Source organism: Myodes glareolus, chromosome 9 (assembly GCF_982192425.1).
Source record: "Myodes glareolus chromosome 9, mMyoGla1.1, whole genome shotgun sequence".
In the NCBI taxonomy this organism is placed as follows: domain Eukaryota; kingdom Metazoa; phylum Chordata; class Mammalia; order Rodentia; family Cricetidae; genus Myodes; species Myodes glareolus.
Genome location: NC_142034.1, coordinates 105534199 through 105606287, shown reverse-complemented (window position 1 = coordinate 105606287; position 72089 = coordinate 105534199).

Here is a 72089-nt window from a genome sequence, read left to right as displayed (position 1 = left end):
AGGTCATATTTCAAAAACCTGTACTCCACAAAATTGGAAAACTTAAAGGAAATAGACAACATTCTGGATAAATATGGGTATGTTGTGTGGTCATTTTCATTGAATTTTAGGAAGTCTTTAATTTCTCCCTTTATTCTTCCTTGACCCATTAATGATTCTGGTGAGCATTTTTTAATTTCCATGTATTTGTGGGTTTTCTGGAATTAGTATTGCTGTTGACTTCTAGTTTTAAACCGTGGTGATCTGATAAAGTACATTGGGTTATTCCAATATTTTTGTATTTGTTCAGGTTTGTTTTAAGAATGTTGTCAATTTTTGAGGTTTCATGAGGTGCTGAGAAGAGGTATGTCTTTTCTGTTTGGATGGAATATTCTATAGATGTCTATTAAGTCCATTTGAGTCATAACGTCTGTTAGTTCTCTTAGTTCTCTGTTCATTTTTTGTCTGACTGATCTGTCCAGTAGTGAGAGGGGAGTGTTGAAATCTCCCACAGTTATTGTGTGGGGTTTAATGTACAATTTAAGCTTTAGAAGTATTTATTTTTACATATGAGTGTGCTCTTGTGTTTGGGGCATAGATGTTCAGTATTGAGATTTCCTCTTAATGGAATTTTTTCTGTGACTAATATGAAATGTCCTTCTTTGTCTCTTTTGACTGATTTTAGCTTGAAGTCTGTTTTGTTAGATATTAGGATAACTACACCCACTTGTTTCTTAGGTCCATTTAATTGGAATATTTTTTCCCAACCCTTTATTCTGAGACAATGTCTGTCTTTGAGGTTGAGATGTGTTTCTTGTATGAAGAAGGATGGATTCTGTTTATGTATCCAGTCTGTTAGCCTATGCCTTTTTATAGGTGAATTGAGTCCATTTGCTTATTTGCTTTAAGGGATATTAATGACCAGTGATTGCTATCTCCTGTCAATTTAGTTTTCATTGTTGGTGATGTTAATTTGTGTGTTTTTCCCTTTGGGATTTACTGCTGTGAGATCATCAATTATCTGTGTTTTTGTTGTTGTAGTCAACTTCCTTGGGTTGGAGTTTTCCTTCTAATATTTTGTTTAGGGCTAGGTTTGTGGCTAGGTATTGGTGAAATCTAGTTTTGTCATGGAATATCTTGTTTTGTCCTTCTATGGTGATTTAAAGTTTTGCTGGGTATAGTAGTCTTGGCTGACATCCTTGGTCTCTTAATGTCTGCATAATGCTCGACCATGACCTTCTGGCTTTCATTGTCTCTAATGAGAAATCAGGTGTAATTCTGATTGGTCTACCTTTATATGTTACTTAGCTTTCTTCCTTTGCAGCTCTTAATATTCTTTCTTTACTATTTATGTTTAGTGTTTTGATTATTATGTGGCAAGAAGACTTTTATTTTGATCCAATCTATTTTGTGTTCTGTAAACTTCTTGTATCTTCATAAGCATATCTTTCTTTAGGTTGGGAAAATTTTCTTCTATGATTTTGTTAAATATATTCTGTGCTTTTTGAGTTGAACTTCTCCTCCTTCTTCTATCCCTATTATTCTTATTCTTTTCATGGTGTCCCATATTTCCTGCATATTTTGGGTTAAACTTTTGTTAGATTTAATGTTTTCTTTAGCTGATGAGTCTATTTCCTCTATTGTATCTTCAGTGCTTGAGATTCTCTCTTCCATCTCTTGTATTCCGTTGTTCATGCTTGCAGTTGTGGTTCCTGATTGTTTTCTCATGATTTCTTTTTCTACAATTCCCTCAGCCTGTGTTTTCTTTATTGTCCCTATTTCAAGTTTTTAAGTATTGAATAGTTTCTTTCATATGTTTGCTTTATTTTTCTTGGTTTTCTTTAAGGGATTTGCTGATGTCTTCCAATTTTTTATTTGTCTTTTCCCCCATTTCTTTAAGGGATTTTCTCATTTCTTCTTTAAGAGTTTCAAGCATTCTCTTGAAGTTATCTTTTAGGTCATTTTCTTCTGTCTCATCTATATTTGGTTGTTCAGGTCTTCCTGTTGTAGGGTCTTTAGGTTTTACTAGTGTTGTTTTGCTCTTTGTGCTGGTGTTGCTTTGTGATGAGTTTTCTACTCATCTTTTCCTCTAATAGGTGTGGTTGGGGCTGTCTGAGATTCTGTTGATTAATCATCTAGGTGCCAGTGAATCCAAAGCTCAAATGGTTGTTCTTCATATTACAGTCAGTGCCACTGTTCTAGTTACCCCATTGGCTACTCCATGTTCCTGGAGATAGCATAGAGCTCCTATGCTCTACTCTGCTCCTTTGGAGTTTGCTGTCTCAGGCCTCCTTTGGTCTAGGTTACCTGCTTTGACCTGTTTCTTCAAATCCTGGTCTGGATCCACTCCTGCAGAAGACCCTGGCTTGGAGTTGGTCCTGCAATGGTTTCTGACTCTGGTCTACTGCCTTGGAGTTCCCAGGCTTGACTGTACCCAGAATCACAGAAGACCTGGCTCAGGCTTACTCCCTCAGAGGTCCTAGACTCACACTTGGACCCACAGAGGTTCTAGGTTCCTGCCTATTCCGTTTGATGTCCCAGACCAATGCCCCAACCTACAGAGGTCCTGTCTCAGGCCTACTCCCTCTGAGGTTTTAGACTCACACCTGGCCCCACAGTGATCTCTGGTTCCTGCCTACTCCCTCAGAGTTCCCAGATTCACACCCAGACTGGCAGAGGTCCTGACTCAGGCCTAGTTCCTGGGAGGTCCCACAGGGGTCTTAGCTTAGGTCTATTCCCTTGAAGGTCCCTGATTCACATCCAGACGCTCAGCGGGCTCTGGCTCTGGTTCACTCACTCAGTGGTTACTTCCCTGTACTTATTCTGGTGGAGTTCACTGTCTCTCTCCAGCTTTAGTCTTTAACTAGACTGGGACCTACAAAAAGACCATTTGCATTATGTGTTTGTAGAGGATAGCATAACCAAACATTTTGGAACATTTAAGAAATTTTTCCTGTTGGAAATATGATATACCAATAGGCCAATTTACTCTTTTTCTTGGTACTTTTTTTTTTCTGGATAATTTGTCCTTTTTCTTCAGATGTCTTATTTGTCCAATGGTCTTCAAATTCCTTAGCTGGATGCCTTTACTCTTCTGAAAAGACAGAATCAAAACCCTTCCCCAAACCTAATTTTGGGAACATTCTCTTTTAGTAAGTTATATCTTATCAATGAGAAGCATTTGTTAGTTTAATAGGCTAGTTTAGATTAAACAGTCATGCTGTTTGATGACGATCATCTCTTCTTATTAAGAGGTGTCTCTTGTTCAAATCAAATCTTTATCAATTTTGATGATATCCATAGATTTTTTTCTCCTGTGGGAAAAAAGCAAAACCCCTTCCCCAAAATAACATGTTTCCTCAATGGAAACATGTACTACTTTTCATTGTGAGGTTGGTACCTCTTTAAAGTATATTGACTGATTTATTTCTGTAGTTTTTTTCTACTATCTAATGTCTCTCTGCAGCTGTTGTTTCTTTCTCATTAGCATTTAGAAAATTCAAAGTTATTTGAATCTATTTATGGGGATCTTTATAATCCCTTTCTGTCTATTTAACATATCCTTTAGAGTTCAATTTGATCTTTCTATAACTGCCTACCCTGTTGGATTGTGTGGTATACCTGTAATATGCTTTATATTATAATAAGCACAAAACTATTTCATTTTCTTAGAGACATATACTGGAGCATTTTCTGTTGTTATTTGTAGAGTTATACCCATGATGACCATAATTTCTACCAATGTGGTTACCAAATCAGCCTTTTCCAAACCCTAAGCATTTACCCACTGAAACCTGAATAGGTATCAGTGGTGTGGTGTACATATTTTACTTTTCCAAATTCTACAAATGGAACGTGTCCATCTTCCAGATTGCCTTTATTTAAATACCCTTTGGGTTACTTCCAGTAGGTGGTGATATTAGGTATATAAAAAACAGATAAGACATTTCCTTATAATTTTTTGACTTGTTATCATGTAATGGAAAAGTCTGTTTTTTAACATTTGCTATTACCATGATATTTTAAAGAAATTCTGAGGCCCCCACTACATTTCTAATCAACAATTGATCAATTTCTGCACTACTTTGTGCTAGAGGACATCGCAGACCTGTATAGGATTGAATGCGTGTTATGTATATGGACCTTCATATTCCGGATTGTATTTTGTAACTGAATAAATAATAAAGTCAATTCTGCACCATCTGGTAAAAATTCAGCAGTTTCAATATGCAAAAACAACTCTATCTGCATATTGCAAATTAGTAAATATGTTGAGAGGTTCTTTAAAATCCCTTAGTACTATGATAACAACATATAATACTGACTTTTGGACAGAATTATAAGGGCTTCGTTCCACCTTACTTAAATTTTCAGATTTTTCACCTGCCTTTCCTGATTTATTTGCATCAGTCTACAATGTAGGGGCTCCAGTTCTTGGTGTTTCTTGTACAATACAAGGAAGGATACAGTTAGTTCTCTTTATAAGTTGAATTCTTTTGCTTTTGGGATAGTTGTTAATCTCTCCCAAAAGATTACTAAAAACACATTGCCAGGCTTCACTCTCTCCCCATAATTTGTCAATTTCATAATTATTAAAAGGTACTATGCTTTCTGCTGGGTCTATTCCTGCTAATTGATGAAATCTCAATTTTTCTTTTAGAATTAACTCAGAGACTTTTTCCACATAAGCTTTTAATTTTTTACTTGATCATGTGGAAAAAAGATTCATTCTAAGACAGTATCTTCCCTCTGATTAAAATTCCTGTAGGGGATGTTTGGAGGGTAATATGTCCAGAATGCAGTTAAGATTCAAATCCATAAGATCCACATGTGCTTTCTGCAATTTCTCTCCTATCAAAGCCAATTATCTCTCAGCTTCAGCTGATAATTCCCTGGGGCTATTTAAGTCCTTGTCACCATCTAAGGTTTTGTTTAAATTAATCAGATCATCAGGACCTATCCCAATAGTGTGCTGTAGATGGGAAATGTCTCCTAACAATCTTAGAAAGTCATTTAAAACCTGCAATCGATCTCTCCTAATTTTGTACCTCTTGGGGTCTAATTTTTTGTAAACCTGTTTTATAGCTTAAATAATTAATAGAATCTCCTCTTTGAATTTTTGCAAGAGCAATTTGTAATCCCCAACAAGGCATTTTTTTTACTTCTTCAAACATCCTATCTAAAGCTCTACATTTGAGTTAGTAAAATGTCATCCATGAAATGATTAACTGTAGATTCAAGAATCCAATGACTGCTACACAAAATATTGGCACAGGGTGAGGCTAGTTAACATTCCCTGTAGAAGAACCTTTCACTGATATCTCTTAGCTGGCTGAGAATTATTTTAAATAGGCACTGTGAAGACAACTTTTTCTCTTTTTCTTGTAGAGGTATAGTGAAGAAACAATCTTTTAAATCAATAATTATAAGAGACCATCCTTTAAGCAATAGAGAAGGCAAAGGAATGCTAGACTATAGAGAACCCATTGGCTGAATTATTAACAGCTCTTATATCTGTTACCATTCTCCATTTTTCAGATTTCTTTTTAACAACAAATACAGAAGAATTCAAATGGATGGTGTATTCTTCAATATGATGAGCATTTAGTTGCTCCTGCATAGAACAGTAAAAGCCTGACTGGATTTCAAGGTAGATACATAGCATCAGCCTGAGAATGGGGTCCAGGGATAGCCCACCAGGAGAGAAGGAAAAAAAAACTAGCCAGCAGGGCCATTACTTCAGTCCCATGTAGCTCTGGCTTATTACAGTCACTGGCAAAAAGCTTTTTTTTTGTGAATTTGTACTCCAAACTTTGGGTGCCAGAGGTAGCATAAATAATAAAAGCTCAGAGACAGGTATTGGGGTTCAAACAGAAGATCAGAAAAGCAAGGCAGCCAGCCTCTGGCTCTTACCTCTACCTCAGACTAAAATGGGCAATTCTGCCTCCATGAATCCTCAGACTCCACACTCGTGTCTCCCTCTTTATATTCCTCTCTCTGCCCAGCCATTTTACTCCTGTCTCCACTTCTCTAGTGCTGGGATTAAAGTGTGTGACCCCCAAACATTGGGGTGAAAGGTGTGAGCCACCACCATCTGGATCTGTTTCTGAATCAATCTTGTGTAGCCCAGGGTCCCTTGAATTCACAGAGCTGTGTCAGCCTCTGTCTTCTGAGTCCTGGGATTAAAGGTGTGAGCCACTACTCTCTGGCCTCTAGTGTCTTAGCTTTGCACTTTAACCTTCAGGAAAGCTTTATTTATTAAAATACAAATAAAATTGGACACTTAACCTTAGTGATTGTAATAAAACAAAATTCTGTTTTGTAAGCCAATAAAATAAAATAGAACAAAGAGTGTGCTATTTCCTACTTAGGCAGGGATCAAAGTCACAGTGTCATGGGGGTTTGGTGGGGTGAAGGCATGGAAGTAATGGTGTGTTAGGGGATTTGGTATGCTTTCAGTTGCGGAATTGAGGTAATGCTGTGTGAGGAGATTTTTTTTTTTTTTTTACTATGATGTTCTTTCACCTAGTGCCAGCACATGATGGCACTCAGTCTGTCTGTTAAATCAGTGCCTCAGGAGGTTGGCACAAAGCTATCTTCAATCATTTACAAAGGCAGTAAGGACTGACTTGTTTGTTGAGGAAGATGGCATCACTTCTCATACTTAGCCTAGTGAGACAATTAGGACAAATAAGAATTGTAGTGATCAGATGTGATTTGTATGCAGGCCACAACACTGGGAACCTAAATCCTGAAGGCTTAAATAAAGAACAGGTTAATTCTTCTTCAGTGAAAGACTGGAGAGAGAGAGAGGAAGTTCGTGGGAAGTACAGTGAAGTAGAGATGGTTCTGGGGCCTTGGACTTTACTCCACATGAATTTTTTGTGTGTACACACACACACACACACACACACACACACACACACACATACACACACACACACACGGAATATATATATATATCTCATAGAGATCTGTCTGCCTCTGCTTCCCAAGTACTGGTCTTAAAATGTGTGTACTACCACTGCCTGGCCTCTATGGATAACTGATTTTCAGACAAGCTTTATTTGTTAGATCACAAGCGAAATATCACCACATTTTATCAGACAACTGAAGCCTTCCCAGGAGCCCTACAAGGCAGACTTCTACTAAGTCTCATTAATCAGAACCAGGTCACATGCTTAATTCTAACTTCAAGTGGTCTGGGAAAGAGTTTGTCAGGCACCTTACAATACATCCAGATTTCAGTTGCTAAGGAAGAGGTGATAGCGAAACTTAGTTAGACAGCCATCAGTCTTGGCTTGAGCCCCAGTTGCCTGATACTTTCTAGTGGGCTCAACCAGGAAGGGTGCCAAGGTTTCTCACCATCTTGCTGGTGATCTGGATGTGCAACAGCAGGGAGCTTCGGTCAAACAGCATCCACTTACCACCTCCTGGGATTGGATTTGTCTCTGTGGATGGTCACATTGCAGGAGCCGATGTGTGTTTAGGAGCCCCAGGGACTTGGTATCAAGGGGGAAAATTAGTACAGCCTTGTCTGCATTGTGTCCGCTCTTTGTTGCTATGGTATCAATTCTTACCCAAGACAAGCGTGACTGAGTGTCAAAGCCGAGCCAAAATGGAACAACGCCAGACATGAGTGAGTTTTCCTAAGCTCTGAAACAAAGTTTAGTAAGTGGTTAGCACATGGCTAACACTCAGTAAATGACCACTGTGGTCACTATCTAATGGTCAGTAGTGATTAGAAGGGCAGTTGGATACACTGAGAGCAGGGATTGCATGCAGGGGAAGTTAAGGAGACAGGTTAAGGTATAATAACAATTTTGCTTGCAGAAGGAAAGAACTCTGCTTGGAATATATTTAGAATTCTAGGATTCTTTTCCTAGGAGTGTAAGGAAACCATTTTGGATGAAAGGAGGATGGCTGAGCACGGGAGTAGCATGGTGCTTATACTTGAAAATATCACCCCACAGTATTCATGATGTAAGGAAGAAAGGCGAACCGGGGAGATGAGGGGGCTTTGTTAGTAAATGAGAGGATTGAGATTATGTCTAGACCACTGAGTGACCACAGGCCACTGTGGAGACAAGGTTGAAGATGATCAGATGGGAGATACACTCTGCAGGACCACACAATGTATTATGTGTGAGACTTGAGAGAAACAGAATGAGAGCAATCAAAACAGTGCTATTGCCATTGATTCCTAAGGGGACTATTCAAGAAAACGTCAAGTGTACATAATGGAGGCCCTAGTTCTCAACCATGCTAAGCTTGAAGTGTCTATAAACACTAACGTGGAGACCTCATTGAGTAGTTAGATATTCAAGTATGAGGCTTAGTATAGAGAGTACGGCTAGAGAATCTCATTCTTAAGTCCTTATTGTACAGATGGTGTTTAAGGATGTGACGTCACAGTGTGTGTGTGGGGGGGGGGTGGGTGAGAGAGAGAGAGAGAGAGAGAGAGAGAGAGAGAACACCCAGAGGTCTAGAGGCTTCTGGAAGAGTCCAGATCCAGAGCAGAGAGGAAAAAGCAGACAGAATATGGGCCAGGGTTATCTCTTGGGAGCAGAGAGAAAACAAGAAAGAGAACAGCAGAGAAAGAGAGCTGGGCTCTGGAACAGCCTTGGAGCTGCAGCACAGTGGAGAAAGAGAAGGGAGGTGAGAAGGGCCAGGATGGTAGTGTGGGCTTTGCAACGTATAACAAGTAAACGTGAATAGAGCCTGGGAGCCTGGAGGCCAGCATGGGCTTCAATCTGCAGCCAAAGGCATATGTTAATGGAGTGCCATGTATCCTTTCTGCCAGAGGCCAGGGAAATGACTCCTTTTGGTTGATGGGAACTCATTTCACAAGTTCCTGAGGAGTGCTGACTTTTACCTAACCACTATAAATCCTTCCATAGTTCTAGCTTGAACTGAGCCAAGACTTATTTCTGGACTTACATGTTTGGGTGGAAGTGTCACCCCAGCCCCTGACATTCATATATTCAAAATGTCTGGAATGTTTGGGTGGAGGTTTCATCCCAAGCCCCCTCCCCTGGGAATCGCTTCAGTCAGACCCCACCTCTGAGGAAGCCTGCCAAATGATGACCCCTTCCCAGAGATGCTTAAGACCATTCCCACAGGGTATTAAATTGTTCCCCAGAGAACAAATACATGGTTTTTCGGTCTTTCTTCCGTGGTCTCCTCTCTGGGGGATTGGAAGTGTGGTATCCATTAAACTTGGGCTTTTTCTAATTCGGTTTGATTTGATCTGATTAGGATTATTGTGTCGGTAGAGAGGTTTATTAGGACGCAAAAATTTTTCAATATGTTTCTTGAGATCTAGCAGTAGACATCATCATGAGAAGAGGAGAAGAGAATAGACGCATAGACAAAATCTCACAGTTGTGAGAAAGAAAGTTGATGGGAGACAGTCAAGAGACTGCGACATTTCGGATCAAATTTCAGGAATATCTACGTAGGAAACAGAGCTTCCTATGTGCTGTGAAATGGTCCTAAACATCTGAGGATGATGAGAATGGGGAGCTGGAGTCCCTGAGGGCAATGAGGATGGAGGGTGGGCATTGCCAAGTCATTCACAGCTCCTACAACAGCATTCCCATTGTGAATGGATGACAACAGCCTCTGCAAAATGGAGTTCCAGAGGTTTCTTTGTGATCCATGAGAGACCATTAATGAGGTTCGGTTTCTAACAAAGGGGCTTGAATGTCAACAGAGAGCGACAACATTTCAGCAAGAACACCGAAGCGCAGGTTTGTATTATGGAGAGACCTCACTGACTGCTGAGGGATGGAGTCAGGGTCAGGCTGGTGGCAGAGAGGGAATATGAGCTCATTTGAAGGATGTGAAGGGATAGTTCTTAGCCTTCCTTTTGTCATTCAGGAACCCAGGCTGAGGAATCCACAGAACTGGAACATGGAGGAGAAGGGAGAGGAAGAGGTGAGCTCAGTCCGGAAGATTCTGTGGCTTTCATGCTTCCTAACGCCTCAGTTCTTCAATTTTCTCACCCCCAGAGAAGGCCTGCACAGTAACTGCCTCACAAGGCTGTTACAGGGTTCAGCAAGACAAAGCCCATCCAGCATGGCATGTGGGCACTGCAGACCCACACAGACTCTTAGAAAGATTTAGGTGTCCCCTATTCTCTTCTTGGGAGTCAGTGCCCCCTCATTACAAAGACCATCTTGTCCCCATTAACCATTCGCTGAAAATTGCTGCCCAATTAATGTTTTTGGCAAGCAAATGGCGTGATTTGTGTTTAGTATGAGGTGTCATAAAGCTGTGTTATTAGTCAATGTCATCAGTGAGACTTAAACATCAGAAACCAAATTGGTTAGAAGGGTTCACTCAGAACGAGGTGGTTATTATTGGTTGCTTTTGTGATTGACAGTCAGTGACCAATTTAAAGGGACACACATTTTAAATGCTGACTGATTTGCAGAGTTCATGCTTTCAGTTTGCCTTGCTAATTACCCAGTCTGTGGGAGTCATTTCCTAGTTGTGGGGTCAAACATGATAATCGAGCCCTTGGATGACTGTGCAGTTTGCTTCCTTCTAGGAAAGATGGCACTCTGGAGCTTCAGGCCAGATTTAAAAAACACCTGACAGCCAGGCTGTCATCTTAGATGAATGGTGTTCCAGCCCGGCTGATAGCTAGGTCCTGTTGGCTCTAGTGCCCATACGAGCGTGACAGCGTTTCACTGGATGTGGTGTGAGAGTGCTTTGCTCTTGGTTAGCCACCAGGTTGCCTGGGATTGCTCCAGATCCTGATGTCATTGCCCACTTGGGAGTCACTGTACCCAAGCAGGTTAGTAACTCCTTTCATTTCCTGTGTTCCTTCCTGTAAGGGACACTCCCTTCCCATCTGGCTTGTTCTTGTGTGTCCCTTCAGTATTTGTGGCATTCAGAGAGATACAGGGAAAGTTCTAGGTCTGTTTAGCCAAACCAGTGAATCAACATCAGTAACAGCAATCTCTTGGTCAGGTCCTCATTAAAGTCACCCTTAAATGTCTGCCTCAGTTCAATTTTAATCTCAGAGGAAACTATGGGAGACTCTTGTGGAGTTACTGTACAAAACAACTACAGCCTTCTCATCTCCTCCCTTCCCCCGGTCCTCTCCTCCCCTCCTCCTCTCCGCTTTCCTCTCCTTCCTCTTCCCTCTCTCCTTTCTCTTCCCTCCCTCCTTTCTCTCTCCCCTTACCTTTTTCTCTCTTTCTGCCTTCCCTCTTTTTCCTTCCTTTCCTCTTTTATCCCTTTCTTTCTTTTTTGTCTTTCTTTCTTTCTTTCTTTCTTTCTTTCTTTCTTTCTTTCTTTCTCCGCTCTTCTCTTTTATTAAAGGGAATCACATAAAATGTTTCAACTTGTACAGATGCTACGTGAGTGGCTGATGAGCATGGAGACCACTCAGGCACCATCAACTACCAGATGAAAATAACAGTGACGGTTAGCTGCCATTGCGCCTTCTAGGATGGTCAATGAACTTAGCGAGTGAGAATACAAGGGCTACTGGAACTCTTTTAAATTGACGTGACTAAAATAAAGTCCATAGCTTTAAAAATAGCTTGGTGATTTCTTTTAAAGTTAATGGTGTACCTAGGCTATGACCCAACAATTCCATTTTTAGGTTTTCCCCAGAAAAATGAACACAAGGCCCTCACAGATGTATGCAAGCATTTCGTGTAAGTTTTATTTATAACAGCTACAACTATAACAGCACAAATGTTCATCCATGTGTGAAAGGGCAGGTGACAATGACAAGTCTGCCCAAAGGAAGACCAAAGAGCACCAAAACCATAGTTTCCCCTCCAGAAAGTAACCAAAAAACACTGCTTAATTTCATTTCTGTGATGTTCTGGAACAGGCTAGCTTCCTTAAAAATCTGCTACTGAGCTGAGGCTTAGAGACTACTGGGATCAGAATGCATCCTAAGAGATCATGTAATCAACTCAAAAATATGACTGGCAATGAACGTGTACCATTAGCTATGCTCATAAACATGGCAGAGAATGAGCACATGACATTAACTTTGTGTAGACATGTTTTCGATGTGGCTTGTTTGCAAAGATGCTTTCTAGCATGTATGAGGCCGTCGTGTGAGTCTCAGTACCGTGTAAGTCAGATTGGAGGGCTCTTTCCTGTAGTCCCAGTACTTGAGAGGGGAATTCTGGAAAATTAGAAATTCAGGATCATCTTCAGCAGTATGAGTCTGAGACTGGCCTGAGCTGTGTGAAACCCTGTCTTAACAATAAAATTCCAATAAACAAACCAAAGACTGGTAAAGGCACTCTAAGAGCAGGAAGGCAAGGCAGATGGCTGTTTGCCAGAAGGACAACTACAGGTCTCTTCTGCATCTCTCAAGCCAAATTGAAGTCACTATTTTGTCACCCAGTTTGACCCTTCAATCAAGGGTTTAATGTGTGTGCTCAGGGAATTCCCTTCTCAGAGATTTATTTCTTGCTCACAAGAAAAGCTTCATCAACGAACATCCTTTGACTAAGTCATCTAATGCCCAGACTCCCTCCATTTTGTAGGACTCAGAACCCCTTATGTTTTGCTATTCAGAGGGGGTGAAAAGGAGATAATGCCTGTCACTTCTTACAGACTTTGCATCAAGCAGTGCTACAGCATTTCTCATCTTGCTCAGTTGCTGAGGATCGGCCATGTGGCCACACCTTGTTGTGAAGGATGTTGAAGCACATGGATGAATTGATGAATCGATGCTCCGGGAGATAGGTTCACATTCTGTCATGGAAGAGAGCAGGCTTTTCGTGGTGAGCTAGTCATCTACCGAGCAGCTCGCACCTGTCCATCTTCCATATAAATGGAGCTCATTGTGCTGTGCTTTATTTGGAAGGCTTACATGCCCAGGAGAATTCCCACATCAGAAATTCTTAGCACTCAATCCCGACAGGCTCACCGCGAGAGTTCTGAGGTTCTTCCATCACAATGCAGAGGCAGTTCATCACCTGAAAGATGAGGAAAAGGGGCTGCCAGAGTGGAGATCATAAAACAGATGTTCAGCTGGTGGATTACAGCACAGCTGAACTGAGCCTGCAGGAAATGAAAACCCAGAAAAGCAGCCATCCTACATTAACAGCAGCAGGCCCTGCTCTTCCACCCTGCTCTCCAGCGGGACGTCATGTTTCTTCCTATTGAATTATGTTCCATTTAAGCATGGATAATAGCTAATTTTCTCATGTTTCCAAACTCGCAAAGCAGGGACATCAATTCTTCCTACTGTAGGACGAATATAATGCCACCACATTGTGACTGCAGGTAAGATAGGTTTCCTGACATGCTCAGCCATGCCATTGTTATCGTTAAACCCCACTCAGGATAAATTAGCCTCATTTCAGCCACAGCCATTTGTTCTTGTTAGGGAGTCATGGGATGGCATGAAATATTAAATGACAAGGGTTAATTCTGTTCTTGTGAAGAGCTCCTGTCTAATTTCCCATAAGGCTGCACATCAGATCAATGCATCAGGTCTGGAATTACAGACCTGCTGGCTTCCTACAGGAAGGTTCTGTCCTGTGGCTATGGTGATGGATCTATATTCTGCATTGGGAAGGAAAGTTGACTCCCACTGCCAGTATGAGAAATCGGGGACAGGATGGTCCCCAGGCTGTGCAGCAATGGCCATGAGAATCTGCCTCTGGTGATTAATGCCCCCTCATGCTCAGCTGGCTCTCCTGTCTCTGTAGTTGAATGCCAGTCTGTCACCCATAATTCAGCATGTTTCATCTACAGCGATTATTTCTGGAAAGTGAAAATGTTGTTGTTTTAAATTATGTTGATGCTTTATTAATATGTTGGACGACCATATTGGAGCTATGTTCACTCGTTACAGTGAGGTACACGAAGCATGAGTAATGGATGGAAACTCTCCACCAAGGATCTCCTTATAAATCAGTTGAACACGGGGGAAAAGGATCATTGCTTATTTATGAGGTCCGGGAAAGAAATTATATAGAGCAGACCTTACATAGCTCCCTATTCTGAAAACATTATGAAACATTGATTATGTGTTTGCCATGAACTTTATGCCCCTGTTGCTGTATGTTTCTGATACAGCATCAATTCTTATTAAGAATAAGCCCTAAACTGGCTTTAGAGCTGTTGGAAGCCACAGAGCAAGGCAGAAAAGCTTCCTTGAACAGAAATGGGATATTCTTTCTCTATGTAGAGAACACCATGGAAATCTTCAGAATGTGCTGTCCTCATGGGGATGTTTCACACTGCCCAAGGCCCACTGAAAACTTACTTAGTGAAACATGCAAATTAATAGACCATTCCTGGATAGCTTGGGAGTGTAGCTTTGTTATTAAAGTGTTTGCCTTGCAATCACAAGGGTCTGAGTTCAATCCCCAGGATCCAAAGAAAAAGCTAGGTACAGCTCTTGGGATATGGAGACAGGCAGATCTCTGGGACTTGTTAACCAGCCAGTCTAGCCCATCTCAAAGAGAGAGACATCTGTCTCAAAAGTCAAGGTGGGTGGCTCCCGAGAAATGGAACTGGGAGTTGATCTTTGGCCTTCACAGGCACATGTGCACTTCATCCATATGCATCTGTCCTTCTTTCCACAAATTTAAAAATCCAGGTACCATGGGCAGACACATTTTGAGATTTCTAGAGTGAACCAGTCACAAAGATGAACCACTGTCACATTGCATGGTTTTACTAAGATTCTGCTGAGAAAGGTGGTTGTGGAGTTGGCTGGTGATGCGGTTTGAATGAAGGATGTAGCCCTCTATAAAGGTTGATTGAGTTGTGTACTGTTTTAGATCTCCAGTTCTTAGCAAGGCTCTGAGGAGAAGGGGTGGAGAAGAGAACAGTGTCCAGATGTCTCGAGTCTCTGCTTTGCTGACTTTGGCTTCTTGGAGCAGCCAGGTTAAGACTGTCTGACCTTATTCACTATTAAATTGGAACCTGAGTCCTTCAAGATTCTTAGCTGTCACCAAGCAAAAGCAAGAAGGACTGCAGCAGAACTGCCTGGAGTGGTATTTACTCCTTCTGCTACTTGAACTATGGTGATGGACATGCTAATGAGAATGGTAATCAGATCACATTAGAAACTGCTCACAGGCCTGGAGAGGTGGCTCAGTGGTTAGAGCATTGGCTGTTCCTGCAGAGGACTGGGATTCAGTTCCCAGCACCCATACAGCTCACAAAGGTAACTCCAGTTCTAGGGGATTTGATGCTCTCTCCTGTCTCCTTGGGCACTGAACACATGTGGTATACATAAATACATTCAGACAAAACACTCACATACATAAAAAAATTAATCTTAAAATTAATTAATCTTAAATTAATACTCAGTGAAGCTGATAAGGGAGCTCATACAATGAAGGTATTTCCTGGCAAGCCTGAAGACTTGAGTTTGGTTCTAGGGATCCACATGCTGGAAGGAGAGAACAAATCCCTTCAAGCTGTTTTCTGACCTCAACATGCATGCACGTGCACATGGACAAATGCACAATAAATAATTTTAAAAACTTTAGAAAATTGCAGACAAACCAACACTCCAAGCAAAATAGCATTAGCAACTTATGGGTGCTTATGATGCGACTATGCCAAGCACTGGGCTGGTCAGTTTTGTCAACTTGGCACAGCTTGGAGTCACTTGAGGAGGGAACCTCATCTGAGAATTTGCTTCTACTAGATTGAACTATGAGCATATCTGTGGTGCATTTTCCTAACTGTAACTGATATAGGAGTGTTCATCTCACTATGGGTAGTAACCACCCTGAGTCAGGTGGTGTTGGGTTGTATAAGAAAGGTCACTGAAAAACGAGAGCAAACAAGCCAGTAAGAAATGTTGTACTATGATCTCTGCTTCAGTCCCTGCTTTGGCTTTCCTAAAAGATGGACTGTCAGTTGGAAATGTAAGATGAAATAAACCCTTTCCTCCTCGAGGTCTTTTGGTTAGTGTTTATAACAGCAATGGAAAGCAAACTGAGACAGAACTTTGTAAATTTTCTAAGTTATGAGACCACCAGCTTTGGTAGGAGAGGTTCTTTGAACAAGGAGCTGCTGCTGAAAAAATAGAAGCTCTCCAGAGAGAAAGAGTTTGGAAGAAGAGTTTTGAGGTGTAGGACCCAAACACATTAACAAAGTAAGATGGAAACCAGAAAAATAATCCCATGGACATCCAAAACAATAAAACACTTGTAGATATTTTTAATCATGAATGCAGATGACTACCACACCCCAAAACTATGAACACAAATGGAAGAAAACAAAGCAAACCCACCAAGAAAGACAGTTCTTGTTTGAAGGTGGGAGTAATTATTATTTAGAATGTCCATTCCACCCAAATGATCTAATGCAATCAGTTTTTAATGCAATCAGTACCAAAATTACAATGACTTATTTTTTTCAGAAATAGGAAAAACAATCATAAAATTTTTATAGAAGAGATCTCTAATAACCAAAGCTATTTTGAACAAGTAGAACAAAGCTGGAGTCATGATACTTCTTGATTTTGAAATTTATTGCAGAACTACAGTAATCAAGCCTGTAATGACACTGGCATAAAACCAAATGTATACAGACCAATGGCCAGAATAGAGAACTCAGAAATAAATACATGCAATCTAAGGTCAACTGATCTTCAACAAAAGTGCCAAGAATGCAGAACAAAAAAAGAATAGACCCTTCAATAGCTGTGAAATTGATCATCTACACCCAGAAGGATGGAGTTGGGCCCTTATGTCACATAACAAGCAAAACTCAACTAAAAGGCAACAAAACAACACTGTTAAATTTTCCTTGAAATTGCTGTATTAAAACCCCAAAATATATTAAGTGTTGGCAAGGTTATAAAAAAAAACCCTTGAATACTATTGTTGGAAATTGAGGGTAGTCATAATGCAAACATAATATGGAAGTTTATTAAAAATTAAAATCAGAGCTACCATATATGTGGTCTATGAGTCCGAGATCTGTACACACATCCAAAGAATTTTAAACAAAGATCTCGAAAGAGTTAACTTCACTCACCACTAATTGCAGCGTTTTCACAACAGCCAAGACAAGAAATCAACCTTGAAATGTCCATTGGTGGATGAATGGATAACATAAATTTAATATATCCATACAGTGTATCATTACTTGTTATAAAAATGATGAAAATTCTACTTTTTACAACAACATAAATGAAATGATAATGTGCTTTTTATACAAAGACAAGAAACTTGGAGTTTATTTCTACAGAGAATCGGCAGTCGAGGACATTTAATATATGAATGAAGGAGAGAAAGGGTGAGACTGACTTCTCTTAAAATCATTCTGGTTTAAAGAAAATGAAGCAAGAGCCACACCGGAGTCAATGAAGATCTGAACTACATGAAAAATATAAAACAGGACATTATAGTAAATAAATTGATTCAGATATGAAGACAGAATTGACCCAATTTCACTTGTATGACATATCTGAAGTAGGTGAATGTATAGCAACAGAGTGCAGAATGATATCTATCAGGAATGATTCTGGGGTAGGGGGCAAAAGAGAGGTAGTAATGATAGGGTACAAAATTTTGCTTACCCCGAAAAATAAGTCCAAAAGGATACACTGTGCAGAGAAATGCCTATGGGTTAGTGTTTTACTATATACTTAAAAATTGCTAAGAGGACAGATTATATATTAAGCTTTTTATTAACACAGACAAAGTGATAAATGGTATAGGAAGACTCTTTGGAGAACATGGGATGTCTTTGACATCGATTATAGTGACATTCTTCTGGTATATACTGATTTCCAAACCCATCAGGATACAGTCATTAAATAGGTACAGATTTTTTGTAGACAAATAACATCTCAACAAGGTAATTTCTAAAAATTAGAGGTGAAAAGCATTTTAAACTGCAAAATACTTGGAAAAACATCCTGTTCTAATGCAGAGAAAATCACCTAGCTCGGTAAGTCTAGAGCGCACACTTGTAGGACAAGACTCTTGGGGAAGAAGACGAAAGCTGAAGAAGTGAAATGTTGATGTGCTTTTTCTTTTACACAAGAACAAGAAACCTGGGTTTTTATCCAGTAGAGACTCAGACAGTTAAGGAATATATAAAGAAAAGATAGGACCAAACTGGCTTTCTTTGAAGATAATTCTGCCTGCAGTTGGAAAGATGGTTTTAAAAAATGAGATGAGAGCCACACAGGCATCAGTGAGGACCTGAACTACTTGGAAAAATAATTTAGTGTGGACAAAAGTCTGAAACACAGATGAAGTAGAACTGATAATGCCATAACTGAAAAAGTCAAAGATGATCATTATTAGCCTGCAGCTCAGAATTAGACCCCACTCCTGGTACCGATTTCAGTTGGAATCACGACCAATTTTTACATACTTCCGTTTTTACCTATGCCATAGGGCCTCTGGGAAACTGTATAAAGCATGTGCCTTTTTCCTACCTTCCATTCTCCTGTGCCATCATGTGGACCTCATTGTTTTTCTTTAGAAATAACTGGATTTTTCATTAATTTATAGTAGTGTGGAATTCCTGGTAATACTTGAGAAGGGCACATGTCAATGAAAACCACTCATTCACAAGAAGTTCAAATCCCAGTACAGCAGTTTACTAGTTATGTAACTTTGAGCCAACCATCTTCCTCATATACAACCTGAAGAATAAGAGTATGCGTTGCTCAGTTGTTTTGAGAATTAGAGGAATATCTTTCATTCAATTAAAGGATATTTAATATTCTTTAAGCCTCAACTTAGATAATTCCCTTTAAGTATTATGAGTTAATGTATGAAATATTAAGTATTATGTTTCCTTATGACATTTCCAAATACGTTATACCCAACTATATACATATGGTATAAGAGTGAGGAACAAGTAAAGGGTGTGTGACCTCAAGGCCTAGTCGATGGCCCTAAGGTTTGATGTTCTATAGCAGACACTACTCTGATAATGTGATGGCTTCTCTGTTCTGTGTGCCATTTTCCCCTTTATTACAGCTCCTGGTAAGAATAAATGCAACCGCTGATATTGTAGATAATAGACACCTATCAGGCATGTTTTCTTTATATCTAGGGTGGTAGACTCTAGTTGGAACAGCATAGTTCTTTATTAGTTGCAAGATGGAGAAAGAAGATTGCGGCTAGAGAGGCAATGTTGGGAACAGAAGCATCCTAGCTCATGTGGCCATAGCTCTTGGAACAATGTAAACCCAGCATTGAGCTAATCTGAGCTGCTCCCCATGATTCAGCACCAGGCGCTTGTGAGGTAGATAGTGAAATGAGCTGCAGAAAATATAAAATTCCCCAGGAGGTGGAGAGTGTGCAAGTGATGACAGATCTTCATTTACTTCCACGTGAACCGAGATGACTTGGGGTCACTTTGTGAACTAGTTCTTCTGACCTAGAGGGCAGCACTAGAGTCAGGAAATGTGGACATTTTGTTCTTTATGAAGTTCCTGGCCAGGATGCTACAGTGATTTGTTATAAATGCTCCAAACACTGAATGGCACTTTATGAGGGTGCTATGGGCGTTACTTCCTTAGTGGATTCTGAGAAGCTGCACGCTGCGAGCTGACACGAGGAGAAGGTTCTCTTCCCTGTGTGCTCCATCAGCAGCACTCAGCAGAATCCTGACTTACCCCAGGAATTTTGATCATCTTTTATTTTTAGTGGTGAAGGGAAAATCGCTCTAAAACTTTCCATTTTTCTCTATAATGGAAATCTCTGTTGGCTCCTGCAGTAATCCGAGGTATTTAAGATTTGGAGCAAAAGTTTATTTCAATTTCTTTTGAATTTCCTGATCTTTGGCTTCTGAATTCAGACAGACTGGTTTTATGTCTCATTGATACCATGACCTAGGAAAGACTTATTTGAGCCTCAGTTTCCCTGACTCTTACATGTTTATTCTTACATATTTACTCTCAGGAACATTGTGGCAATAATATGGAGCAATATAAATTGCCTGATATAGTTCCTGAAATAAGAATACAGCCGATGAGTGGTGCCTTTTATTCACTGATACTAGCCCCTTTTAAAGAGAAAAGCAGACACATATGGGTTGGCAGAGCGTCTAAGGATTATGCAATCTGAAGAAAGATATGGTGGCTTCTCTTCTGTCTGCCAACTGTCATCTCCAGCACTGGTCCGGGTCAGGGTGTGTATTGACTTGCACAGTCTTCACAGTAGGTGATTACTCCTGGGCATGGACACTGCTTTAGTTACTTGAACCTGTTGTAGTTTTGTTCTGAAATGTTTCCCAATGGCTCATGTGTTAAAGGCTTGGTTCTCCGTGCAGTGGAGTTCAGAAATGGGACTTTGCTGGCTGTAGTGGCAAATTCGTTTATCCTAGCACTCAGGAGGCAGAGGCAGGTGGATCTCTGTGAGTTCAAGGCCAGCCTGGTCTACAGAGTGAGTTCCAGGACAGCCAGGGCTACATAGAGAAACCCTGTCTGAAAACAAAGCAAAACAAAACAAACGAAGAAAGCCAGAAGTGAGGCTTTATGGGATGATTGAATCATGAAAGTTCATCAATGGCTCAATGCACCGTTGGCTTCATCATCTATGGGCTATTAGGAGGTGACGGGAATTTGAGAGGCGCCAAGTTGAAGGGAATGGGTCCTTGCAGATATGGCCTAACAGGTTGTATTTTGTTCTGGTTCCATGTCTCTCGCTCACTTTCCAACTTCCATGAGGTGATTGGCTATGCTCTGTGATGCACTGCTTTACCACAGCCCAGAGACAGCAGGTGTTTGGGAGCAACCACAGACTGAAACCTCTGGCCCTGGGAGTCAGAATCAACCCCCCTTCCTATAAGTCATTTTCCTTAGCCATTTTGTCACAGCAGTGGAAAGGGATACACTCCCCAAAGGCACCAGGGTGGACCTCACAGCTGACCTGAGACACGTGAGAACCCTGTGGTCCTGTTGAAGACCGGCTCATTCATCAATAACCAGCCCCAACCTAGTCAGTCCAGCAAATTCTGCCCCTGCACACATGCTGGGTCCCTTAAGTCCATTAATAAATAGTGTGTTTTTTTAAATACAAATTTAATAAGTTCTGAGACCACTGATCATAAGCTCAATGCCCAAGTATTGCTGGATACTTATTCTTACGCAGGATCAAATGTCATCAGCATCTGGATCTGAGACTTTCTGGTGGCTGACTGGTGGCAGCAGATGACCTGGGTGAATTTACCTTGCCTTTTATTGCTACATGGCTCATAATCAGTGACAAGCAAGATGTTCATTGCATCTTCCATGATACAATAATTACAAATGGAACTTTGAGAATTCCACTTTTCATGACTATTATGTTCTTTTAGAACCTCATCCTTCCCCCACCCCAACTATTGTCATTACAGCAGAAAGGGTGGGTGCTGCTGGTGGAGGACTTGCCAATGAATGAGAGTCAGCTGCATCTGTGCATTTATAACTCAACTTGACAATAAAGTAAACTTGACACATCTATGTGAATAGTTTTTGAAGTCTAAATATTTGTTCTAGCATGTATTTATTGAGAACTACTACATTGGTATGATTCACTGAAAGGCACAGCTGAGGGTGGGCAGATTAATGAGCTTGGTCCCTTATCCCAAGCATATATATATATATATATATTTTATTGAGCTCTACATTTTTCTCTGCTCACCTCCCTGCTCCTCCCCTCCTGCTTAGCCCTCCCTCCAAGATCCCCATGCTCCCAATATACTCAGGAGATCTTGTCTTTTCCTACTTCCCATGTAGATTAGATTCATATATGTTCTCTTAGAATCCTCATTGTTGTCTACGTTCTCTGGGATTGTGATTTTTAAGTTGGTTTTCTTTGCTTTATGTTTAAAAACCACTTATGAGTGAGTACATATGATAATTGTCTTTTTGGGTCTGAGTTACTTCACTCAAAATGATGTTTTCTAACTCCATCCATTTGCCTGCAAAATTCAAGGTGTTGCTATTTTTTCTGCTGTGTAGTACTCCATTGTGTAAATGTACCACGTTTTCCTTATCCACTCTTTGGTCGAGGGGTATTTAGGTTGTTTCCAGGTTCTGGCTCTGACAAACAAAACTGCTATGGACATAGTTGAGCACATGTCCTTGTGGCATGGCTGAGCATCCTTTGGATATATACCCAAAAGTGATATTTCTGGGTTGAGGAAGGTGTTTTCTAATTTTCTGAGAAATCACCATACTGATATCCAAAGGAGCTGTACCAGCTTGCATTCCCACCAGCAATGCAGGAGTATTCCCTTTACCGCATATCCTCTCCAGCATAAGTTGTCATCAGTGTCTTTGATCTTGGCCATTCTTACAGGTGTAAGATGGAATTTGCTTTGCATTTCTATGATGGCTAAGTATGTTGAGCATTTCCTTAAGTGTCTTTCAGCCATTTTAGATTCCTCTGTTGAGAGTTCTCTGTTTAAATCTGTACTCCACTTTCTTATTGGATTATTTGTTCATTTGGTGGCCAATTTCTTGAGTTCTTTGTATATTTTGGAGATCAGACCTCTGTCTGATTTGGGGTCGGTGAAGATCTTTTCCCACTCTGTAGGCTGTCATTTGTCTTGTTGACCATGTCCTTTACTTTACAGAAGCTTTTCAGTTTCAGGAAGTCCAGTTATTAATTTTTTTCTCTCAGTGCCTGTGCTACTGGGGTTATATATTTAGAAAGTGGTCTCCTGTGCCAATGTGTTCAAATGTACTTCCCACTTTCTATTTTACGATGTTAAGTATGGCTGGCTTTATGTTGAGGTCTTTGATCCCTTTGGACTTGGGTTTTGTGCATAGTGATAGATATGGATCTATTTTCATTCGCCTGCGTGTTGATATCCAGTTATGCCAGCATAATTTGTTAAATATTCTTTCATTTTTTCCATTTGATATTTTTTGCTTCTTTGTGAAAAAACAGGTGTTCAAAAGTGTGTGGATCAATATCCAGGTCTTCAGTTCAGTTCCATTGGTTCTCCTGTCTGTTTTTATGGCAATACCAGGTTGTTTTCAATACTGTAGCTCTGTAGTAGAGTTTGAAGTCAGGGATTGTGATGCCTCCAGAAATTCCTTTATTTTACAGGATTGTTTTGGATATCCTGGGTTTTTTTTTGAGGTAAGTGAAGAATTTTACTGGACATTGTATTGAATCTGTAGATTGCTTTTTGGTAAGATTGCCATTTTTACTATGTTAATTTTACCTACCCAAGGGCATGGGAGATCTTTTCATTTTCTGTTGTCTTATTCAATTTCTTTCTTCAAAGATTTAAAGTTCTTGTCAAATTGGTCTTCCACTTGTTTGGTTAGAGTTACTCCAAGACATTTTATGCTATTTGGGGCTATTGTGAAGGGTGATGTTTCTCTGATTTTTTTCTCAGTCCATTTATCATCTGTGTACAGGAGGGGTACTGATTTTTTGAGTTAATCTTGTATCCAAACATATTATTTTTACATGATATGTGGAAACATAAAAGTTACATAAATGAAAGGGGTGTTGTGTAAAAATGGAAGTTCATGTGCACATTGCATAATGTTGAAATCAAGTTCAATGTGTATGTATGTGAACACTTACCATTTCATTTTTAAAAACCACTCTTCAGCAGTATTTCATGCTGCTAATGACTGAATAGTACGTCATTGTGTTAGGTACTACACTTTCTTTTTGTGTTCCTCCATGGCTGATGTGCAGTGCAGGTTGTTAACCACTATGAATGGTGCCACAGTGAACACAGAGTGCTGGCATGTCTCTCTGTGTTTCTGTTAGTCAGGTTGCTGGATCATTAGGTATTCTCATTTTTTTGGTTTTTTTTTTTTAGTCTTCATATTACTGCATCCATTTGCACAATCACCAGCCCTGTGTAAAGGTCCCTTTACTATATATCTCCTCAGTGTTTGTTGTCATTGTCCTTTTAGATGAGCTTCCCCATCACCTCCCCTTTTGTCTAGTTGTTCTTCCTGGGGAGATGACTCATAGTGCTCATTTGACTCACAGGATTTGCGATGCTGACCCACTTTAAATCAAGTCCTTTTCCCCTTTCCTTTCCTTTCCTTTCCTTTCCTTTCCTTTCCTTTCCTTTCCTTTCCTTTCCTTTCCTTTCCTTTCTTTTCCTTTCGTTCCCTTCCCTTCTCTTCCCTCCCCTTCACTCCCCCTCCCTTACTCTCTGTCTCTCTCTTTTCTCTCTCTCTCTCTCTCTCTCTCTTTCTTTGCTACTGAGTATTTATTTTGAGTTTCTTACATTTTTCTGGTTATTAATATAGCATTTCCTTCCATTCTATAGGTCATTTCTTTGCTCTCTGGCTATTTCTCATGTAAGACAAGTGCAGAAATCAAAAAACCCTCAATCACAGCCAGGATGCAGTAGAGGGAGACCTGCAGGCTTCTTAGAGAGCTAACTGGAGGTAAGTTTGCCTCTGTGATTAGCCACCCAGCCTCTCTCATCAGTGTGTTCTTTAGTTATCGTTTCCATAGAATAAAAAGCACAAATCTTAATGTGGAGTGTGTCTAAGCCTCACATGTGCTCCTTGCATGTGCTGTCATGACATCATTCATAACATAGCAGACTCCTGTCCCAGAAAAGTCCTTTAGTGAGTCTGTCCCCTGGAGAAACTTCTGTTGCTTTAGATTAAGCATTTGTTTCCTACTATGAATTAGGTTACTGTAGAAGTTAGCTAGATTTGGTAAATAACCAGGCTAGCTAAAAGACAAAACAATTATATTTTTGTATATTTTAGGGAAAAAAAAACACAAAACAGGAACGAGAAGTCCAACCTCAGCTGTGCTGTTAGGAAACCACAGAGAGAGAGGACACCTGGGCTGAGCACCCATTTTTTTCCAGGTCCCAGAATGTCACACCATAACTTGATTCCACCTCTTGAAGATAACTGGTTAACAAAGCTTCCCCACCACCTCTCCCTTTTGTATAAACAAGAGTCATCCAAACCCAATACAAATCTATATACAATGGGAACAGATATCAAGTATAAAATTACAACCAACATAAACAATATTAAGCAAGGAACACATGACAGATGTTTTAATAAACATTCTATTTCAAACCGTCTACGTCTTGCATCAGGAATAAGCTTGGCTAAATCATAAGAGAAAGGGAACTACAACTATCTAATCTTCAACCCCATCAAAGGCCTGAGAATGGAGATACTACTTGACCAAGCAGGAAGTGCAATCAAGCAGCTTCCAAAGAGAGCATTATATGACAGAGACAATTGGCTACCTGAGCAATCACCCAAAGTCTCATATGCAACGTTGAAGCAACCAACTTTGGCTAAGGCCTGGTATAACTGACAGACCATTTTCAGAGGCAGGGAAATTTTCAGAACCTTCTTAACTTGTTTTGGCAAGGTTTGGCAGTCCTTTTCCTTGTGTCCTGCTTATCCACTTCCAGATACCATGTACTTTGTCAATGGTTGAGGCATGGGCAGTTCCTTGCCCAAAGGCCAATTGTGCCAAGAAGAAAACAAGCTTTGAGTGGAGTGTTTTTGATGCTCAACACTCTCTCTGGAATAGATTGGTGTTGTCAGGAGCAATCATGCCTCATGTCAACAGAACCCTAAGTTATTTAAATGCCATGTTCTACAGATCCTTGAAGTGGCTGAAGATTATCTATCTAGTCAGAATACAATCTTTATGTATCTAAAGAACCCAATTAATCTATCTATCAATCAATCTATCTATTGATAGATATTGATATCTATCTATCTATCTATCTATCTATCTATCTATCTATCTATCTATCTATCTATCTACCTAGCTATAACAAACATGAACAACTATTGACCTATAATATTTAATACCGGTATAACTTAAAGGCTAAGACTTCACGTCAGAATATTAAATAATCTGTAAACAAGTGTGCAGCAAATAAGGACAATGACCCCAAAATGTAAACAATTTATAAGTATCTTGGTCAGAGGAAGAATAATATATAATACACTATGAAAATATATCCTAAAAGTTGTATTAATATACACAATGTCCTAAACAGAGGTAGAAACATGCATATGTATAATCTGACAGAATAACTTTGCATAGGTATACAAATATTGTAAACAGAAATAATAATTATAACTTTAACTTGTAGCAATATAAAAAACTATATCAATGTAAATTATCCATAAATAATAGCTCTCAAGTATTCACTCTATTATCCACTATTATTATCCTTTTTTAAAAATCTCTGAACCTACATAGTTTCTACTTCAACCCTCTACCTTATACAAATAATAATAATCAACAACCCCTAAATGGTGTTTTCAACCCTGAGGATAAACTTTTTTTGTAAGAGGGGATCTCATCCTCTAGAATTGTTTCCCGCTGTCCTGGAGGTGATGTTCTCTTCATGGGATCCTGCAAAAGTAAAGTGGTGGTTAAGTTTCAAGATTCCTGTCTAGTTAACAAAGGCTACAAATATTTGTGTTCAAGGATCTGTGTGGATTTAGGCCTGCATTTCTCTTGACTAAGGTTTGCAATTGCAGGGCTATAGGGTATGCATACATGTGTTTTCAGCCACTAGGTAAGTCATTTTCTAAACTCACTGTTTTGTTTTTTGTTTTTTGAATGCTGTCTTGAGCAGTTCACAAGAGCTTCTGATCTTCATCGGATTTCTTGGTGGTCTCTGAACTCAGGCAAAGTGGGTTTAGACTCATATTCAGAATCTGCTCTTTGGGCTTTGTAATCTTCATTTGATTATTTAATTTCTCTTTATCTCTTTCCTCATCTATAATACAGTGATACTCACTGCATCACACTATCGTGGGCTATTGCATATACTACCTTCTATCATGCTTTCTTCACATGTACTTGATATTCTCATCATATCCACAGCTTAAGACACGATATCCCGGGCAAGACGTGTTGTGCTGGTACTCTAGATTCATTTAAGTGTCACATACACACAGAATTCCAGGGAAAATTTATTTCTATTCCAATTTTCTTTAGTCACAATGATATCAAACAAGTAATCTTTGTCTGGTGTTCGTATATCAGATTCATACAGTGTTTTTCTTTCTTCTTTCTCCTCTCTTCTGTTGAATTCTTTTCTTTCTAGCTTGTCCTTTCCTTACATTCTTGTGTGTGTGTGTGTGCGTGTGTGTGTGCTTGTGCTGTATGTATTGTGTGTGTGTTTGTGTTGTGTGTAATGTGGGGTATATGTTCATGGGTATTTGGGGTGTGTGTTTGTGTTGTATGTGTGTTGTGTATGTGCTTGCATTGTGTATGTGTTTGTGTTACGTGTGTGTTTGTGTTGTGTGTGTGATTACGTTGTGTATGTGTTTGTGTTTTTTAGGTGTGTGTGAGACCTGCTGACTTTAATTAGAGTTGCTTGCATGAGCATGGGTGGGGATTATTTAGCGGAAGTTGGGCGCTTACCAGTGGCTACACCACTCAGAAAATGACTCCTCTTCCCACAATCTAATGATGTCCAAAGCTTTTCAAAGAGGAGTGGGGACTCATGAGATCTGCCAGCCTCCAAGATGAAAAGAAAAGTTGACCTACCTGATTTGTATTGGTCTCATGCAGGAAAACAAAGCAAGAAACACAGACACAGGCTCTTAGCATTTTATAAGCAACATTATCTAGAAATAATTTAATACTCTTCTTTTTTGTTTTTAGAATTTTACTGTTTGTGGAATTTGCGACAAATAATACTATTGAACTTATAGTTGTGGTTTTATATTTTAATAGGTGATTTATAGATAAAAATTTAAGTTGCCCGAAAGGAAAAAAAAGACACTAAAATAATGATGCCGGAGGAACCCAGATGTGGCTCAAACATAGTCATTTTCATATTTTCATCTGGTTTGAAATAGATTTCAAGTGCCACTTCAGAAATGACAGAACCCAGTGTTTGTCACGGAACCCACAGAGATTGAGATGGAGCACTGATATCTCTGTAAGTTAATGAAGCAAGTTACAGTCTGACCTCAGTGATGCAGTCAGGACTGTTGGCTCCTGATCCTTGCAGGATGTAATTAATCCTAGAGAAGATTGGATATCTTTTCCGTTCTAATTATACAGCTAATCTATATTCACTCACAGAAAAAAAGACAATAATCTTGAGGATAAACACAAAGAGGAAAGAGATTGCCCTCAATCCTGCCGGACAGGGGTCACTCTGGCTTGAATTCTGGCACATACAGACATTCGTTATGCATCAGTGATTCCTCACCATCTTTTCTGTCCCTGGTTGTTCATTTATGTATTCACTAAGGAGTCATTCATTTCATTGATGAGTAGTCATCAAACATCTGTTGTGGGTCAGGTACCATTGAGTTGTTGAAGTCACTGAGGTATGCAAGCCGAGGAAGAACTCTTGTCCCTCAGATCTAGTGACTGAGGTGTGCAAGCTGAGGAAGAACCCTTGCTCTCCGGGTCTTTCCATGTCTTTGTTTTTCTCTTCACATGCACAAATATGAAACTCTTCAAATACTACTATAAATAATCTAATCCAATCACCTGACCTGGAGTTGAGTAGATCATAAATACCCTTCTGAGTCAATGCACAGATCTGCATTACCCGCTTTGACACTTGTAGACTATTTGACTGAAGTATAATTTTATAGAAACATTTAGGAAGTTCTTATTGCTGAACACCAAGATTTTCCTCTCTACCCTAGAGTAGGTTTATCAAAAACTTCAGTTTTGATCCTTACATTCAGTTCCAGGTCCGCGGTTGACTGCTAATGCAGTTGTGGCTGACCCATTTTAACAATGCTGACCTTCCACATCCTTATCTGTTTAATTGTCCTCACAGTGTCTTTAAGGAGCAAGCCTCTTAGTCTATTAAGCAAGACTACACTAAGCACTGAATAAGCATTACACAATGGTTCTCTCCGTGACAGTGCTGCTGGCAATGATTCTCTCTTGGAACTGTGATTCTTACCTTTATGAATGACTTGATTCTCTTTCATGCTTGTGCTGCTACCATTTTCTCAGTGATTACGACGAAGCTGTCATGTAATAAACGTGGTCAATGAATATTGGATGACTAAGTCCTGGCACCCAAAGTGCAGGTGACTGAAGGAAATGAAGCACCAATTAGGAGGCCAGGATATCTGGGCCATACACCAGAGGCTAATTTCAGGCTCAGTGTGGTACAGGGAGCTCTTGTGTGAGACATGAGGAAATACCTGCCCAGAGAGGGAATTGACGAGAGTCCAAAGTTCACCACCACCACCACAGTCCAGCTTGGTGAATCAGTGGGTCTTATCAGGGGTGCATACAGGAGTATGTCAGGGGTTACATACTGAGTGTGTCAGGGGTTACATACGGGAGTGGGAGTGTGTCAGGGGTTACATATGGGAGTGTGTCAGGGGTTACATACGGGAGTGGGAGTGTGTCAGGGGTTACATACAGGAGTGGGAGTGTGTCAGGGGTTACATATTGGAGTGTGTCAGGGGTTACATATGGGAGTGTGTCAGGGGTTACATACAGGAGTGTGTCAGGGGTTACATATGGGAGTGTGTCAGGGGTTACATACGGGAGTGTGTCAGGGGTTACATACGGGAGTGTGTCAGGGGTTACATACGGGAGTGTGTCAGGGGTTACATACGGGAGTGTGTCAGGGGTTACATACAGGAGTGTGTCAGGGGTTACATATGGGAGTGTGTCAGGGGTTACATACAGAAGTGTGTCAGGAGTTACATAGAGGAGTGTGTCAGGGGTTGAATATAGGAGCAGAGATGACTCAGACACAGCCTGTTGTGCCACCAAAAGTCCACCCCAGCATGCAGACTGCCCACCAGGTTGTCTGTTTTGGGCAACTCAGCTGGTCTGAGTGACTCTCAGAGGTTCTTGCTGCTTATCCAACCTTGGGGAAGGAGGAGCCTTGGGAATCTTGAGAATTTTGGGGACTTCTCGAAGCTTTTTAGTTGTTTCCTGCTTAAATTTGAAGAATTGTTCTGCAAGATGGAATGTTCCTCCTTTCCTTAGATCACAGGTCTTACAGAGCCCCCCTCACAATGTGGAAAGTTTATCTAAGAAAGAATCACTACACAGCAACTCCGACCAGCCTATGGGGTGGGAGGCTAAGCAGTAGTCAGGGTCAAAGGCTTCTGTCCCAAGGCAACTTAGAGTTACAGACCCCACATTCGACCTCACCAGAATACAGACAGCATGTGAGAGACCCCCATGGGGTCAGAACCACAGAGTAATGCAGTAGGGTCTGCTTTGTGGAGGTAGGGTTTTGGTGAACTGGTGTGGGAGAATTGTTTGTATTCTGTCAATCATATTTTAATAAAATGTTGATTGGCCAGGCAGGCAGTATAGGCGGGAAAACCAGACAGGAAGTAGAGGTGATGCAATGAGAACAGGAGAATTCTGGGAAGCAGGGAGGTTCCTCTGCCATTCCTGCACAGACCACCGAAGAGGCAACATGTAAGCTGTCACACTGAGAAAGGTACTGAGCCCATGTGGGTAACGTAGATAAGGATAATGGGGTAACATAAGTTATAAGAGCTAATAAGTAGCCTGACCAAATGGGCCAATCAGTTTATAATCTTATGGAGTCTTGGGTGTGATTTTCCTTGGGAGTTGCCAGTTGTGGGGTACCGGGCGGGACAGAAACCCCAACAAGGTGGCCCCCTCGTGTTACAGTGAACTAGACTGGGTACAGCCAAGCAAGACCACAGTGGAGACAGCTTTGGGCTTTCAGAGAGGAGTGAAGTGATGCTTGCTTGAATAAGCCCTACACTACACGTTGTTTGCTGAGGGCTACAGGCTCAGTACCAACTCTTTTAGAGTCAATAAGAGTTGCCTTCAAATTTGTAACCTATTGGCATTGTGACTTGGGAAGATGACATCTCCCGGGCTGAGTCTCTGTGTTTGAAGAACAGACATGGGGATGCTTGCTTGTTGAGTTGTGCGATTAAATGAGACAGTCATGCAAACAGCTTAGCAAATGGCTTCTGTGGTTTTTTGGAGACCCATGGCTGTTCAAAGGAGCTGCATGCTTGTGTGTCCTCTCTAGTGTGAAGCCTCTTGGCTGATAAGGTTCTGATCCCAGGGAGTGACTTACATATCTTCTCCAGCTAGTGTTCTCCTCCAAAAAATGAGGGTGATGTGTCTTGTCCCTTCAGGCTTCTGCCCTCCTGCTAGGGAGAGCTATGAATTAATGCTTGCTAACAGAATGGCATATCTGGGTCCAGAATGTGAAGTGTTCGTTTGGGCTCTGATGTGTCCCTTGTACCACAAGTCCCTGTGGAAGCCAGGTAAACTCCGTTGTGATCTGTGAAAGTAGGGATTATGTTATGGTCAGTACTTATTCTGAACAACAAGCACTAGTTTAGTGAACATTGGTATTTCTGATAGAATGTAAGTTCCTCGAAGGTGAAGCTCTGGATGCTTGCCCGGTATTCAATACCTGGTGCTTGATAGGGGTTCCCAGAATCACAGACTGAACAAGTGAATGAGATGAGGGGTAAGAACTGCACCTGCTGGACAGTGAGTTAGACCAGCGTCAGGCAAATAGTCCAGTGCTCGAGACAGAAGCCCTGCTGTTCGCCAGATCCAGCGGTTGGTGGATCTGCCCTCTTCGTTGTTCTGGCACACATCCTGCAACAAACCCCCTTCCGGTGCTCCTTCTCTGATTTATCATCACCTTCCTGATAAACAGGCAGGTGAATCATTATGGCACACGGACTCGTCCCTCCACATACCTCTGCCCCTGATGGATGCTCTCCATTTAGAGTCATTGGTAGAAATCCAGAGGAAATGATTGTTATCCTGGCTCACCCCAGAGCAAGTTTATCTTCAAACAGCTCCTGAGACTGCCACTGTGTGCCGTTTGTCTACCCCTCTCCCTATGGGGCTAAGGCTTTCGTTACTTTAGGAGAGAGAAAGTTGGCCTGGAGAGATGGCTCAGTGGTTAAAGTCCCTGCCAGGCTAGTGTGAGGACACATGTAAAGGTTGGGCATGGTAGTGAGGTGGGGGGGGACTTAGTAGGTAAAGTGCTTGGTGCACATATGTAAGCATCTGAGTTTGCATTTCCAGAATCTATGGAAATCAGATGTCATAGTATGCACCCGTCATCCCAGCACTGCTATGGGGAAGTGGGAGATGGAGGAGCCCTGGAAGCGCACTGGCCAGCTAGCCTGTGTAGGCTGAAACTGAGCAACAGACCTGATCTTAGAAAAGATGTAAGACAAGGCCAATGCCTGAGGTTGTCTTCTGGCTTCCACACGCGTGTCATGGGATTGGTGTGCCCCAGATTGCCCACACTCACATCACACGGCGGGGTGTGGAGGATGGAGAAGAAGAGAAAAGGTGGAGAGGGAGAGAGATTGAAAATATTGGAGAAAGCTGACCTCTGACTATTCCTTACAGCAATCATGTGACGGTCAGTAGGAGACATGGCCATCAAATGAGCAGATATGTGAACAGACAGGAGCTCTTAGCTGCTCCTGCTGGGAGCACTTGGCATTCTTAGGCTGGGCTGGTACAGCATATTCAGTAACCTGGAGAATCAAATGCATTTCTTCATTAGGACACAGTCAGAATGCAGCAATCTGAAGAGGAGTGTTTGGGGTAGCTCAGAATATGAGCAAAAGAAAATACACATCCACACTAAGATTGTTTCCTATACATTAGAATATTGTACAGAAATGAAAAAAGTTTCTCCTATATGTAATATTGAACGAAGAAATGATACCCAAGAGAGGACGTATGGTGAGATACTGTTTATATAAAGTGAAAAAAAAGCCAGAAATCATAGATTGTCTAGGTCTGCAGACAAAAGAAGCAAAGCTGGACTGTAAAAGCCTGGAGGTTACATCTGACGGAGAAGCGGCACACGATGGCTGGAGAGTGTCTGTTACTGACCAGTGGTTACATGTATATTCTCTCCATAAATGCTCACTAACCTGTGCCTTTGTGCAGGTTTCTGCTCCTGTGTATTCATTACTTTTTTACATTAAATACATTTTTAATAACCCATTTCTAGGCAGAGTGCAGGCACCAAAGCACAGCTGATTCTCATCTTTAAAACTGTGTCCCTATACACAAGGTCTTAATTAACACAACATTCTGCAGCTGGGTAAATATGTTAGGTGCCCAACAACCTCAACTGCATGACAATGGGACTAATATGATTCTTTTGTCATAAAATCTGTTTTAAATTTTGGCTTTGTGCATTTCTGTATTGGAATAACCAGGAAGACTGGCGTTTCCACAGGACTCCAGAACAGCCCAGTTAACAGCTGAAGGTTGCAGCATGGACAGGCAGGCTTCCTGCATTGCTCATGGGCTTCTGGTGCTCAGCCCGCCTGGGAGCCACTGGTTCAGGCTAGGGGCCTAGCTGAGGACCCCGTCAGAATGCTCTTCTGAGTTTGCCAGGACAGGGTGGAGTCCAGGTTCCACACTTTCTACTTTTGTCCAAGTGACCCCCGTGCTCCCTCAGGGGCCCTGCTGCAGAGTGAAGGACCAGGGCCTGGAGAATCCAGTAGGGTTTGGGTGAGACACTGACATTCCGGCATTGCAACCTGGGGCTGCAACAAACAACCTGTTCCTGAGCTTCTCCATCTGTGAGCTGGAGGTGATAATAATCCCCACCTATTGGGTGATTGTGTGGCTCCAGGGAGCTCAGTCAGATAATGCCACGGCAGAATTTCAGACACTGGGCAGATTTTCAGGGAAGGCTACCTCTTCTCTGCAGGCCCTCCTGTGCCTAAGCCCTCCTAGAAACCTGTTGAAGTAGGCTCTTGGCTTCATTCCTTACACACACACACACACACACACACACACACACACACACACACACAGAGAGAGAGAGAGAGAGAGAGAGAGAGAGAGAGAAACACTCATGCACACATTCCCATGTATATGCCTATGCATGCATACACATGCACACATGCTCGTACGTAAGCCTGTATATACACACCCATCTGTATGAATACCCCAACACATGCTCATATGTATGTAAACATACATGTGTGTATAAACCCTGTACCTTAGCTCACAGGCACCTGCATATACGTAGATACATATCATCTACATGTATCCATATACTCATGAATATACAAACATATACACATGCTCATGAATCTGTATGTATACTCTCATCTGCATGTACCTAATGTACACACACTTGTCTACATGCATACACACAATGTACAAATGCTTTTGGCTTATAATAAGGTTGTGCCTCAATCAATCAACTGAAAGTTGAAAATATTGTAAACCTAAAATGTGTTTACTATGCCAACTCTGACATCAGACCTTAAAATGTCCAAGCTACTGTACCTTAACTCACATCTGGGCATCAAGACAGAGAATTCTATGATGTGTGGACAGCTCAAGGAAAGAGTAGTTAAAGGAATAAACATATTATAGGTGGAAGGACAAGTAGACTTAGACACACAGATACATTCACATATGTATGCACACATATATACATGCATTATGTAGATATGCCTATTGGTTAACTCTGTTTTAATCTATGAGTAAACACATATATATTTTGTATTATGATATTTGTAGTTCTCAAATACATACATATGTATGTTTTTACATAAACAAACACATGAATGTATACTTGCTCATTTGTTGTCTGTTTCCCTAGCTATAATTCAGTCCAACTTTGTTGAGCACCTAATGTATTCCAGACACTTTGTTAGTCCTTTGGGGCACCTCTCTGCCTCTGTGGCTCTTGCCCCTTAGTGGGGTAATAAGCAGACGACAGCAGATTAATTATGCTGTTGTAGAATCATGTGGTGTCGAAGTCACATTGCTATATGAGGACAATGAGAGCAAGTTAGGTGGCATGTGTGAAGGAGGTCAGCAAAGACATGGTATCTGAAGAAAGCCTGTCAAGGTGTTCAGAGTATTTGCTTGCCGTTGGCGTCTGAGGACTCAGCTCTACATTCACAACCCTGCTGAAGGTGGGCGGAGAGAGCTGACTTCACATACATGCTGCGGAGTGCCCCCAAATCATGATAGCATTTAAAAATTACAACAATAAGTCTTGGAGGAAGAATAAATCATGTGCTTATTTATAACCAGGGAAGGAGGTGCTAGGGGCCGAACAGCACAGGGAGGCAAGAGTGGCCCAGGGAGAGGCAGGATGATGTCAAAGTGTCAGACGGTTAGCTTAGTTTTTGTCTGAGGATGTGAGTAGAGGTGTGGCAGAATTCAAAGCACGTTTTTAATGTATTCTGGGTTGAAAAGACAACAGAGGACAAGAAGGAGACAGGATGGAAGGGTACACCATCCATCCACTAGTCTAGGACAGCGGTACTGAAGGTGACAGTTGAGCAGATTGGTCATGTCTCTTCTTGTGGGCATTCACAGGGGTGTGGGAGCAATGGTGGGCCTAGGGTTACAGTGCACTGCACAAGAAGCTCTATGTAACAGTGCTGCTGAATTCCACAAAGACTAGAATTTACCCTGCCCCACACTCTGGCCCTAGTGCTCAAACTCTGTGCGGTAAACAACAGAGGCTCAATAAAAACTGCGGCGTGAATGCTATGCCCACGTTTCCCTTGTACCGTGGGTATGTGTTCAGTGCATGCGCACATGTGCACACATGTGTGCATGTGCGTGCCGAGGCAGGGTTCAACATTAGGTCTCTAACTGACTGTGAATTTGGCTAACCTAGCTAACAGGACCCAGAGACCTTCCTGTTATGTCCAGATCCACAAAGTCTCCCCCAAACCATCAAGGAGACCGAGTCCCATATGTAAAAGCAAAGAGCCTTTATTTTCTGCAGGTTTGCAACCTCGGTCTCTTTGCATGTCTAATTTATTGGCATAAACTGAGAGCCCCGAGCTCAGTTAGAGTTGGGTTTTTATGGTAGTCAAGGTGGGAGTGAGGGATTTCTAAGGTTCAGGACCCCTGATTGGCTGACATTTGTCTGAGGTGTCCTGGTGAGTGTGTGCTGGCAGGTGATCCTATCTACAGTGGCTGGAACCGTAGACATTTCCTTTGAATGGTCTGTTCTTGGGTGGTGCTCAGGTAATTTTAGTTTATGGTACTTCCTGCAACCAGGTATTGCTTCAGAATAAACCAATGAGACTCAGACCTTCATTAAACTTATCGAAGGCTGAGTCCTACACTGGCAGGTATTAATGGTTGGAAGTAAATAATTTCCTTTGGGTGGTCTGTTTCTATTAGTGTATCATGCCTGACTCCCACACTTTCCATCCCTGTCTCTGCAGTCCTGGGGTATAGGCATCTGCCACTGTGCCCAGCTTTTTACACGGGTGCTGGAGATCTGAACTCTGCCACCAAGTTTGTTTACTAGCTGAGCCCCCACCCCACCTCCTCTCCTGCCTGGCCGAGAGCCATTTCCACAGGTGAGTCCCCAAAGGCTGAAGTGTGTTTTGTCAGATCCACAAGTATCTCCATTTTCTTTTGATGGCCACTTTGAGTGTCCTGTGTGAAAGCCCCTTTGCTTCTCAAAACATGATCATTTTATGTCACAAGTGCAAGTCGGCTTTTAACACTGCACTATGCAGAAAAGGAGGAAGAAAATAATCCTCTTGCCCCTCCCCCAGGCATCCCAGCCCAGTCACCTCTCACCTGCTGTTCTGCTCTGACTGCAGTTCCTGTTAAGTGGCCCTAGGGACCAGAGCAGTCTCATCTCTATCTGTTTACAAGGCTTGCACATCCCAGCTCCCAGTGTTAACAGTTCCTTTGTTAGTGGCAGACTCCTCTTTTCTGAAGGAAGAGAAACAGAAGCATTGGAGATGGTTCTAAGATGTTTCTCTTGCGGTTGAAATGGAAACCAGGGTGGGAGAGGACAGCCAGGTTGAGCTGTGGCAGTAGGTACACCTTGTATTGTACCTGGGTGTCTGGGTCTGGGTGTCACATTTGACTGGCTGCTGATCCTTGGCTACCTTCTCTTAAGAGAGACTGGTGGAGTGGGCTGGAGAAAAGCTCAGTCGGTGGTTAAGAGCACACACTATTCTTGCAGAGGACCTGAGTTCCATTCTCAGCACCAACACTGACGCTCATAACTGCCTGTAATTCTAGCTTTAGGGGCTCAGACATGTTCTTTTGGCTTCTGCAGGCACCTGCATAATTGTGTTCGTGCACACACACACACACACACACACACACATACACATACACACATAAAATAAAGTCTTTAAAAGGCCTGAAGAAGCTGTAGAATCACATGTGAGAATATTCTTATATTCTTAGTAGCAGTGAGAGGGACAGCAAGGTGCAAAGGCAGTAAGGAGTGCGTTATTTTAGTCACTGAGCGCAGTGCACGTGGTGTCTGCAGCTCTGCTCGTTGCGTATTGTGCTAAAATGCCCTGGCTTCCTGCCTCTTTACGCCTTTCCTTCCTTTCCTATTTCCATCAAATTCACACAGCACATCTTTCCTGAATGGCTACCACATGTGAGGCATTCAGTCTTCTAGTGGAAAACACGGCAGATGGGATCCTGGTCCTGAAAGAGGTAAAGGAGGAGAAAGTAGGGGGGAAAAAAAAAACAACAAAAAACGCATTCCTGGCTGTGGTCACCATGCTATGTTCTCAGAAGAGGAGGTGTTGGCAACCATGAGAATCTCTGCTAGATCACATGGGACTGAAGGGTTAAGGATCCTCCCTTCAAGAAAGGCAGAAAAATAGCTGGTAGACAAACGAAGAGATGGAATTGTGGGGCACCATATTCAAAGTCTGAAGGGAACACTGGCGTCTGGGGTGGCTGAGGAGAGCAAAGTGAAGGCAAGGTAAGCGAGAAGGCCAAAAGGTAGGCAGAGGAGAGACCACATGGGCAAAGGAAACTGCTGAATTAGTGTTGCCTCACTCACTTCTTTCCTTCCACCAAGACCCTTTCTTCCCATTAAACATGCTCCTACTTTGCTGTTTTATTTTTTTAAGCCTCCAAGTTTATCTTCTCATGAGCATGAGTGAGAACTCATTCACCAGACCCAGGCAGTCTCTTGGAGGTTGTACCGCCGAAGAAAGCGGCACCAGTCATTTTTCACTTTCATCAAGTACTCTGATTGGTGTTCAAAAAACACATCGCATGATTTTTTTTGTACTTACTTGAATGAGCACTGAAAGATTTATTTATTTCACTTAAGACTTAAACCTTTTATTTACAATAATATTCCTTTTTGCTAATGAACAGTTGTATAAAGTCTACTGTGTGGGTAGGTTCATGTAACCATTGCCTTAACCAAACAGCAATTGTCTGTTAGCCCAGAAAACTCCTCATATTGCCCATGGTAGTTTGAGTGAGAATGACCCTACAGGCCCAGGGATTTTAGTGCTCGATCCCCAGTTAGTGGAAGGTTGGGAAGGATTGGGAGATGTAATCTCACTTGAGGAGGTGTGTCACTGAGGGCGAGTTCTGGAGGTTTAAAAGGCCTCACCATTCCCAGTTAGTTCTCTCTCTCTCTCTCTCTCTCTCTCTCTCTCTCTCTCTCTTTCTCTCTCTCCCTCTGCCTTCCTCGCTCCCTCTCTCCCTCTCCCTCTCCAGCCCTCCCTCTTCCCCCACCTCCCGCAGGGCTTTGGATCAGGATGGAAGCTCTCAGCCCCTGCTCCAGCACATGCCTACTTCCGGCTGCCATGTTCCCACCATGATGGTCATGGACTCAACCGCGGTGTTTTGTCAAAGCAACAGAAGTAACTAGGACACTGTCCCATTCTTGTTGAGCCCATCCATTCCTCCTAACCCCTGAAACGTCTTCTCTTCTCCACCGCTACATTTCCAAAATGCCCACAAGCCTGGAATCACACAAGCGCTGTGCACGTCTAGATACAGTTAGTTTTCATTCTCATGAAGAGTATCTTAAAGAAACCATTAGAAATGTCTGACACCAATAATGTTATGCCCTGTTTTGAAAGAGACCCAATCTTCTCCCAACTCCATCTGTGGAGCAAAGATCCCAGTGGATTCCTTTGCCAGGCAGCACCATGGAGAACTCTAGACAGAAGCAGAGTTTTTATATATATCCTTGTCTTTTAGCTCTCTTTGTAATTAATATCCAGTGCCCAGGGTTGGGCAAAGATGGGACCATTTTCCTACATCACAGTAACATCAACTCCAAGTATAAAATAAGTTTTTTTTTCAAATGGTTGCCCTACTGAGATTATAAAAACAGAATATAGACAGGAACAGGGCCCTGCACACAGCTCACACCATGTGGAGATGGGTTCCTCTCACCTCGCTCGGAGCCCTGCTGACCAGCCTTCCAGACTGCAGCTTCCCAGGAGTCCCAGCACTCTCGAAGTCTGCTAACCAAACAAACGTAGGAAGCGAGAACAAGCATATTTTTTAAAAAGTCAACTTGATGCACCTCCTGTGGGGGAGGCAGCATGTCCATGTGACAGTCACATCAGAACCATTGATTTCCTGCCAGCAGTCAGTGGGAAGGGGAGCCCGTGTGTGCTTTGGGGCACCTTCCCTCCCAAACTGACAAAAGAGAGAACTGTGTATTTTGCCTAAATGTATTTGTCCTGAATCCTCCTGAAAGCAGTCCCTAGCCCATTTGCCAAGGGCAGAAGTGTGTTTGGAAGGATAAACTGTTAACTGAATTCCCTTTCCTACGAGCAGATCCTTTCTAGGTGGGAACAGATTAGGAATCCACATGTGTGGGCTGGAGAACTTGGGGGCACACTGCTGAGCTCATGTCTCTTGGCCAGTTTAGAAGAGGGTGGTTGCCCCTGGAAACAGCTACCAGTGTAAACTCCAGTAAGTTATAAGTATCTTCTCTTTCTTCATCTTTGAGTTCAAGAAAATATGTCTCTCATACTGGTTGGCAGTATTGTAAGGATGATAAACCTTGTGGGGTTCCTTAAGTGGACTGAGACCCATCCATTACTGACAAAGTCCAATGGAAACTCGTCACACTCACTAGCTCAGAATACAAACAAACAACAGCAACAAAATAAAAACCCCAAAGAAAGCAAATCAAACACACACACACAACAACAACAACAACAACACCTGAGAATCTTTTCTAGCTCATCTTTGAATCTTGGCATTTGCAAATGATGACACTGCTTAATGGGAAGAAAGGGTCCTTTCTGCTCAGCTGTGGCCAGCATCTCAACAGGGCTGTGTCCTTCCACCGTGGGGCAAGACTTTTCTCTCTCTGTCTCGCCGTGGACTCTAAAGTCACCTCTGGCTCTACTCTGATTCTTTCACCCCCTCCTGACACCTCATTCTTCCGGTGTTTAGAGATGGGCTGTACTGATGGATGCTGGGAGCACACTCATAGTCCCAGGATGGGGCAAGATTATTCCCATGAGCCTCGGCAACACAGGGAAACTATGTCTCAACACAAAACAAAATAAAAAATGAAATATTAAATAAGAGAAAAAAGAAAGGAGCAAAGACTGAAAGGACGACAGTGCCAGGCCACACTCATCGTGCTGAGGACAAGCCCTAGTGCTGGGGTGGCTGGGTTCAAGGTAGAAAGTCCTTTGGAGCTTGTGGGTAGCACATCCATAGGACTGCACAGTAGCCATTTAATCTCACCCACAGTCCTCTTTCTGCTCAAGTGTTCTCTCCCTCTCCCTCTTACGTGTGTCTCTGTCTTTCTCCCCCTCTCTGTGTTGTGTATGCACATATGTGTGCAGGGACACCCTGCCCTATCTCTCTCTAACAGTCCCTTTGTAGAACCTAAGGTTAAGATAATCACTCTCTTGTCTCTGCCCCCCACATCACTGGGGTAACAGGCATTGTTGGCCATGTTCAGCTTTTTATGGGGGTGCTCTAGCATTTCCCCCACCCTGTACTTGGTATCAGTATGTTAAAAATCTTTATTTTCCCCTCCTTTTCATTATAGTGAGTATATATCCTTGTCTTTTAGCTCTCTTTGTAATTAATATCCAGTGCCCAGGGTTGGGCAAAGATGGGACCATTTTCCTACATCACAGTAACATCAACTCCAAGTATAAAATAAGTTTTTTTTTTTTCAAATGGTTACCCTACTGAGATTATAAAAACAGAATAGTCTGTTTAAAAAGTATGGATTTGGGTTTCTCCTTCATTTCACAACTTTAGGAAATGTGGAAGCAAGGTCCAGGCAGCTTCACATTTATCAAGCTCACCAAGTGATCGTGTAAGATATAGAAGCCACAGCTTTGGAGGACTCGCCTGCTTCCCAAATGGAAAAAGGAAGACCATTCCATCCATGAAAGGCATGAAAAGGATGCGTACTGAGAAATGAATGGCAGCAATGACACTGGCCAAGGCTTGATAGAAGAGAGAAACTGAGTGTCTGGGAGAAGGAAAGAGTGTTCTACGAGGAGCCAAGTGTAGATGAGTCATTCGAGTCAAGGTTGGATGGTTCAGTGCTGGGCCAGAACTCTTGGAGACAAGGAAAATCAAGTGGATTTTAAGATGAAAATCCATGAATGTGGTATTCAGATCACTGATGTCTTCCCAGAGAAACAAAGTAACAAGCAGATGTTTCCTAGCAAGCTTAGACTGAACATGTGTATATTGTTGACAGTAAGGCCTTTCCCAATTTGAAATCTCAATTCTTTCTAACTTCAGGCTTTGTGTAGACAGAGTTCTTGGTAATAGATATAAATCTCCACTACTCCATAAAGAGAAATTCTCTCTTTATTCAAATACGGAGGGTACTCATTCATCCACTCACTAATGACTGACCCTAATGACAGGTATAATATCTGGTGATTGACAGGTAGATAGATGATCTTAGTTCTGGTTTCTCTCGGAAGAGTGGTTAACTAACCTTCTGCACTGATTATTTGTTTCCATGTCACACTGAATACTCATTATGTCAAGAGTTTCTTGGGGTCAGAACTTCAGCAGATCTTAATGTAGCTGTTCAACTCAGGGTCAGAGTCTCCTGAGTCTGAAGACTGGAGAGGTGGCCATTTAAAAGCCACTTTTAAATGAGTTGGGGCCTTCCACTTTTAGAATAACTCTCTCACATGCTGCTGGCAGGAGACCCACATTCTTTGTTGCATGGGCCTCTCTGGCACAATTTGGGTATCTTCACAAAATGGCAGCCAACTTCTCCAGATGAATAAAATCATAAACAGCAATGGGGGAGCTGTGATGGCTTTCATGGTCCAAGCTCAGTTGCTAAACACCGTGCATTCTGTCACACCCTGTCCTTGAGAAGTGAAGCACTTAATCCAGCCCATACTCAGCAAGGGGGAAATGAAACCCCATCTTCTAACAAAGGACTGCAAAATAATCCATGGTCATCTTTTATTCCACGATTCCTACTTTATCCAAAACACTCAGTTATGAATAAGTTCAAATGCAGATTTAAGGGAACAGTATGAGCAGACTGACCTTAATTATTCTCAGGTATTAATTATATAATGATTTTTACATAGCAATAGGACCAATGTTTATAAGACTCTAACTGGGGAAGGGATAGCTTAAAAATCCTAGGCTTGCAGAGATGGTTCAGTATTTAAGAATGTTTGCTTCTCTTGCAAATGACATAGTTTTGGTTCCCAGAACCCATGGCCAGTGGCTCATGGCACATATTTTTTTTAAAAAAAATTTGAAAAAAAGTATCTGATACTTAGAGTTTACCTCCAAATTCTGTCTCTGGAAACTGTGACTCCCATGTTCTGCTGTGAGACAGGGATGTTTGTTATTCTTGAGAGCTGTCCAGGTAATGAACCATAGCCCTAGTAAACCCTAAAAAAAATTGCTTAACTGAACTCGAAGTAGTCAATCACTGAATGCTCCTTTAGGAAACTGTTTAATTGCATAATTTGGTGAGCTCACCCAATAATTTGGTGGCTTTCGTCTCCATTTTTATTCCTTTAATCCATATTTTGTTTTTTTTAATTTATTTTGGATTCAGTTTCTCAACTATATTAGAGTTTGACATATTGATATTTCCTTACAGCTTCATCATGCATTCACACATCCAAAGGAATAATCTTAACTCTTGCAAAATTGGCTTGAAGCATGTGTGTGCTATGTTAAAATGCCAGGCGTTCTATAATTATACTTTATCAGGTGAAGTTTAACATTTTAATAGGCAGTGTCTAAGGCTGATTTGACAGGGTGTTTTTGGATGGTGAGATGGATGCTCAAAATAAGAAAACACCACTCAGAAACTAAATGAATCACTTCTGCTAGACAAGTAGGATTGGAGTCTATTATGAAGGCCCAGGCAATGTCTGAAGAGCTGTCTTCCTTGTAATGTAAGTTCATTAACTCTGATTCAGAAGGTTGAGAAAAAGAACCCCTTCGTGACTTGTTAATCATTAAATAAGAGATGTGAACACTTGGCAAAGTCCCAGGAGTCTTTACCTGGGTTTTTATTTCATTTATCACGAGTATAAGACGTAAGCAGTTTCCTGTGTCCCACAGCTTCTCTTCCTCCCTCTTTGGTGTTGCATGGTCTATCTGAGTAGGATGAATGTTGGTTAGTCCCACTGTTCTGTCATGGACGGGGATTTATTAGCCGTTGCCTGTTGCCTTTGCTTTGTTTATAGGTGGAACAGACATGACTCTCTTGCCTTGAGCTAGGTCTTTGATTGTAAAGCAGACTTTTGCACATTAGCTCATGAATATACGAGCCAGGTATTTTGCATCCGAGAGGAGCAATGCCATCTCTTTCAGAAGCTTGTTAGTTATTTTTATTTCGGAGGAAGACTGTTCATTCCATTGGGGTGCTAAAAAGTTTTCTCTTTAGATGATGGACTGTAGGGCTGCATCTGCCACACCAGGATGCCAGGTGCGATTCAGATGGTCTTAATTAAAACATTTCTTTACACAGCGTCCTATGGAGGCTAAAAGAATGGGACTGGTAGTTAGACCTGGATTCGAGTCCCTACTTGACTGCTCTCTGTATTATCTTGGGGAGATTGCTTTCCTGTTTTCTGTAGAAAGTGTAAGGATGAAATCCGTGCACACGCTCTTGTTTCTGCTTGCCTTGACTCTGTTTTCCCTCTCTCTTCCATTCATTCCATAGTGACTTCCAATCCTCCTCAGGGTATTTGAACAAACAAACTCCATATTCTGTTCTCTTCATGGGAAATTTGCCTAAGCACAGACAGGTATTCCACTGTCTTCCACAGCCACTGCTGCAAAGGTCACTTATTAGTACTTTTTGAAGGTAACGTCCTCATTTAAAACCAAACTTTTTAGAAGGGTTTTAGAAGCTGTGATGTATTGTGTATAAGATTAGCTGTTTCTTTGCTTACTTCGTGTGTTTTCCCTAGTTGGGGTGCACAGAGTTGTTGAATCTGTTGGTTGATACCTTAAGTGAGCTTTGGGAGAATTTCTTCCTCATTCCAGCTGTCCATTCTTCCTTCTACTAAACTCCTGACCATGTGGCTGCTAGAGTTTTAAAGAAACCTCCCAAATCTTCTGTATTTGAAATGTTCCTCACCATACTCTTTCTTCTTCATATTCTATACTGATGTATCTTTAAAAAGACCAAAATGTGTGTGTGTGTGTAAAATCTGATATTTAAATGTTGAATTCTTCACTTTTCATTTTAAGAGTTTCCATTGGATCATTTGGTTGCAGTTTGATGAGACACTCCACCACCCTCAGTTCCTAAGAAGGGTTATCACAGAAGGGTTATCAGTATCGAGGGGAACTCCAGCAGCCTCAGTTCCTGAGAAGGGTTATTACAAAATGGTTATTAGCATGGGGGGCTCCAGCACCCTCACTACCTGGGAAGGGTTATCACGGAAGGGTTATCAGTATGGGGGGCCCCAGCACCCTCAGTTCCTAAGAAGCAAATAGAAGCACTGCTCATTGTGTTCAGTCCGACAGACAGATGAGAGCTGCCTAGATCAGGTGACTACTGATGAATACTCTCTTTGCCTTGTTTCTGTGCTCCCTTGATGCCCCAGGGGTCTGGCACTGATGACTTTACCAGCTGCCCTCTGCTCAAAGTCTTTAATTGATTAACAACCAACCAATCACTAATATTCATTAATTAATTTCTTATCATCAATTAATTGTTAATATAAATTGATTATCAATCAACAATTGCTTAATCAGAATGTTTATTAATCATCATTAATTAGTTAATTATTAGCAACTGAATCCTTAACTAATTAAATATTTATTAAAATTTACACAGTGTTTCTCTGTGTAGTCCTGGCTTCTCCGGGAACTCACTCTGTGGACCAAGCTGATTTCAGACTCACAGAGCTGCCTGCCTCTGTCTACCTAGTGCTGGAATTAAAGGTGTGCACCACCACTGCCCAGCACAAACTCTTTAAGACTTTAGTGTGCTCAAGTGTGCCTTTAACAACACATACTTGTGATTTTAGCAGGTGATGTCATGGCAGATTCCCAGTACCTTGATCTGAGTGGACTTTCCCTGAAGCCCAGGCTGGGACTTCAGAATTCGAATGAGAACCATGGAGTCCCTTATTTTGCCACTGTGTAGGAGCCCTGTGTGTGCCTCCCCATAGCCGAAAGGCTGCTCTCTTGCTTCTCAGGACTTTGTTTTCTGCTTGGGTTTTGAGACTTTCAGCTGCTGTGTGTGTGTGTGTGTGGGGGGGACTCAGAAGCCAGATGTAAATGTGCCTCTTTTACCACCTCAAGCATGATCCTTCAAGTCTGAGCACTTGGGTTCTGCTTTTGCCCTGAAGGCCCCGACTTTGGAATGGACGTCCGCTGCTCTTCCATTGCTGTCCCATGAGAGGGATTAGACTTCCAGCTAGGCCTTCCCAACCACTTTCTGCTCAGCTTCACACCTCTCAGCTGCTTCCAAATCAGCAGAAGCCTCGAGTAGAGGATTAATACACATGACTGGGTTTTCTTCATATGCTGGCCATTGTCTATCTATTGTATCTAGGATTATTGGTCAATATTCACCAATTATTATTAATTTTTAAATTAATTAATAAAAATTAATTGTTATTAATTTAATATAATAAAATTAAAATTAGTAATTTAAAATATTGATTTATATAATTTAATAAATTATATTAAATTAATAATATAATATATTATAATTATATATAATATATAATAATATATTAATTAATATAATAATATATTAATTTAAAATATTAATTTAATATAATAATATTAAAATTATTATTAATTTTTTGAGTCAGTGTGCCTCACTGAGCCTGGAGTTTCCACTGTGGCTAGACTACTGGCCAGTCAGCTCCAGGGATCCTCCCATAACTGCCTCCTCAGCGTTCGGGTTACAGCATGCACCAATATGGCTCTGGACATTGAACTCAGGGCCATGTTTGTATGGAAAAATGTTTGACTGGCACAGGCTGGCCCCACTGCTGGGGTTTCTTATGTGCTCTGGTGACCACAGTTCCTTAGATCTACCTGCTTCTTCCTTCCTTTGAATCTGTCATCCACCAAAACCCACTGTATTCTTATAGATAATCCTCAGGTTTTACACTTGAAAACCACAACATAAAACATGTCCGTTGACTCTTCTCAGAATAAGAGGACCAGTTTGTGTTTGGGCAAGAACATGATTTGTAATATTCTTGGAGTCAAATGTCCTGGCATTTGGGAAACACGCCTGTTGTAAATCTGCTTGGTGACTTTGGAGAATGCATTTTCTACCACACCATCTTCTCCTACTTCTCAAGTGTCCAATGAGTCTCTCCTCTCTCAGATATCAGGTGTTATTGTCAAAATGAAAGTCTAATTGTGTTTTACACTTGCTGCATACATTCCAGTTGCTTCCCATTGGTCTCAGGACCAGAGGCTCCATGGCCTCTCTTGCCTGCATGGATCTTTTCTTCCACTATTGTAGACCTAGTGACTGTCGATATCTTGGTTTCTGATACTTTAAATCTGAGCTCAAGACACCTTCAAAAGTTTGATTTTAATACACATTTGTAAATTATTAGCAATTTAGACTTCAGATTTTCTAAACCGGCTGCTGTTTGACTTCATCCAGTTTGAACAAGCCTCTGGAGCCTTCTTCTGTAGAACAGACTCATGTTTGTGTCTTCTACCTGGAGCATCCTTCCCTCTTCTTGCTGCCTAGAGAACATCTCCTTGGCCTTTAGTTCTCAAGTCAACCTGACTTCTTACCCCCGGTCTAGGATGACTCACTGCCTAGTTCTTCTCTGTGTGTCTCTGTTTTGCTGTAGTTATGCACACTCCTGTGTGCTGTTGATTTCTGTCTGCTTATATGCAAGAGAAAAACAAGGAGAAAAGAAATTTTATATATTTTTACTCATCATTGCTAGTGCTTCAGAGGACCACATGGATCCTGGATCATAATAGGTGCATAACAGATCTGTTTGTAATGAATTACAGAAACAGTGTAAATTTATTATTTCACTTGTGTGAATGGTTTTCACATTGTTTCATTAAAAAATCACTTTGCATGGGCACACAGTATAAGACATTTTTCTTTGTTTCAGCACCAGACATTATCTATCTCATAAATAATTATTTTTTCCTAAAGACACTAAGAATTAATAATGAATCACTTATCGTCTCTTTGGTTGTCAAGCAGAATATGGTGATATTTAGCATTGACTTCTAGCTTGTTATAGTCATTAACAAAATTTGTTTATTAGGCAAATATATAATGATCATTTTTGGTATAGGAAAAACTGAGAGTAGAGAGATTGTAAGAGCTGGGGCAGTGGAGGCTGCTGTGAAAAGGGTTTTCCAGTCATAGTGGGGACCTTACACACATGTACTCACTCACAGTACCTGTGACTGAATGTACAAGACATGCATAAGATCAGGCCAGTCCAAACTCCAGTGTGGATGTGGGCAGGACTCATGCAGTCCCAACCCAGTGGAGGAGCTATTGGCAACTGACTGCTGGCCATGTTCCAATCCCATACCCCACGCATTCTGGCAGCACCATGTAGACCCAGTGGGTTTAAGAAAGAGCATGAATTTGAGAGGGAAAAGTTGGTAGGGGCACAGGAGGAGTTGGAAGGAAGAGAGTGAGGTATATTTGATCAAAACACATTGGGGCATTGCAGAGATAAACACAAAGTCTTCAGTGGAAATGAGACTGGTGAGGAGAAAAGACTAAGATCAGCTCAATGTGGACAGCATGGGGGGTAGGAACTGAGAGGAGAGGAACTTGTGGGGCCAGGAGGGCCAGATATGTGGGATCTACTGCAGTTTGATGAGAAAAATGACTTTTTCTAGAGAACAGTAGAAATTCATGGACAATTTGGAGAAATGGGTCATTTTTAAGCTTTTGAAAGAATGAAGGAAATCTGGGGAGATAAGCAGAGTTCTGGATTTGATTCCCAGAACCTGTATTAGAAAGCTAGTGTAGTAGTGTATACTTGCAAGCCCAGTGCTGGGGAGGGGAGTCAGACAGGTGTCTGGAGTTCACTGGCCATGCAGGGCAGCCCATTTGGTGAGTTCCAGATCACCTAGAGACCCTGTCTCAAAAGGAAAAGAGAGAGGTGGAGGGCATCTGAGGTGCAACACCAGAGACAGGTCCTCATTTCCATGTGTACATGTAACCATGTGCACCTACACACAAAAGATATGTGTACACGTGCACACACAAGACAGTAATTGCCTTCAACCATCATGTGGAGAGATTATGCATTTGTTTGAATCACTATAATATTTTAAGACCCTGCAATTCTGTTGTGCAAGTGATTGGCAAAGAGTGTGCTTTGAGAGACATGAGAGGCAGAGGAAGGGTTAAGCAAGGATGTCTCCCACTGAAGCCTTCACCTTGACCTCCAAGGTCCTTTGGAGGGTGTCTTGCATGAGCTAACCTTGCAAGGGGACTTATAAGAGTGTTGTCAACAACTAACATCCAACACTTATTGCAGCTATGGTCACACAGGCTTGTTCAAGATCAAACTTGAGCTGATTTTGTCAACCACAAATACTTAATTTCCCTTCCTTTTAGTTGGAAGATGTTTGCTTGCTGAGAATTCCTTTATTTCAGCATAAGTCATACAACTGAAACAAATCCTAGGAGGCTGTGCAGCTGGACTCCTAGAGACAACAGCTAGTATGGGTTTTTGTTTGGGTAAGTCTTTCTCTTTCTGTAATTCAAATCATAGCATGGCACACTGGTTGCTCTGAATCTTTCTCTACTTGGCCAATGATGCAGTGATGGAATTTGGAGATCATTCTATACCCAAACAGGGCTTGTATTATTGATTTCAGAGGCTGCAGAGGATTGCACTAAACATATGAACCACTGTATATTTGCCTGGATTTTCTTCTCTTAATTTTCTTTGTATGGAGGCTCAATGCATAAATATAGGAGCTAACCTAAATACTTTCAATAAGGTAGAATATGACAAGTAAAACTAACATGTTGGGCCCCAGGTGCTTTGAAGAGTTCACCTGAAAAGTCAGCCCTTGTACCTTGAACTAATATATATCAGAAGAAGCTATGTGTTTCCTCTAAGACATCCCATGAAAACCCAGTCGGTGATGGGTATTCAGCTAGTTCATTGAAGCTGGAGGGCTTATCTGAAACCTTATTTGTTTTATCTGAATGTGGCAAAATGCGCAAGCCAATTTTACAATGATTTCAGGGCATTTCACAGGCTATGAAGGAAGTCATTATGACTTTGTCAAGAGCTCTCCAAAGTGTGTTCCAGACTTTATTGATTTAATGTAAAGCCTAATAATAGTCTATGGCTTTAAAACACACCAGTCTGAACTGATTTGAGCTCTCAGGCGATATATTTGTAAATATACCTACACTTTTACTTTTGGAGATTTTAAAAGATTTTTTTAAGCCACGATTTAATGGAACCAGAGAGCTGGAAGTGTTCTGGCTTGGTTATGTTTTGAAGCTAGCAGCTGGCATGATGAAGAGTGGCTTCAGGAGACAGGGTTTTGGCTTTTCACCCTTGGCAACCTGTGTAGCTACAGAGAACACAGTACACACAGCTGGGGCAGTGTGGGGGTGCTGGAGTCTCCCCAGGCAAAGCCTCACTCTACCCCCTTTAAAGCCCTCACCAGAGAACAAGTGTTCCATGGGCAGGTTCTAAGATAAAAATGATTGCTACAGAATTGAATGCAACCATGTGATTCCTGCTTGATTGTAGGATGCCATGTGGGCAGAGCATAGATGTCTAGTTTCAGTCTGCTAAAGCTGTGTTAGCAAGGCAGCTAACACCTAGCATTAGAAAGTATCTGTTGATGACTGAAGTGAGAGATGATATTTTGTATCATCCAGAGTCTACTGTAAAATGAAGGCAGTGCTGAAAATTCTAGAATAAACCCTTTAATACCTGAGGTAAGTCTTTTGGTACAAAGCAGTAGAAAAGATTAAGGTTGGCTTCTTTTCATTCTGTCTCTGGAAGAAGTAGAGCTGATGGGTGAATGTCAGTCACATCTAACACTGCTCAGTGAAGGTGTTGAATGGGATGGTCATCAGTAACAAACTAGAGTCCCAAGCCGTCATTGTCTCCCACTGACGGGCTGTGTCATAGATGGGCCATTTCTTCTTCATTTATGTCACTGATGTGAACTGTGACAACAGAAACTCAAAATGGTCTGAGGCAACGAAGATTTTATCTGTACAATTAAAGTTAAGTTATTGTCAGCTTAAAATCTTATTAAAAGTAATACAAATTTTGTAACCCTAATGGTAGCCACAAAGCAAAATCTATGTGAGATATTTTAAGAGTTAAAAGTAAGGAATCAAGATGTGTTATAAGGGAAAAAACACCCAACCACTCAGAAAGACAGAAAGAGAAGGAAGGAAGGAAAGAAGGAAGGAAGGAAGGAAGGAAAGGTAGAATAGAGGGTTAAAGTGACTGGAAAACAATTAATAAAATGACAATTTGAAGTCTTTAATGAATAAAATTATCCAATTAAAACTCATGGGAAATACATTAAACACCTGATACCCACCTTTTACTGCCTGTAAAGGACTTGCTTCACCTGTGCAGACATTCTGAAAAAAGTTAAGGGATAGTAAAAAAGACTTGTTTTTTTAAAAAGGCAGACATTGCTATACCTTAAGTCAGCACTATTAAAAGAGAGAATGCTAACAGGTAATGACAGTGAAATCGATTCAGCAAGAAGTCTTAGCAACTAAAATATACACACAGCTAGTCCTGGAGCCCCTGCGATAGCATCAGGCATCATTCGAGAGATAAAACGGAGGAGAATCACAACCTAAAGTGCAGGAAATATCAAGTGTCTTAAGACGTCAGATCCGAAGGGAGGCCAGAGAGTAGGGTTGGGTAATTCACCAACAGTTAATCTCTCACCTCACCTCCACATATGGGTTAATATTCCACAGAAAGAACTAGAAGAAGCAAGGAGCTGGTTTTAAACTGTGCTTGATAGCCACTAACCCAGCAAAGACAGAGAATGTCTGTCCAGGAGCTGGAGAGCACTTTCTCCCCAGCCACACGGATGGATAGAGCAGATGTTGTGGCACAAAACAGGTGTGTGTGTGTGTGTGTGTGTGTGTGTGTGTGTGTGTGTGTGTTTGTGTGTGTGTGAGCGTGCACGTGCACACATACACGTGCACAGAGAACAGAGGACAACTCTGAGTGGAGCATCAGTCCTGTCTTCCATGTTGTTTGAACCTGGGTCTCTTGTTCCCAGATGCTGGCTGGCCTTCATGCTTCCAGACATTGTGTGGCTTTTGTCTCCCAGTTCCCCATGGTAGCACTGGGTTTGCACACATGTGCACACATTGCATACATGTACTACTGTGTCTGGCTTTTTTACATGGGTTCTGGGGATCTGAACACCGGTCCTTACTCTTAGGAGGCAAGTACTTTATCCATTGAGCCATTTTGCAACCAACTCTAATAAATTTTAAAAAAAGCTAAAATGATAAAAGCAACCTTTTCTAAATATAGTGATATAAAACTAGACATTGTAAAATGAAGAACTTTGGAAAATACAAAAATTAATGGAAATTAAACCACATGCTCCTGAATAATCAATAAATAGATAAAAAATTGAAAGAGAAATTTTCCTGAGGGAAACAAAAGCAGAAACCCACATATGAAAACCTATGGGATATAGCTATAAAATTTATAGCAATGACTGTACATGAAAGCAGAGCAACAATAAATGAGCTTAGATATGCACACACATGCATGCGATATATATGTATATGTATATATAACCTATAATGACTATGTGAGTATAACAATAATAATTATAGAATGAGAGGTCATGGACTTAAGAGCAAGTGTGTAAAGGAAACATAGGAGTTGGGGAGATGAAATGATGCAAATATATAAAACTTTGAAAAAAATTAAATAAAAATTGTTTAAACTGAGAGAACTAGAAAACCCACAACTAAGTCTACAACTAGTTGGAAAAAGCAAATACTGAGTCACAGCAAAAATAAAAAGATCAAACGTAGAAATCTCAAAAAAATGACAAAATAAATGGTGTTTTGAAAAGTTAGACAAAATTGGCACAGCTTTAGTCAATTTTATATAAAAGAAAGCTAAAGTAAAGAAAGAAAAACAGAGTTACAGCTTATACTACAGAATGTCAAGTACCTTAAGACATAATTATGAAAATTAGATGCAACAAAGTCGATAATTTAGAAGAGATAAACAAATCTCTCTTTCTCTTTCTCTCTCTCTCTCTCTCTCTCTCTCTCTATATATATATATATATATATATATATACATGCATACACACACACACACATATATATATATATCACCTACCAAGATTAAATATGAAGAAATACAAAAATCCTGCAGACGAATAATGAGTAAGGGTATTAAAATAAAAATTCCCCCAACAAGAAGATCATGGGACATAGTGGCGTCACTGTTGAAGTCCACTAAACATTTAAAGAAAATTAATATTTTCAGTGGCCCCAAAAGAATTCAAGAGGAGGGAATACTTCCAAAAGCATTCCGTGAAGCCAAAATTTACCTTAATATGTATGTAGGGAGATAGGAGACTGGGAAAGGGAGGGAGAGAGACAGAGAGAGGGGAAGAGAGGTTGAGTCACTTCTGGAAAAACAGATGCAGAAACCCTCACTATAATATTAACAGGCCAGGTTTAGTATCACATTCCAAAGACCATTCTCCAAGGGAAACACCCGGGAATGCAAGGGCAGTTCACCATGGGTGAATAACAAACACAATAAAGAAAACCCTGTGGTTTGTGAAAACATGAATGAACCTGAAGACTACTTTGCTAAGTGAAATAAACCAGACGCAGAAAGGTTAGTGTGGCATGTCCTCCAGTGTGCAGTGTAAGGCTGCGGATGCAGAAAGGTAAGTGTAGTGTGTTCTCCAGTGTGCAGTGTAAGCTGCGGATGCAGAAAGGTAAGTGCAGTGTGTTCTCCAGTGTGCAGTGTAAGCTGCGGATGCAGAAAGGTTAGTGTAGTGTGTTCTCCAGTGTGCAGTGTAAGCTGCAGATGCAGAAAGGTAAGTGCAGTGTGTTCTCCAGTGTGCAGTGTAAGCTGCGGATGCAGAAAGGTAAGTGTAGCGTGTTCTCCAGTGTGCAGTGTAAGCTGCAGATGCAGAAAGGTTAGTGTGGCATGTCCTCCAGTGTGCAGTGTAAGCTGCGGATGCAGAAAGGTAAGTGTAGTGTGTTCTCCAGTGTGCAGTGTAAGCTGCGGATGCAGAAAGGTAAGTGTAGCGTGTTCTCCAGTGTTCAGTGTAAGCTGCGGATGCAGAAAGGTTAGTGTAGTGTGTTCTCCAGTGTGCAGTGTAAGCTGCGGATGCAGATAAGTGTAGCACTTCTCTAGTGTGCAGTGTAAGGCTGTGGAGTGTGTGGAAGTTTAGAGTAGACTGAATAGGAGTAGAGAGAGTTGGAAGGATAGAGGATGTAGCAATTCACATTTAGGAGACACATTGTGATGTTATATTGCACAGTGGGTGATTATAAAACACTAGAAGAAAGTAATTTGGATGTTTTCACCAGAAAGAAATGAAGACCACCAAGGAAATAGGCATACTTGCCCTGATTTTAAATATTGCATAGTATATACATGGAATGGGATACCAATTGGTACCTCATAAATGGACATATGTATATTCTTATACATTAATATGAATGTATATCAATTTGAATATACGTGTGTGTGTGTGTGTGTGTGTGTGTGTGTGTGTGTGTGTGAATTTAAAAAAATGGAGACCATCCTTCAATTAGAGTGACTCTTGGACATTTTAGCTTTGAAGTTTTGCTGATGGAAAGGACCAAAAGAGCCATGGGCTTATAGGGGAATAAAAGATTTAGTTTTAGATATGTCAGGGAAGACCAGTATTTCACAAGAATTATGCAGGTAGCTATATTTCATTTTTCAGTTTTCTTTTGTTTTTGGAGAACAAAGTACTCATGAAAAATATAGATATTTAAGTTAACAGAAAAATATATGGAAATGAAGGAAAGATATGGATGGATAACAGGCATCACTAGCACCACGCCATCACCACCACTACCACCACCACCACCACCACCACTAGTATCACCACCTTCATCACCTCTACTACCACAATCATTACCACCACCATCATCATCACCACCACAGCCACCATCATCATCACCACTATCACCACAATCATCACCACCATCAATCTTCATTACCATCACCACCTCCACCATCATCTGCTTTCTTATTCAAAATGAAAACTTTAATGGTTAGACACGTGCTGAGCTGGCCAATGGGCATGCTGGTAGTAGGTAGTAGGCAGAGTAGTAAGTGGCCAAATGACCACTTTTTCTAGATATTTGTTAAAGCATTTTTATTCTTTTCCCTGTATACCAGATGGCTCGATCACTAAATAGTAACACTGATTAATAACCTGGCAAGCAATGAACTTCACCTTCACATGCCCATTTTCTGGAGAGACCTGGGCCAGTTCATTGCCCAGCTGTGAATCAGCCTGTTCCCCCTTTCCTTGCCTTGATAACAGACTCTTCCACACTAAGCCCCGTACCGTGAGTATTTTGTCAAGAATAAGACAAGCTGTGTTGTGTACCTTTGGTTGTGCAAATGCATGACCCATTCAGAATATTAAAAATAAAATTTAGAACAGAATTTGTTTTTAAGACCAGACCAACAGAAACTAAGGAGTTCATTTGCCCCAGAGCAGAGAGCTCACCGTGACCTTGTTCTTGGGTAGCTGTCCAGAGAATCTCCAGGAGCTGAGTTTCCCTGTTGTTCTTTTATGTTGAGAAGAGAAAATATCTTGAATACTTATTGGATATGGAACTAGGTGTCACTAGATAGAAGCAAAGTCTTCTAATGAGGAATGTTAGCAGGAGAGTTTTGTTAGATTCTGCCTGTTCTGCTCACCCACGTTTAATTTTAATGAGATTGGAGTGAGAACCCATCTTCAAAGAGAATAGATACCTTGGCTGTCCATTTCTCAAAAGAATAAATGAAACATCTTTGACTTGTTTGATCAAATTAGAGGTATAACTGCAACCTGGTTGAGTGGCCAAAAGTGGTTCAGAGCCGACTGTCTTTGGGGTGATTTGTCAGGCTCCATATATCAGTGATAAACTAACTTCCTCACATACCCAAGTTGCTGTAATAAAATCTGTGAGACTTCTGAACCAGTTGGTGCAACCAGAAAATCTGGGGTTACCTCTTGGCTTTGAGTAGTGTATCAGCAGATGCAGAAAATGTAGGCTTGCCCCTAGCTTTGGGTGGTGTGTCTGTAGATGCAGGAAATCTGGGCATGGCCCCTTGTTTTGGATGGTGTGTCTGTAGATGCAGGGGTCTGGGCGTGGCCCCTTGTTTTGGTTGGCGTGTCTGTAGGCGCGGGAATCTGGGTGTGGTTCATTGTTTTGCATGAACTGTCTGTAGATGTGGGAATCTGGGCGTGGCCCCTTGTTTCGGATGGTGTGTCTATAGATGTGGGAATCTGGGCGTGGCCCCTTGTTTCGGATGGTGTGTTTATAGATGTGGGAATCTGGGCGTGGCCCCTTGTTTCGGATGGCCTGTCTGCAGGTATCTTAGTCATCGCTCACATCTCTCATTTAACTTGTTGCATTGTTTTTTAGTCTTCTCAGATTTTTTTTTCTAGTTTCTACCGTGGTACACCTGGTATACAAGAATATCCATGAGTCCAGAACAAGTGTGCATTGATGGAGAACCTTGTTAGCCAATCATCTTTAAGAGGTGGTCTTAGTTGAGGCGTGGTTTCACTGGGACCCAGGGTAAAACCTGTGCACCCCAGTTTCCCTGTCTGTAAAATAGACCAATGACATAGATACTGAATTTTATTTTTTGAGACAGGGGTTCTCAGTAACTGTGGAGATGATCCTGAAACTCACTCTGTAGATCAGATTGGCCTAAAACTCAGAGATTCTCCTGACTCTGCCTCCCAGGTGTGTGCCACCACCACCCAGCAACACAGATACTCTTATAAAGGGCCGTGATGAAAATGGATACTTGCACAGTGTTTAGAATTGTGATTGTTCAATGATAACTTGTAGTGATTGTTTTAACTGTGTGTAAAAGGATGAGTTTGCCATCCTTTGGTCCCAAGCACCAGTGACATCCTCTCGTCGTTGTCTGTACACAAAGGGCACAAGAGTCTGGGTTGAGAGGTTCAGAAATGTCTCAAGAAGCACTAGTTCACATAAAGTAGTTCAGATGCCCTCAAAGGCCAGGGAACAGCTGGTCACCTTCCTGCTGGATGGTTGAGCGATGTGCAGGTAGTCTTTGCTTGGAGGCCCTTGTGATGACGATGAGAGCCAGTCATAACCCCAATATCTACTTAAAGTAGACATTCTAGAAGTGGGTGGTTGGGCTGTCGCTCATGACGGATTTGTCTTCTTGTGGCTCCCCACTAGACTACGGCCTACACCTCTAATCTCAGGTGCTGTCCACCCCTTAAGGACACTCTACTTCTCTTAACATGAATGTCGGGAAAGATGGCTCCCAGGAGCACACACTCTTTCCTTTCGGGTTTGCTGTTGTCACATAAACTTGTCAGCCATCTGTCCCACTAAGCTAACTTCTGGTGATCAGCAAGAGTTATTTTGGAAGCTGAAAGAACTGACTATTGACTATTTCTTTCCAATCTCACCACAACAATCACAATTTCTTTTGAATGCCTCTGATTATCTAGAAGAAGGGTCATGCATAATGGGATAGAAAAAAGATTAATATTTTAGAATATTATCTCACCATAACTGAATACATCATAATTTACTTAATTACTACACATTTAGATTATTTGCCATTTTTAGCTATTAAAATGACATTGTAATAACAATGATAAAAAGTCCTTTGTATTTTTGATGATTTAGGATGAATTACTAGAATGGAAATTCTGGATCAAATAATACAAAAATGCAAAATGTCATTTACAAAAAGTACTTTAAAGATTGAATTACTAGAATGGAAATTCTGGATCAAATAATACAAAAATGCAAAATGTCATTTACAAAAAGTACTTTAAAGATCCCCTTATCTTGTATAAACTCAAACTATGAAGCAACATTTTTCCTTTCATTAAAGAGCTAGTCCTCAAAGACTTAACATTTAAAGATGTAGTCTTTAGAACCACGTCTCTACCGCTGTTTGCTGTCACAGGTGAAGATGCAGTCGGATTTGTGTTTCCTGTGCTGCTGTGGTGCTTCACCACAGTGTGTAGCCAGCATGACTACTTCCTCTGTCTTCGCGGTCCTGTAAGTACAGTAGCTGGAGAGGTCATCTCTTGTCACCTTATCCAGGGGCTGCTGAATGCCAGACTCTCCTTCGGAGGCTCACACCGACAGCACCGTGGCTGCATCAAGGATGAGAATATCCTTTGCCAACACTGAGGCTGCCTCATTCAGACTCTTCTCAGCAACATGTCTTATATCTGTGTCTGGTCATGAGGTGACAACCACAAAATTAGTGATTTAGTAATTAATTGTTAGTTATTCATATCTTGTACTTTGTTTTCTGAATTTTACAATTAATTGAAAAAGTAACATCTAAAATATAATAAAAGTTTATTTCAAAGGAAATGTACATGCACACACCAACTTTCCTTACATATACACACAAGGTTTATGTTGTAAGCAGCAAATGCATGTTTCTCTCTTTCCATTAATGTTTATCCTACACAGTGATTTTTCAAAAGCTTCCTTTTAATTGTTTCTTTTAAAAAATAAAGAGAATTAAATTAGACATTAATTGTCCCTTTTTTCATTAGGTATAAATTTCACTGCTTACCAGGGAGTAGAAAATTAAGTGTATGAATAGTATCAAATCCTTTGTGTGTGTGCTGGTGGGGTGCATGTCTGTGTGCACATGTGTGTGTGCATGGGTGTGCTTGCCGTATATATGGTGGATACCTGGCACTGATTTGGTGTTTTCTTCTATTGCTCTCCATCTTATATTGTGAGCTAGCATCTCTCACTGAACCTGGACCTTGTCACTTAGGCCAGACTGCTTGGCTGCGTAGCTCCTGACAGTCCGTCCACCTTTCCCCTGCACTTGGGCTGCAGAGTGGATGGTTACACATGGTTTTTCACTTGGGTGCCTTCAGAACCATCTCTGAAACCTAGATTCTTATAAATGCTGCAATAAATGTACAAGCTTTAGACTAAAAGACCCCTTGCAGTTGGAATAGGAGCAGCTTAAGGCGATACACTAAGAAAACAATTTTAGTTTTACTGGATCTTTAAAAAGACTAGATTGGTGGAAGTGTCACAGTCAGTGGTTCGAGGACAATATAATGGGTTGCCAGAAAGTGATGAAGGCTACAGGGTGTGGTATGTAGTGGTGACATGAGTTCTTAGGTTCACCAATGGCCAACTTTGAATGTGCCTGGTTTTTAAAAAGAAATGAACAGAAGACTGAACTCCATGAGGCATCAAAATCATGGTTATGCCATAGTTTGTGGTATTTTCAAAGCAGGCAATAGTACACCAAATATACACTATAAACTGGCATGTTTTGCATGGGGAGGGGTGCGTTGTCTACTCTAACTTTCAAACCAAAGTAGAGTTGTCTACTCTATTCAAACCAAAGAGAATTCTGTGAGACTGTTTGTCAATCTACCACAGACACCAGAACTTCTAATGAGCTGAGCCTCTATTCGCCTATATCTCTATCTTAAAGTCCTCTATGAAGAATAAAAGATACTTTCTAAGAATAAATAAATGTTGTTGAATAATGTCTCATTGTTATGATTAACATAATTGCAATAGGGTAGTACGGGATCCAGTCGACAGCCACTTGGTCCTCACTACCAAAGTGCTACTCGCCAGTGCCGTTCAACGCTGACTTGAATTTTTCCTTCCTTTCCCACGTTCCTCTTGCCTTCTGTGCCCTCAGGTAGAATGCTTTTCCCAAGTTACAGAACTTAATACTGAAATTACTGAAAATTCTTTCTCTGGAAGTAGAAAAGCTCAACATTTTATTTAAATATGGAGCCATCATCAACTGTGTTGCCATGGAGACCCTTCCTCCCATGTGCTCAGCAACATGTCTGCTGCCAATTATCCAGAAATAACTTCTCTATTTCTATGGAGTTCTCCGTGTCTCACCTACTGCTGCTTCTGCATTCTGTTTGAGCTTGGGTGAAAAGAGAAGGGCTTTTTATTTCTATGCCTTGTAGGCAGGAAAGGAAATTTTCAACATGTCCAAGCTGAAAAGGAGCCCTTACTGTGTCACTTCCTGTGTATCATTATTACATATCCCCATTAGCTATAGCAGACAAAGGTGTTTTGGTTTTGGTTTTGTTTCTTAAAAAAATTTATGTCAGGTGATAGAACAGACTAACATCTTGATGACCTCGGTGGGAAAGGTGATTATCTATGTTTGTGTCAATTCCAAGTTTTACATTATTGGCTTTATGTCCTCTTTTTTTCACAGTAGCTTGTTGAGCCACATTATGTCCCCACCAGGCTGCCATTCAGACAAACTATGGAGTAGTGAGGCTCTTAAGATGGCATTTGCTTGTGTCCCTGTTTCACTTTGGCTGATGCACGGTTGGGAAGCACAGGGCCATATGGGCATGCTTTTAAACACTTGCTGTGTGAGCACTGAGCTACATCTATGTGTGGCTTGTCCCTGTGGACCTGAAGCCCAGGAAACATGGACTCAGTCCACGTGCTGCTATGTGCTGAGAGCTCATAACAAGGCCTCTGCATAGGCCCAGCCATGGGGCATTGTGTGAACAATTTCACTTCTAGGGAGGTTCTCAGGTGTGCGTGTGTGTGTGTGTGTGTGTGTGTGTGTGTGTGTGTGTTTGTGTGTAGGTCAGAAGACAATTTGTGGGAGTTAGTTATCTTTTTCTACTGTATGGGGCCTGGAAATCAAGTTCAGGAACTCAAATCATAAGGTTTGGTGGCAAGTACCCTCACCCACTGAGATATCGCACTGGGGCCACAGTGTTCTGATATCTAAATTTCCTGTCTGTGCTGGCAGCAGGGATGGAATAACTAGGAAGGACCTTTGACTCTTTTGTCCAACCCACCAGCCAGTGCTCAGCCAGAGATAAGGGCTTGTCTAGCCTTTCCTTCCATGTCACTACCTCCTAGGAACTTTAGAGAGAATGTAATGCAGAAGACCAGGGTACCACCAAGGAGCATATTCCAAAGTACCCCTAGCTGAGTCTGAGATAAAGATGATGGATAGCAAGGGAGGACAATGAGGATGCCACACTGAACTTTCTGGGTCAATTTCCTAAACTGCAGAAATCAGAATGCAAATCTTTCACATCATATAAGAGTTTCCTCAGACTAGACTCCTCAAAGAAGCCAAAAGGAAACTGTCCACCTTTGGTGGGCACTGTGACCGCCCACCCTCCACAGTCTCTGTTAGAATACCAATCATTTTGTTTTGGGGGAATCACAAACACTTTTTTTCTCCCCAAAGCTCTGTCCTGAATCTATTGTAAAAGAACAAACTTAAGGTTGTAGAGAAGGACTCCATAAAGGAGTCTCACATTTTAAGTAGTGTTGCAGGGCCAGAGAGGCAAGGTGCTCTTTGAATTGCCACACTACTAAATGAAATGTCAAGAATCTTGTCTTCTAAAACACAGTCACAATAGTACGCAAAAATAGATGTGCAGAAGAGTTTGCTGCAGTATCATCTTAATAAAAAGTGGTATTTAACTGCCTTAATTGTCCAGTAAAACTTGTCATAAGAAATGACACAAGAGTCATCTGGGTTTAGCGACAAATGCTTGAGATCCTAACTCTTGGGAGGTTGGGGTCCGAAGGTTGCATCAAGCCTGGACAGCATAAACAGTTTGACAACAGCATGGGGTGCATAAAAAGAACTATTTGGAAACAAAACAAGGGAACACACACACTCATAAACATACCTAAATGCAGAAGAAAAAGGAGAAAAGCCCAAGTCCTCCAAAGAGGATAGACTGAATGAAGGTGCATAGCATGGTTGAACTCTGCCATTGTGCTGTACAGAGCATGGAATAGAGCTTTAAGGCGCTGCTTCAGAGTAGAGCAAGGTGCTATTAGGACACAGAAGGACCTGGAAGGCTATGAGTCAATCTGTGAGCATTGCTCAGCTGGAGACAGAATTGTTTTACCAGCGCTTCATTAATCAGACTTCTGTTCTGACCGAATACCTGAGAAGGATAGTTTCAAGGTGGCGGGGATTTCCTTTCTCCATGGCTTCAGTGGTTTTTCTTCCATAGCTTTGGGCTTTGTTAGTTTCAGACCTATGGTGAGGCAGATGTCCCGATGATGGGAGTATAGGTGGAATTTCTTCAGATGTGTAGCTGGGAATCAGAATGAGTGACAGGGAAAGGAAGGTAGAGAGGAGAGAGAGGGAGGAACAAGTGGAGGTGAGAAGAGGAGAGGGAGAATGAGGTCAGACCATCTCCTCAGACCCACCCAATGGCCCTTCCTCATTCACCTACAACTCAGCTAGGACTCAACCCCTAAAGTTCCCAGAACCTCCCCAAATAGTGCCACAAGCTGGGACCAACCAAGATCTAGCAGCCTTCTTCACATTCACATTACAACACTACTGCATATACTAGTTCAGGTGTAGAAATTATTTTACAGATCCTCAGAATTACAGATGACAATTGTGACAATGGCTCCCTCCCATGATGCTCTTGGATCATGTGTAGTTATTACTTCCTGAGATAATACTACCTCTCCATCATCCTTCAAGATGATGTTGAGGTCATGTGGTTCTAGGGCTGCTCCAGTGAGCTTGAACTGTCAACTGGACACAACCTAGAGCCACCTGGTGTTGTGGGAGTAACTTCCGCTGCCTCAACCAATAATCACTGAAGCAGGAGCCCACAGTGCAGCGGGGAGCGACTTCTGCTCCGTCAGCCAATAGCTGCTGAAATACCAGCCCACTGGGGCGTAGTATATTTCTCTCTTAAAAAGAGAAGCAGTTCCGGATAAGGCCCTCTTGGTTCCGGCTCTTGGTTCCGGTGCTCGGTCTCAGCTGCTGCTCCCGGCTCCTGCTCCAGCGACTAGGCTCCCTTCCTGACGGTTTATGGTGTATGTAAGTTTTACCCCCCGCCAAATAAATAACCCCTTAAAACATAACTGGTGTGGGATTGATTCGTTAATAATTGGCGCCCAGCGTTTGGTTTAAGAACCGCCCCACCCCCCCACCCCCAGCTCGGCCTCCCAGGATACACAGGTCCGGACAGTCTCTGCCGGCTTACTTTGCCCTGTTCAGCACGGATTTTTAAATTTCTCCTTGCAACGTGAGTCAAAGAGCTCACAGCGCAAGCTCCCTTTGAAGTTCCAGCAAGCTGTTTGAAACCCATAACTGATTAGGAGTGCTGAAAGCAGCTTGACCCTTAATCCCAGCACAGGGACACGGGGCCCAAAGCACTAGGCCTCTTTAGCAACAGCGCAGTGGCTGTGTCACGACCCTCTGCATCCGATTGAACAGAGCAGCAGGGCCTTGTTTATTGCCTTGTTTTTTGGCCACTAGAAGCTCTCTGACCTTTTGTGATCTGTGGATTTAACCTCTGGATTTGAGTGTATATATTCTAGAGTTTACTTTCTCAATCAACACCACTGCCACGTGGATTCAGGTGCGCCCCACCTCCTACTGGCAGGCAACGGTCATTACAGGTAAGATTTTTCTTTTCGGTTGAAAATAAATACATACATACATACATACAAGTACAATTTCCTTTTGATCAGATATCAGGATATCATCCATATAGTGGTATATTATGGACTTAGGAAATTGTTTGCGTATAATTTTCAATGGTTGGCTTACAAAATATTGGCACAGGGTGGGAGAGTTCAACATTCCCTGTGGGAGGACGGTCCACTGGTACCTCCTTGCAGGCTGAGAGTTATTATAAGTAGGCACTGTGAAGGCAAACTTTTCTCTATCTTTTTCTTGTAATGGTATAGTGAAGAAACAATCTTTCAGATCAATAACTATAAGAGGCCATCCCTTTGGTAACAGGGAGGGCAGAGGAATTCCAGATTGCAGAGGGCCCATAGGTTGAATAACCTTGTTGATAGCTCTAAGATCTGTCACCATTCTCCATTTACCAGATTTTTTCTTAACAACAAACACAGGAGAGTTCCAAGGGCTGGTAGATTCTTCTATATGTCCAGCATCTAATTGCTCTTGTACCAGCTGTTCTAAAGCCTGTAACTTTTCCTCAGCTAAAGGCCACTGTTTAGTCCATATTGGTTTCTCAGTCAACCATTGTAGAGGCATGGCTGTTGGTACCTCTGAAGAGCCATCAATTGTGTTGTGTTGTTGTATAGCTCTAATGGCTGGTTTCCGCCATCTGTAATATCTTGTAATATTGTCCTCAGAAATATGGGCTCTGGAAGCAGCAGGAATGTTAATTTGGGTATTCCATTGCTGCAATAGGTCACGGCCCCACAAATTCACTGTAATATTTGCTACATATGGCCTTAGTTTTCCTATTTGTCCGTCTGGACCTATACAATTGACCCATCTCGTGCTTTGTCTTACTCGAGATAGGGTTCCAATTCCTAAGAACTGAATATCTACCTCCTGAAGAGGCCAATGCGGATGCCAAGACTCTGGTGTAATGATACTTACATCCGCACCTGTGTCCAGTAAGCCAGTAATAAGTTTGCCATTTACACACACTCTTAGCTGTGGCCTTTGTTCATTTATAGAAGTCTGCCAGAATATTTGTTTACTTTGTCCTCTTAGATTTCTTGATTCATTCACCACATTTAACTCATCCTTCAGGCCGTTATTGCTTTTAACAGCAGGCATGGGGCATTCTAATTTCCCTGAAGAGGCATGTTCTCTGCAGTGATCGGAAATGACTGGACCACATTTGCCATGGGGGCCTTCGAGAGGCCCCCTATTGAGTTTCCCGATGGCAACGGGTTGCCCTGTTTATCTCTTGTTGACCTACACTCATTCGTCCAATGCCTGCCCTTTCCACATCTCCTACATAAACCTGAAGGCTGAGTCCTCCTATTCCTGTTATTCCTAGAAGAGGCATTATTCCTGGACTTCCATTGTCTGCAGTCCCTTTTCATGTGTCCCATTTTGCCACAATGAAAGCATTTTGTAATCTGATGTCTCCTTTTACCTTTGGAAATTGCTTCTTGTACCCATGTTTCATTGCCATAATCAAATGTATCAACATTCATTGTATGTAAAACCCATTCGTCCAAAGGCGCTGATCTGAGCTTTAAAGGCCCCAGGATCCTTTTGCATTCTACATTGGCATTCTCATAAGCCAAAGACTCAATTACTATATTTCTTGCTTTTGGATCAGGTATCCCTATTTGTACAGCCTTAGTTAGTCGTTGCAAAAAGTCACTAAAGGGTTCTCTCTGACCCTGTTTAACCCTGACATACGATTCTACTCTCTGACCTGAGTCTTGAACACTGTCCCAGGCCCTTAGAGCTGCTGTAGCACATATGGATAAAATGTTTTCATCATAAAGAGCTTGTTCCTGAGGATCAGAGTAAGGTCCTTCCCCTAGAATTTGATCTAGAGAAACCTCAATTCCTTTCGCTGATTCTTGTTGTTGTAAAAGTCTGGCCTCTTGTTTGAATAGGCATTTGAAATGCCATAAAGGTCCGTTCTCAAGGACAGCTGATGTGAGCTGGTTCCAATCTTTAGGGGTGGCCCTGTTGCTCAGAGCCCAGGATTTTAACATCTCCCTAACAAAGGATGAATGTAGTCCATAATTCACAATTGCTTGTTTAAATTCTTTCAGATCATTCATACGTATAGGCTCCCATGTATGTTCTTTAACGACCTTAGGGTTTTTGGAGCCAGTTATCTTTTTTGATGTTATTACTGGAAAGGCAGGTATAACTCTATGTAGACTGAGAGTTTTTTGAGGTGAAGGTTGCCTTTTTACCTTTTGCTCCTGTTCATTAGAGTCTATGATTTTCTCAATCTTATTAAATCTGCTCACCATTGCCTTCTGTAAGTCCTGAATCTCCTGTCCAGTATTATGCTCCAAAGCCTTCATTAACGATTCTAAGGCATGGAGCTTGTCCGTCAGAGACACGATATCCTCCTTGGACATAATCCTCATGGCATGTACTGTGCCTTTTTGAGTACCAGCTGCACAAGACGATGCCAACGTGGTTAGCTGAAATGATGCACATCTTGTACAACATTCTGGCCAGACCTCCACAAAATACTCAGAGACTATTTGCAATTTTAAAAGACATTGATCTTGAAATTTAACCATCATTTTACTTTCACAGGATCCCCCAGAAAGAACGTCACCCCCATGACAGCTGGAAGTAATTCTAGAGAACGACGTCCCCTCTCCCAGTAAAGTTTGTCCTTGGGTTTAGGGACATCATTTAGGGGTTGGTTATAATTAGTATAGGGTTGAGGGTTGGGGGAGGAATTTTATAAGCGCAGGAATCAAAAAAAAAAAGAGGGATAATTGGATTATGGGATAATAGCTTTGTACTTGTGAGTTATTGTTTTTGACAAATATATTGGTATTGATTCTTATATATTGATACAAAGTTAAATTATGTTGACTATTTTATGCATACATGCTTCTATCTCTGTTTAAAACATTTTTATGTATTGACATATATATATTGTATTGATATATGTATATTTTACCATATTGCATTGTACACTTCTACCTCTGATTAAGATACTTATATATTGTTTATGTATTGATATATATATTTACCATATTGCAATGTATACTTGCACATTGTCTATATTTGGAGGTCATATTGTCCCCATTTATTGCACAGTTGTTTACTATTTCAGTCTTTAAGTGAGATAGATATTGAGAATAATATAGATCAATAGTCATCTAAGTTTGTCATTTATAATTAGACTAATCAGGTTCTTTAGATACATAGAGATTATATTCAGTATAGATAGATAATCTTCAACCTCTTCAAAGAGCTGTAGAAAATGGCCTTTAATCTAACTCAGAGTTCTGTGGTAGGGAGACACAATCCTTCCTGGCAACACTGATCTATTCCCGAGAGAATGTTGAGCACCAAAGACACTCCACCTGGAGCCTTTCTTCTTGGTAGAACTGGCCTTTGGGTAAAGAAATGCCCATACCTCAACTACTGACAGAGTTGCAGAGTATCCGTAAATGGATAAAACAGGACTGTCATATCCTGCCAAGACAGGATAAGATAGTTTTGAAAAGTTCCTTGCCTTTAAAAATGGTATGTCAGTTACGTTAGGCCTTAGCCAAAGTTGGTTGCTTCAACGCTGCAAACGTGATTTTGGGTGATTGCCCAGGTAGCCAGTTGTCTCTGTAATTTGTTACATGTTCTGGAAGTTTGATTGCACTTCCTAATTACTTAGGTAACATTATTTCCCTTCTCAGATCTTTGATGGGATTGAAGATTATATAAACGTAGTTACTTTCCTTTTATGACGTGGCCAAGTTATTTCTTATACAAGACTTAAGCTAGTTAGAATAGGATATTTGTATTTATTGTATATAATTGTGTAGGTTTGTACTTACTGTATATAATTTCGTAGTAGGCTTAGAACTCTCTTACTTAAACAAAAGGGGGAGGTGTTGTGGGAGTAACTTCCGCTGCCTCAACCAATAATCACTGAAGCAGGAGCCCACAGTGCAGCGGGGAGCGACTTCCGCTCCGTCAGCCAATAGCTGCTGAAATACCAGCCCACTGGGGCGTAGTATATTTCTCTCTTAAAAAGAGAAGCAGTTCCGGATAAGGCCCTCTTGGTTCCGGCTCTTGGTTCCGGTGCTCGGTCTCAGCTGCTGCTCCCGGCTCCTGCTCCAGCGACTAGGCTCCCTTCCTGACGGTTTATGGTGTATGTAAGTTTTACCCCCCGCCAAATAAATAACCCCTTAAAACATAACTGGTGTGGGATTGATTCGTTAATAACCTGGGAACAGAGTTTCAGTGAAGGACTGTTTACATCAGGTTAGACCATGTCTAGATCAGGTTGGTCCATGGACATGTCTGTGGGACTTATGTTGATGTCCGTGAGGATGAACTGTAATCTGGAGTTATAAGCTAAATCAACCCTTCCTTATAGCTATTTGGTCAGGACATCTGATCACAACAGCAAGAAATAAACTGGGGCAAGGGGTGACTTTAAAAATTCCCTAGTTCATCTTTTAAGGACATGATAAACTTTATACTTTTATCAAAAGAAAATTACACATAACTTTATGTAAAATGAGGTTTAGAGCCATTAATTAATATTGATGGACACTCTAAGTTCAGATGACATGTCCTGCATAGTACCCTATTTCCTTAACTTCTCAAAGGAGAGGAGAAGAGAAATATGTAAGACAAGGCAGCTCGCGAGGAGTTCCTGACCAGTGTGTGTCTGGATATTCTAAGGACAATCCGAAGGTCTAGAGACATCTTTATAAAAGAGATGTCTCCACAGTGTGGTATGTTTGAGTGACTTGGACAATTATGTGGGTGGAGTGAAGTCATAAAGACTGCCTTTCAACCTTGCAACCTCCGTGAAGATGAGGGGTTCATTTCATTTGCTGTCATATACCTGATATTTACTGTCAGATATTTCATATACTGAATATTCACCCATTACATAAATAGAAAGTTAAAGCCTGCATCAGGATTGATAGCAGCTTGTGGATCCCATCAGCCAGTCAGCCAATGACTGCTCTGCATTTCCCTGGACGTGCTAACAGAGTGAGTCCGTCATCAATGTCCTCAGGATATCGATTATTCCTTGGAACCCTTTGCTGATTGCTAAAGAGAAGACAGAGAGGGGCAAGATCTTGGACGGTAAACAGCTTCCTGACCACCTTGTGTGGCCCCCTTCCAATAAGCTGCACATTTATACAGTTCCCTCCACTCGTCTCTGTAGTCACGTGATCCGAGCTCATTGGGGAGCAATGACGGATAGCTCGAATGATTGCTCCCCTTGTAGAAATCACTGAAGGGATCTGTCACTGGCCTCCCAATGCAGGAGTTGCAACAAAAATTAGTGTGTTCTAACCTTGCTGGAGTTCTCCGTCTGCTCACACAGGCTGCAGTCCTTTCAGGCTTCTGAAGCAGCTGGATGAGTTTAAGGGAGCGGTGCTTATTACTTTAATTAGGATGTGCACAACAGGCTCAGGATCTTGTGGGGAAGAAGAACAAAGCAAAGCTGCAGGGGCTCCTCCATGGGGGCCTCTCTTCTCTGAGCATTGACTTGAAGGATTCAGAGTGTACCAGGGTCTAACTGAGAGAATCAGCTTGGAGTTTCTGGAATTACAATATTTTGCCCTCTTGAATGGAATTCTTGTTTGAGTTTTTGCTGTGTGGTTTTCCTGGATAGAACCTTCATGATTTATGTCCAGTAGAACCCATCCTTCCTACCTCCCTGGCCTTTCCATCTTCAAACAGGCCCAGAACAGAGCAGTAAGTATTAGATTACTTGAACTGTGCCATGCTGAAAGGGCAGGGCTCACTTTTAAGGCCACTGTACAACATGTCAGTAATTGTTTCTCCCTCGCTTTGTCTGTTCTCTCACTCAAGTGCTCAATTCCCTCTGCCCCTAGTCCTTCCCATATCTAAATGCATCATCCCCCACCTCCAGGAATGCATAGAGACATTAGTTAGGTAGCTTTTCATTTGACAGCACATACAGTAGGTATAACAGGAACCAGGTATTTTAATATTTGTCTCAGCTGTCTACTAGTGTATAGCAATTGCCTGAGCTGCTTAAACACACACACATTGGCTAGCCTGTACTTTCTGTCAGCTGAATCCAGCAGTACTCAGGCTTAGAAAGTCCTCTGCTCAGTGTCTCATCAGACTAGAATCTACATGTCACCCAAGCTGAAACCCTCTCTGATGCTTGGTGTGTTCATCCAAGCCCTCAATAAACTATGGTAGAATCAATTTACTTTGAGGCTGTGAGTTGTAGATCCCTGCTGCAAGCTAACTGCTAGTTAGGGATCACTCTCAGCTCCCAGGGCCACCCCAAAACCTGTCTCATGTCTTCTCCCAAGATGAGTGATAACTTCTTCAGGGCTTGGGGCAGGCTCCTATTGCCTCTACTTAACTCTGACATTGTTTAAGGATTTGTCTAAGTCAGTGCAGCTAGGATCATGGTTCCACTGATGAACTCAAAGAGTAATTATCTTCAGGACTCCTTACTATTTCTCACGCAATATAGTGTTATCATAGTGTAAATTCCCATCCTAAAATTCCAACCTCTGTTGAAGGAATGGGGCTTTAACAGAGTTTGTACTATAGGGAGGTAGAAGGCTGGAGTATCTCAGAATTGTGCCTGCTGAATTGATGTGCTTCAAAATAGTCATGTTCTTTGTTCTGATAAGAGCATTTGCTAAGAAAGCCAGAAAACACTAACTAGATAGTTTTAATTTGTAGTAAGTGTTATACAAACAGATTTGCTCGCAAACATGCTGGACAGGGAGATAATAGATGGGTTAACACTTATATAGAGTGACATGAAGGAGAAAGAGCGGCAGTCACAGATGCCTGCAGAAGGGCCAGTGCACTGACATTGACCAGCAAGTTCAAAAGCATGGATTTCTGAAGAACAGGAAAGGCAGCTGGTGTGATGAGAACAGAGTGAAGGAAATGAGCTGTGGCCAAGGTTACAAGGGAAGTCAAGTCACATAAAGAACGGTTGGGAACCAGAAGTGAGCGTGTATTATTGTTAGGGCATACACAGCATCCAATTTCAGATTGTTCTGTTTGGAAATTAGATCGTAGCAGGTCAGGAAGAGAGACTAAGATGCCAGAGTGGAAACTGCTACAAATCCAGGGAAGAGCTGTCAGTGACTGGAGATTGAAAGAAGGGAATGGAGAAGAATTCTACTTAAAGGAGACAGGAGACAGGACAGACATTGCTGCAGGACTAAAGGATGTCTAACAGAGACTACTACTCACTTTGCTGGAGGTCGCATAGTTGGGGTGCAGCTCATCAGAAGAACACTTGGCTTGGTATTTGCAAGGTCCTGGGTTTGATGTGCAGCACCATACCAAAAAATGGAGCTCCAGTTTTAGTTTGAATGTAAACTGTCCCCATAGGGTCCAGTGTTTTAACACTCTGTCCCTAGCTGGTGGCACTGTTTGACAAAGCTGTGGAACCTTCAGTGAATGGAGCTTTGGTGAGGAAGTATGTTGCCGGAAGTGGTCCTGGAGGCTTTACAACCTACTCCTGTTTCTGCTCACTCTCTGCTTCTGACTAGAGTCAATGTGACCACCCAACGCTGCTCGGTGTCTTCACCATCATAGTGTCCTTATAGTCCATTAAACTGCAAGCTGAAGCAAACCCCTTCTGCCATAAGTTGCTTTCTTTCTGTTATTTGGCCACAGTAATGAGAAATTTACTTAATGCAGCCACCTAATCAAGCATCAAGCACCTATAAGCAGGCTGAGGATGTAACAAGCCCAGCTCCAAATCTACCATGGAAGCCAGGCAGTAAATATCATTAATTGAGACTGCCTAAAATATCCTGCTAGTCACCATCTTCCACCCTTAACAATTGCAGGGGGAGGTTGTAGGGGTTACTCAACAAACTGGACACATTGCAGGGGGAGGCAGTAGGGGTTACTCAACAAACTCGCCACATCCATGTCTTTCTTTCAAACCATTATAGATGATGCCTAGTGCCAGGGTATAGTAGAGTGGATCTGGGGGAACCAATCAACCCGTCACAAGGTTTCAAGGAGCAGGTGAGCCTCCCTGTCAGTTAATAAGGGAAACCCAACGTGGAACTCTGGGTACTCCTAGACTTTTTTTGTAAAAAACAGAACAGTTGCATATTAAACAGGAAAAAGGCAGAGGGCAATTTACAGTAGGTTTGAGGTAACTTAGGAATTTGATTTTTCTGTCTGTGAGCCATGTTTAAGGGCTAAGATGATGCTCAGAATCATTCAGAATACCGTAAGCAATGCTCCTTCACCACCCGCCCTTCTGACCATGCTGTCCAGAGGACAGAGGAAGTGACTAATTCTTAGTGAGCTACAAGCTAGAGGTGAGTGTCATTTTCAAGGAAATGGCTGTAGGATGTACTAATATGGACAGGACCAGTGGAAAGTGAAGGGTCTAGCAAGCATTACTTGTGCCACAGGGTGCTTTCTCTCTCTCTCTCTCTCTCTCTCTCTCTCTCTCTCTCTCTCTCTCTCTGTGTGTGTGTGTGTGTTTTCTTTTGGTTTGTTTGTTCTTTTGCTGTTATTTTTTTTTAATGTCAAGGTCAGCTCAGAGAATCCTGGCTTCCAGTGGAAAACAGTAAGATATATCTCTATGAGAAGAACACAGAAAGAAAGGTTACGGGAGCCAGAAAAATACTGTGAGGTATGAATGTCAGTAAATACATGTTGCAGAGTATACTTCCTATTGATTGTAGAAAATCTGCTAACACAGCCACAGGTCAAAAGCATAAGAAGGAGGAAGAGTGCAAGAGCTAACACTTATTGAAGACTGATCGTGGGTTAGATGATACGCTGATGGTTTTACATAATCATCTCAGTTGGTTTTACAACAAGTTTGTCTTTTGGGTGATAGTATTGTGTAAGAGGGCTGAGCCCCCAGAATCTCTCCAATACCATTTGGTTAATGAGCTTGGATAGGGGCTTTTCTGTGACATCTCTGGTTTCCATGGTGTATAAGGAATGAGAAATAATTATGGAAGCCATCTGGACTTACAAAATCAGTCTTGAAGTAACCCGGGTAGTAAAAATATTCAAGGATGAATTCTGCAAGGTACTGGAGCAGGAATGATAGTGAGCACTCTGGAGAGGGCCCGTGAAAGCATTCCAGATGTTTTCCACGTTAGTGACAGGAACGAAAGGCGGCTATGCACTCAGTCTCTAAGGTGAAGATTCATCTTTTTCGGTGGTGAATTTCACCATGAGGCTTCACAGGTGAGGGCTTGTTTTAGTCCTCACAGGCCTCTATAGTAGGATATTTCAGACTAGAGAAATGCTGAATTGTGCTGTTGCTAGTAGG